Raw genomic sequence first — 72,089 nt, forward strand, 5'->3', positions numbered from 1 at the left:
TTTCTTTGTCTCCTCATTTTGGTTGCCTATTTGGGTTTGTGACTATGTATTAGATAGATCCTCTACACCTCTCAATCTCTATTTCAGGACAGTGTCAAGTGCTGTTTCTAACTAATTAAATCAAGCTAAGGCTCAAAACCTCCAGAGACTGCCTCTGCCTACAGACTGATAGTAATCTGACTTGAATGGTCCCAGGCAATTGTCCCTAGCGGTGGCCAGAGTTTTTTCAACAGGGTGGGGCAGTTGCTTCTGCCTGGAGGCTAATTTTATTCTAGTCTCTTAAGTGGTCTCTGGGTAAGGTGTTTTCCAATATGGAGGGTCAACTGTCTTCCCCCCAGGCAAGGCAAATGTCTGTGGGAAAGATGTCTTCCGCTGCCTGATGGAATGACTCAGGACAGGAAACTGGGGGTGTTTGTCTTCTGTCCTCTAACCCCAGAGTCCCCAATCCTAGCTTCTGCTCATATGGCTCCAGTCAACTCTTCCCTCCCTCTGCTGGGTCACAAGATGGGTGGCTCCACAGCAAATTTTGTGTGTTAGCCCTTTAAGAGGGTTTCTGAATTTTCAGCCATTATTCCCTGGCATACAACAACCCTGTTGCTTTTCATAGCCAGATGTTATGTGGGTACCCTTCTCAGTGTGGTGATCTCTGCTGAGGGGCCCAGCTTGGGTATTAGATCCAATAGTTCTCAGTGGCAATCCCCCACAGCTGAGATATCTTTCCGGAACTTCTTTTGCTCTCTGTGGGCTCCCCACCAGCCCTTTCATGCCTCTGCCTTGAGAGTCTTCCATTGATTATTCAGGAAGTTTTTTTTTCTGTATTTTAGTTGTAATTCCAGTTTATTCCTCATAGCATATCCCTGCAGCATCCACATACGCTGTCACCATTTTTAATCCTAACTTTAGAATTCTTTAATGTGATTTCTACTATGAGGTATGTCCTTAATATAATATTTAGCCTTTGTATTGAAGCAAAATCAAAACAGTGTTTTACCAGCTTTTATTCCATGATAAAAAAGGGGAGAAAGGTAGGATGATTGTTTATTTACTTTAAAAACATTCATTATTTATTTATATACCAAATTTCGGAGATGGAAAGCAGTTTGTCAATGGAGCTAAGGCATTCACTTTTGGTTGGGGAGATTATATGAACTCACAGGAAAAAAAATAGCAAAAAATTCCGGTGAATTAGAAGTGTCAAATGTGTGCTGTGGTATTATTAAATACTTAATCCTGGCAAAAGCTAGGAAGATTTTAGATAGAAAGAATAAATTTGTGGTGTCAGAGGGAAACGCACCTCCAAAGATATAGTCATGGGAAGCCAACTGAGATATCAGGAATGTGGGGAAACATTTTTTAAATGGATTTTTTAGAGACTAAGAAGACAGAGAAGTAACATTGATTTGTTGTTCCACTTATTTATGCATTTATTGTTTGATTCTTTTTTTAATTCTCACCTGAGGATGTTTTATTATTATTATTAATTTTAGAGAAAAAGGAAGGGAGAGAGAGAGAGAGAGAGAGAGAGAGAGAGAGAGAGAGAGAGAGAGAGAGAACATTGATCATTGCTTCACATCCCCACCCTGAGAGGGGATCAAACTTGAAACCTGGCCCTGTGCCCTGAACTGGGGATTGGACAACAATATTTTTTGTGTCTGGATGACACTCTAACCAACTGATATACCAGGCCAAGGCTAAAAATGTTTCTTTATACAGAGTGTCCTTAACCACTAAGGGTAGTGTGCACAAAAAGCAAACATGTTTTTTATCTCCTTGTACCTGGAACATTTCAAACATTATTTTATTTGAAATATATTTCTAATTAAGTATTAAGATCATCCTCATTTTATTGATTCAGGAAATTGAGTGAGGTTCCAAGAAGGTGAAAAGATTTGTCTTGGGATTTTTGAGTCCTAGGATAGTATTCTATGCATAGAAATGCACCTGTCTTTCTTTGTGGGACTTTGTGCTAAGAAATGTAGAACTCTGTTTTGATTACTTCTTGTTCCCCCTTTTGGTTAAGATAATTCCCACCCCAGCATAATGGGATGACTGAACACACTGCATTCAACCCCAGACAGATGAAATTGACAGTAGTTTATTACTCACATAACTCCCATCCTGGGGGAGGAGGACATCATACACCATGCATGGCTACACAGGGGTTGCACTCAGGGGAAAAGAGTGAGCAAGCAGGGCTGTGAGAGGCAGACTTTGTAGTATTAAGTGATCAATTGTGCCCTGGTTCCTGTAGCAAGCTATGATTGGCTACTTTGAATAATTTGGATGGCTGGCAGGACCTGAAACCTGCTCTTCAGGAATAGCAGTTGCATTTAGTCCATTTGAGAAGGAAGGTTGTTCAGCTAGGTGCATGACATACAGGAGCAGAGAAGGAAGAAGAACTTGAGGCTAGGCCATTCCAGACTCTCCTGGTTTCAAATGTCAAGGCGGCACATGGGATCAACTTTAGGTCTTTCACCATACCCTTATGAGACTGCAGGCTAGTATTATCTTTCTAACTTTTCATGGTCCTCAAAAGTTTTGTTTTGTTTGTTTGTTTTTATTTGTTTGGGAAGATATTTGCTCCTGGCTATTCCTATGTATGTTAGCCTCATTTTATATTTCTGGTACTTATCATTCTCTTGTTTATTTTCAGATGCTTTATTTTGGTAATTGGCTGCCCCTAAAGAAGTAAGTTTCATAAAAGTAAGGGACCTTAATTATTTTATTTATTGCTGTATTCCCAGTGTCTATGACAGTCCCTGGCACATAATAGTTGCTCAGTAAATTTTTGTCAAATAGAACAAATGAGCACAGATAAAAATACGGAATTGAAAGTATTTTATTTGGAGTTAAGACTTTACCTAATCAGTTTACTATACCAAATATTTATCAAAGACATTTCCTGTACTAACTTCTGGTCTTAGAATACAGTCTCTACCATTAAATAACTTATAGTCTTGAGAAAGAGGAAAATTAGTAAAAATGTAATTGCAATACTTGATGACAGTAGCTATGAGAAAAAAGAGCACAGGATTTGGAGACCTTAATTTGAGGTTGTACTTGAATAATCAGAAGAAAGCCATTATCTTTTTTAACCTAAATAAAAAAACCCACAATTTTTTTTAGTTACGACTCCTGTTTTCTATACTTCTTTAAAACAGGAAATGATAGCCCAGTCAGTGTGGCTTAGTTGGTTGAGCATCGTCCCATGCATCAAAGTTCCTTGGTTCAATTCCCATTCCCGTTCAGGGAACATGCCTGGGTTTCGGGCTTGATTCCCATTTGGGGACATACAGAAGACAGCTGATTGATGCTTCTCTCTCATCGAAGTTTCTATATCTCTCTCCCTCTCTCTTCCTCTCTCTCTATAAAAAAAATAATAAAAACATTTTTAAAAGGATGAAGGATAAATTGTGGTATTTAGTACTTTTTAGCCTTTGTATAAGTTTTGTCCGCATATTAAATGAAATAGGAAGTGAAAATGAAACAATTAAAGTTAGTAATGACATGTGTTTCTGTATAAGTAGATAATGTATTTGCTACCTATTTCATTTATGTCTGTGGAAATTAGATGTATGGGTCCTATGGGGTAAATGTCTTTCTAACTGCCTCCCTCCCAACCCACATTGCTGAAAAAATTTCCCCATTTGTCTCTGTGCACTTTACATAAGTCTGTGTTTATAAATATGATGTGGAGTCTAAGATCCTGTTCAGTATAATTCTACTTCCTTATGGCCCTTTTTAGTACCCTTTAGCAACACAGACTGGTACCGAACCATCTCCAAAAGGTGGGTTTATGTTCTCCTATGTACTTCTGGTTTCCCCTGTTTGAAAATTTAAGTAGGAAATTTATAGGATTTATGTCAAAGTGCCCCATAGGAGTCTTAACAGTCTTCATAGTGTGATAGAAACATATTGAGGCTGTGTTCCTTCTGTTTGAGGGCAATCTTGGGATTTTCCTCTTTTGTAAATTAAAGAAAGGGATTGATATTGTAAATTTATTTTGGGATTCAGTAAAGAAAAGAGTGATTGCTACAAAGGAGACATCCAATATAAAAGAGGTTTTTATGTTGTTTTCAATTATAAGCTGTAAAATTTCCCCCCTGAGTTAAAGATACATTGCTGGATTGGTACCAGCTTAATTAACATTTATTTGGGTGGGGGGAAGTTATGTTTCTAAATGGGTATGGATTTATTTACCTTATAATTTTTAAGCATGGCATTTATAAATGGAATATACATTTTAAATCCTTTAAAACAAGTGGTATAAATAATAGAAAAAGTTGGTGTATTTTCCTGTGTCTGAGATCCACTTTCTGTTGACCAAGCTTTTATTGTCATTGCCCTTAAATAAGAAACACGTTGTGTACATAAACCAAAAATAAGCCTGTCGGGCCCATGGGTAGATTTTTATGCCATGAAATTGATCCTATGCTTTTCAAAGAGCAATATATTTCTGATTCTTTTCTTCATATTTTTCCAAGTCATGAGTCAAAATTTGAAATCTTGTTTTACCTCTTTCATCTTGCTTCTGTCTCCCTTCCTGACTACCCATCCCTCTTTCTTTTCTTATTTTTTTACATGCTCCCATAACTAATAGATAAAATCTAATTTTGAGATTATCAAGCTAAACTTTTTAAAACTTTAGTTATTTGCTTCGGTCTTTTAGATGTACAATATTCTACTAGCACTTTAATTTCCTGATGGCTGGCTATTTTCATCAAAGCTTTCTTCTCACATATAAATTATTTCTATTGTTCATGTTTTATAAATTCTTCTTTTCAAACATAGTGGTAGCTATTTTGCTCAGGGTTAATTTGGGGATCTGTAGGATTTTTATCTCCACAGTTATTCCTTTATGCCCTCTAATCGCAGCTTAAAGAAGCTCCTATTTGGACACAATTTTAAGAATATAAACTTAGAAAAACAAGTGGTGACTTAAAGATTTTAATATTAATAACTTTCACACACCAACTATTTTTGCTGTGGAAAAAGATCATACGTTCATTTACTAAACTTTGGAAAGCAGATCTTCTAGTCGGTTTGCCATAGTTTTGGTGGAATATTTTTATTTGGATGATTATGTATAAAACTTGATTCCTGGGTGTTAAAATTCTTTTGTAAATCTATTAGCATGATAAATATGTTTCCAAAGGTCCCCCCCCCCTTGTGGAATTAGTAAATATACAGAAATGCTCCTTCATATGAAGATAGATAGATGCACCATCTTTACAGCTTGGCTTCATTATTTTTTATTAGGTATGAATAACAATGAGGAAATGGAAACTCAAACTTGTTTCCTTGGAGTCTAGTGACATCTCTTACAATAGTGTTATAGAATAAATATGGACTATTGTGCTAAAATGCCATAACATTTTGTTGTTTTAGCCCTGTGTGCTTACAGAACAGCTAGTGAAGGTAGCCTGGGTTTCAGATTTCTTGGGCCCTCACAGGAGATTCACTTTCCAGTTTTAAAAATATTTATTATGGAAAGTATTACATTTGATCCTCTTTTCCCCAATTAACCTCTAATAGCCTGCTCCCAACACCCCCTTACCCCCAAAGGCCCTGACCTCTCCATTGTCTGTGTACATGGGTTATGCATATATGCATACAAGTTCATTGGTTGATCTCTTCCTACCCACTGCCTTGCCTTTCCTCTGAGGTTCAACAATGTGTTCATGTTTCTATGTCTCTGGATCTATTTTTATTCATCAGTTTATTTGGTTCATTAGATTCCACATATCAGTGAGATCTTATTATAATTATCTTTCTCTGACTGGCTTATTTCACTTAGCATAATACTATCCAGGACCATCTATGCTGGAGCAAATGGTAAGAGTTATCTATAATAATAAAAGCATAATATGCTAATTAGACTGCACAGCCAAACAACCTTCTGAAGGTCATTCTGGATGTCCTTCCAGACGAAGCTGCAGCTGGGCAGAGGCAGAGGTGGTTAGGGGCGATCAGGCAGGCAGGCGAGCAGTTAAGGGTGATCAGGCAGGCAGGCAAGTGGTTAGGAGTGATCAGGCAGGCAGGCAAGCAGTTAGAGGTGATCAGGCAAGCAGAGTGGTTAGGAGCGATCAGCCAGGCAAGCAGGCCTGCGGTTAGGAACCAGCAGTCCTGGATTGCGAGAGGGATGTCTGACTGCCGGTTTAGGCTCTAAACTGGCAGTCAGATATCCCCTGAGGGGTCCTGGATTGTGAGAGGGTACAGGCTAGGCTGAGGGACCCATCCCCTCTGTGCACTAATTTCATGCACCAGGCCTCTGGTTTCTTTATAATTGTCACATAGTATTCCATTATGTAAACGTACCACAACATTTTTATCCACTTATCTGTTGATGGGCACTTAGGCTGTTTCCATATCTTAGCTATTGTAAATTGCACTGCTATGAACATAGGGGTGCATATATTCTTCCTGATGAGTGTTTCAGGTTTCTTAGGATATATTCATAGAAGTGGGATGACGGGGTCAAATGGGAGTTCCATTTTTAATTTTTTGAGGAAACTCCATACTGTTTTCCACAGTTGCTGCATCAGTCTGCATTCCCACCAGCAGTGTATGAGGGTTCCCTTTTCTCTAAAACCTTGCTAACACTTGTCATTTGTTGATTTGTTGATGATAGCTATTCTGACAAGTGTAAGGCGATATATGATTGTCACTTTGATTTGCATCTCTCAGGTGATTAGTGACTTTGAGCATTTGTTCGTATGTCTCTTGGCCTTCTGTATGTCCTCTTTGGAGAAGTATCTAATTAGGTCCTTTGTCCATGTTTTATTTGAATTGTTTGTCTTCCTTTTGTTAAGTTGTATGAGTTCCCTATATATTTTTTAGATTAACCCCTTATCAGATGTATCATTGGCAAATATGTTGTCCCATGAAGAGGGTTCTCTTGTTATTTTGTTGGTGATTTCTTTGGCAGTGAAGAAACTATTTGTGTTAATCTAGTCCCACTTTTAAAAGTTTCTCCTTAGTTTCCATTGACCTAGGAGATATATTGGTAAACGTATTGCTATGGAGATGTCTGAGATTATGGTATCTATGGTTTCTTCTAGGACTTTTATGGTTACACATCTTACATTTAAGTTTTTTATCCATTTTGAGTTTATTTTTGTGTATGGTGTAAGTGGTGGTTTAGTTTCATTTTTTTGCATGTTTTTGTCCAATTTTCCCAACACCATTTATCAAAGAGACTATCTCTGCTCCAATGTATGCTCTTGCCTCCTTTGTCAAACATTAATTGAGCATAGTGGCATGGGTTATTTCTGGGATCTTTGTTCTATTCCATTGATCTATATGCCTTTTCTTGTGCCAGTATCCAGCTCTTTTGAGTCCAGTAGCTTTTGTAATATAACTTGATATCTGGTATTGTGATTCCTCCAACTTTGTTTGGCTCTCTTAAGAATGCTGAGGATATTTGGGATTCTTTTTATTTCATATAAAGTTTTGGAGTGTTTGTTCTAGGTCTGTGAAATATGACCTTAGTATTTTAATAGGGATTGCTTTGAATCTATAGATTGCTTTGGTTAGTATGGACATTTTAATGATGTTGATTTTATGAATCAATGAATATGGTATATTCATCCACTTGTTTATATCTCCCTCTATCTCTTTTATCATTGTCCTGTAGCTTTTGGAGTACAGTTCCTTTACTTCCTTGGTTAAGTTTATTCCTAAGTATCTTAATTTTTTTGCTATAATAGTAAATGGGGTTTTCTTTAATTTCTCTTTCTGTGAGTTCATTATTGGTGTATAAAAATACTATGGACTTTTGGTGGTTAATTTTGTATCTTGCTATATTTCTGAATTCATTTATTAAATATAGTAGTTTTTCTTGGTGAAGTATTTAGGGTTATCTATGAACAATATCATGTCTTCTGTGAATAATGAGAATATTACTTCTTAATTTCCAGTTCAGATGCCTTTTATTTCTTCTTCTTGTCTGATCGCTATTACTAAGACTTCCAGTACTATGTTAAATAAGAGTGGTGAAAGTGGGTACCCCTGTTTTATCCTTTCTTAGGGGAAATGGTTTTAGTTTTTACCCATTGAGTATGATGGCAGTAGGTTTGCATATATGGCTTTTCCTATGTTATTATGTCTCTATTCCTACCTTGCTGAGAGTGTTTATTTAAAAAGTGTGTTGAATTTTATTTAATACTTTTTTTTACATCAATTGATATGATCCTGTGATTTTTGTCTTGCAATCTGCTAATGTGCTGATTTACATTTACTGATTTTCAAAATTGTACCAACCTTGCATCCCCAAAATAAATCCTATTTAGTCATGGTGTATGATCCTTTTAATGCATTGATGGATCTGATTTGCTAAAATTTTGTTCAGGATTTTAGCATCTATGTTCATCAGGGATATTGGCCTATAGTTCTCTTCCTTTGTCATGTCTTTACCTGGTTTTGGAATTAAGGTAATGGTGGCCATTAGAAAATCTTGGAAGTGTTCCTTCCTCTTGAATTTTTTGGAACAGTTTGAGGAGGATATGTGTTAGTTCTTCATTGAATATTTAGTAAAATCCCTGTGAAACCGTCCATACCAGGACTTTTGTCTGCTGGGAGTTTTCCATTACTGCTTCATTTTCATTAGTAGTTATTGGCCTACTCGGTTTTCTGACCCTTCATGATTGCATTTTGAAAAGTTGTATTTTTCTAGGAATATGTCCATTTTGTACAGGTTGTTGTGTTTGTTGGAATAAAGTCATTCATAGCTTGTTTGTTTGTTTGTTTTACAACCCTTGTATTTCTATGGGATCAGATGTTACTTCACCTCTTTTGTTTCTGATTTTGTTTATTTGAGTCCTCTTTCTTTGTTTCTTGCTGAGCCTGGCTGGAGGTTCATCAATCTTGTTTATCTTTACAAAGTACCAGCTATTGGTTCTATTGATCTTTGTATTGTTATTTTGGTCTCTATGTCATTTATTTTACTCTAATATTTATTATTTACTCCTACTTATTATTGGATTTTCTTTTTGTTCTCTCTCTAATTCTACAAGTTGTAGTGTTAGATACCTTATTGCCAGTTTCTCTTGTTTTTTGAGGTAGGCCTTTAGTGCTATGAATTTCGATATCAGGACTAATTTCACTATGTCCCTTAGATTTTTGTTATTGTGTGTTCATTTTCATTTGTTTCCAGGATGTTTTTTTTATTTCTTCTTTGATCTTTTTGGTAACCCATTCATTGTTTAATAGCATGATATTTAGCCTCCATGTGTTTGATTGTTTTTTATTGTAGTTGATTTCTACTTTTATGCCGTGTGATCAGAGAAGATGCTTGATATGATTTCAATCTTCTTCAATTTGTAGAGACTTAACCTGTGTCCTAATATGTAGTCAATCTTTGAAAATGTCCCATGTGCACTTGAGACAAATATATATTCTATAGCTTTGGGCTGAAATGTTTTGAAGATGTTAGTTAGTTCCATCTGATCTGGAAAGTCATTTAGGATTGCTGTTTCCTTGTTTTTTGTCTATAAGGTTTATCCAGTGATATTGGGGGGACATAAAAGTCCCCTGCTATGAAGGTATTTCTGTCAGTCTCTCCCTTGATATCCTCCAGAAGTATTTTTTAGATATTTGGATGCTCCTGTATTGGGCACATATATGTTTACTGGATGTATAGCCTGTTGTTTCCTGGTTCCCTTCAGTATTATGAAGTGGCCTTCCTTATTTCTTCTTATGTCCTTCACTTTAAGGTCTATTTTGTCAGATATAAGTATCATTACCCCAGTTTTTTGTTTCATTTATTTGTCTGAAAAAAATTTTCTCCATCCCTTCACTTTCAGGCCTTTGTTCTGAGGTGGGTCTCTTATAGGCAGCATATATATGTGTCTTGTTTTCTTATCCATTCATCTACCCTAAATCTTTTGAATGGAGCATTTAATCCATTTACATTTAAGGTTATTATTGATAGGTACTTATTTGTTTTAATTTTTATTCTTTAAGCCTGTGTTCCTTCTTCCCTTTGTATTTCTTCTTTTTACAACAGTACCTTTACCATTTCTTGCATTGCTGGTATGGTAGTAAAAAACTCCACTAGCCTTTTCTATTCTGAGAAGCTCCTGATTTCAACTTTAATTTTTGAATGATATCCTTGCTAGATAGAGTATTCTTGGATTCAGTCTCTTGTTTTGCATCACTTTGTATACTTCATGCCATTTCCTTTTAGCCTTATGTGTTTCTCTTGAGAAATCAGTTGATAGTCTAATTAATGGGTAACTTTCTGTCTCTCTCTTAAAGCCTTTAGGATTCTTTCTTTGTTTTTTACATTTGTCAATTTAATTATGATGTGTCTTGGTGTGGGTCTTTTTGGGTTCATCTTTATTGGGACTCTCTATGCTTCCTTGACTTATGTGACTTTTTTCTTTATTATTTCTGAAATCACCCCAGGGATAATTTCTTTCATTATTTCTTCAAACAGGTTTTCTATTCCTTGCTTAGCTTCTTTTCCTTCTGGCATCCCTATGATGCAGATGTTGCATCATTTCACGGTGTCCCAAAGGTCTCTTAAACTCTTCTCCTGCTTTGTAATTTTTTTCCCAATTGCTGTTCTGGTTAGTTGTTTTTCTACTCTGTCTTTTAACTCACTGATTTGGTCTTCAGCTTCTTCTAGTCTACTGTTGAAACCTTCCGTTCTGTTCTTTATTGCCACTATGTCATTCTTCATTTCCTCTTGATTCTTATCCATATTGGTGCATTTCTGATTCAATTCCTTATAATTCTCATTGAGTTGCATGTAATTCTCATTCAGATGTTTGAGCATCCTTATAACCATTAATCTGATTTTTTTCCCTTTGACAAATTACTTGCCTCCATTTTATTTAATTTCTTTTTGAGTTATTCCTCCTTTTCTTTCATTTTGGGATTTTTTTTGTCTCCCCATTTTTGCTGTTCCTTTTAATTTGTTTCTATGTATTATATCAAACTGCTGTGACCCCCAGATATTGGGGGTTGGTCTTATGTATTAGATGTTTTGTGGGACCCAGTGGTACAGTCTCTCAGGTATCCTGGACTGGGTGTTCTAGGGAGGACCCCTACTTGAAATATTTGGGTTCTCCTGATATATTTGGGTGAATGGTATTGTCCCATTCATGGATGGATTCACCCCTAAGAGTGTGTGATTATGTGACTCACTCCCTACTACATTGTGGTAGTCATTGTGGAGGTGCTGACCAAACAGCACAAAATATAGCAAGATAAGACACAATGCAAAAGGAAGAGATCATGAATGTACACAAGACCTCTATAGCCCCAACAAAAGAGACCATCAGAGAAAAGAGAATCAGGAAAGAGAAAAGTGTGCAAAAAATAATAGAAAAAAAAAGAAAGAAAGAAACATGGTGAGAAAACACAATGAAACAAATTAACAAAAAAAAATTCAAAAAAGAGGGGGGCAGAATCTGTAGTTGCAGAGCTTAAATAAAGAAAATAACATTAAAATTTAGAGGAATAGGGGAAGGATACTGGTTTAGAATAAAGGATAGAAAAAAGAAATGAGAAGACAAGAAAGAAGAAAAAAATTATAAAAGAGAATAGAGGAGAAAGCAGACAGTCCTAAATTTAGGAAACAAAATAATTTAAGAAATTAGGAGAAGAATAAAAGAGAAAAAGAAGGAAAAAAATTAAAAAATTTGAATAGTGAAAAAAAGAAAAGAGAAAGGGAAATTGAGTAGGACCAGTGAAGAGGAAATTAGATATATGAACAAAACAACAGCGACTGGAATAATAACAAATCAATAATGCAGATAGATAAGGAAGAATAATTTTAAAAGTGGGAAAAAGAAATGAAAGAGAAAAACTAAAAAGGAGAAAGGATATGAAAAACAGGAGGAAAAACAGAAGAGAGGAAGAAAAAGGTGCCACAAAAAAAAGAAATAAGTGAAGTGTCATTTGCTTCAGCCAAGTTTTAATGCCTTGTGGGATCTAGCTTAGGGCCCCACTTTTCTATTCTGTCTGACAATTCTGGGCTTCCTTTTAGATACTTATGTACTAATAACTGTCAGGCACTGTTTTTTGGCTTTCATCAACCTGCTTGAAGCTCCAAGAAATCCACTGGTTCACTTCTCTTGTCTGTCTCCACAGGCCTTGCCTTCAAGCAGGATGGGCCAACCTGTCCTCTTTGCCTGTCCACCAGCTGTCAATCTTAATCACTCAAGAGTCTGTTTCTGATAGGGGTTTAGGTGGGTTTGGGGCTAAGTTTTTTGTTTTGTTTGTTGTGTGTGTTTTCAGGGAATATGATGGTGTTTTTTCCTGCCCCAGAGCTCTCTGCCCTTGGCTGGACAGAGGTCTTTGTATGGAGACCAATGGGGTTAGCTGAGATCCTGAAGTTTTTATCAGTCTGGTTCCTAGAATAGTGGGGCATATGGCCCCTACTCTATTCTTGTCATTGAGGGCTCCTTGAGACTGTTCAGACCTGTAAGCTTGGCCTCTGCCTTTGTTTCTTCTGTAAAGCTCAAAATGCATGATGTGACAGGCTGAATCCACTAATGTGGGGTCCCCCCTGCCCCACGAAGCTCCTCCCAGGGAAAATGGCCATTTGTGTTTGAAAGCATACAAAGGACTGTTAGAAACAGCTGGAGCTCAGCTGCTCTGAGTCCATATATTCTTCTGAATCCTACTAACTACTATGCCAACTCTGGGGGAAGTTTCCTTCTCAAACCCTGCCTATTTCACTAACGGTTGGGTCTGAGCCCCTCTGCCAAGGACTGGTCCTTTTTGGAAGCCAGGTGGTAGATGGAGAAGTCATGAGAAGTTGTGGGTGTATAAGAATGATTCTTTATTGTAGAAGCCAGTGGCCATATAGCCATCAGACGAAACTACAGTGGGGCCTTGACTTATGAGTTTAATTCATTCAGTGACGGAGCTCGTAACTCAAATTACTCATATGTCAAATCTTAAAGTGAACGAGTGAGACACGTGATGCTGGGCTGATGTTGTGGCATTCACTGTGACGTTAGCTGCGCCAACTAGCGGTGGGATATCTGAAGCTGGCTCATAACCCGAATTTTAGCTCGCAACTCAAAGCAAAAATCGGCTGAGAGACTGCTCGTATCTCGAAAAACTTGTTAGTCGGGACACTCGTAAGTCAAGGCCCCATTATATCCTTCACAGCAGTTTCATTCAGGCAGCCACACACTTGCTGGTTAACAAATACATCTTTATCACAAAGCAGTATCTGTCTCTGTACCCATAGTTACTATCTGAGCAGACACATGCTGCCCCTGGACTCACTGCCTCACATAGTACTGGCACCTAGCTCTCCACTCTTGCCTCTCTGACCTCTCCTCTCTCTCCAGCCTTTTCCTGCACTCTTCTCCCAGCAGCAACTACATTCTCTGAGCCTTCCTTTTCTCCCCAGCTTCTCCAGCACACTCTAGCTGGCCAGTACCATGTATTATACCACTTAGACAACAGAGGCCTCTAGCCAATAATGACATCAATCATTTGGGTTATAAAAGGGCAAATGTGCGCAGTATACTGAGAGGTTGCTGTGGCCTTGCACCTGCTTATAGTATCCAAACTTTGAACATTCTGATTAAGATCACCATGTTCAGAGTGCCTTGGCCACTCAAGTGTACTAACAACAAGGCCTTGACTATCTGGGGTTTCTGGCATGGTTCCCACAATGATTCAATGAAAGACTTCTGGCTACTGCTTTTCCAAGTCTCCCTGCCTTGCTTCTCAGCCTTGCCTGTCCTCAGGCACCTCAAGTTCGCACCTCCCTCCTTGTGCCAATGCCTTGGGTGTATGGTTGCAAATGAAAACTCTGGTGTTTTGGGTTTAGAGATCAAACAAACAAAAAAATAAACAATTGAAACTGTGGTTCTCTCCTCCACTGGCTGTGGTCTGCTAGGTCTAGCTAGACTCTGCTGCAGCCAGTAGTCTTGCTACCTTTTGTAGCTGCTTTGATGATACTGGTGCTGTGGGTTGTGCCATGGAAGATCACACCGCTGAAGGTCTGAAGGCGCTCCTGCCACTGCCATGGCAGGTGGGTGTGTGTGCTCCCAGAACAGTTCTCCCCATAGCTCAGCACCCTCTTCTCCAGGCAACCCCCCTGTCAGGATCTCACCCTTCCTACCAGTCTCTAGGTGCCTTCTGATCTTCCTTGTTATAAGCCATCTCCTCAGCTGGACCTCAGTTGCAAATTCCAGGTGTATTTCCATCCTGGCCCTGGGACGAGGTGCCCAACAAGTCTGCCTATTCAGCTGCCATTTTCTTCTCCTTCAAGGTTGCATAGGTTTTATGGTGTGTTTTCCCTCCCTGCCCCCAGGAGAGGGGGTATTCACTTTCAATGTTAAAACCTTGAGGAAAAAGTTTACCACATCTTAAAAAATGTGCTTATGTCAGCTGGGTCAAGCTATGTATTATAAGCAGGTTTTTTTTTTAATTGACTTTTCTTTTTGCTCCTCATTTTTGCTGTTCTTTTTATCATTTCTTCACAGCTCAAGAATGTCACCTTGTATCCAGTTGTTCCGCTTCAATACTATTCTAAAAATGTAGCTTTTGTTCTTGATGTTGGCAGCAAACAGAATGGAGACATCTGCCAACTGGCTGGAAAGTAATTTCACCCCCTTTCTGTCTTGCTTTATGAGCTTTGTCAATTGCCCCAAATGAATTATACTGTTTCATCAAAATGCTGTTAGAATTTTTTTTGCTTATAGTGTAATCTTGGATTAAGACTTATAAGCATTAGAATGACTAGATGTCATTAGATAAATATAAAAGTAACCTTGAGAAAATATATTTATAAAATTTTTATCTCTTTATAAAAATTAAAAGGTTTGTGATACTATACCAAACCAAATATTGAAGTATTCTTTAGAATTATGTATAGATATAGAATAAGCTAAACACACAAAAGCTCTTCCAGGAGAGATTGTAATACTAATTATAACAGCTTTTGTTTATTAAACATCTACAATGTGCCAGGTCCTACACAGCTCATCTATAGTCTTCACCTCAATTCTACAAAAAGAATTAATTCTTCTCATTTAACTCACAAAAAAAACTGGGGCTCAAAGAGGTCGATCTTCTTTTTCCAGTCATCCATTGAAGGACACTGGTTGTTTCTGTGATTTAGCCACCATGAATAATTCTGCAATAAATATTGAGATACATATATTTTTACAAATAAATGTTTTGAAATTTTTGGCAAGATACCCAGAAGAGTGGTTGCTGGATTATATGGTAACTGTATTCTTAAAATTTGAGGAAACTAAAAGCTATTTTTCACAGTGACTGTACTGGTTTACATTCCCACCAGCAGTGAATGAGGGTTCCCTTTCTCCACAACCTCTCCAAGACTTGTTATTTCTTATCTGGTTGATAATAGCCATTCTAAGAGGTGTGAGGTGGTATCTCATTGTAGTTTTGATTTGCACCTCCCACACCCCTTCCTCCCGCGCGAAGAGTAGTCAGTCCACTCCCTTTCTATGCCCCTGATTCTATTATATTCACCAGTTTATTCTGTTCATCAGATTATTTATTCACTTGATTTTTAGATTCACTTGTTGATAGATGTGTATTTGTTGTTCATAATTTGTATCTTTACCTTTTTCTTCTTCTTCCTCTTCTTAAAGGATACCTTTCAGCATTTCATATAATACTGGTTTGGTGGTGATGAACTCCTTTAGCTTTTTCTTATCTGTGAAGCTCTTTCTCTGACCTTCAATTCTGAATGATAGCTTTGCTGGGTAAAGTAATCTTGGTTGTAGGTTCTTGCTATTCATCACTTTGAATATTTCTTGCCACTCCCTTCTGGTCTGCATAGTTCCTGTTGAGAAATCAGCTGACAGTCATATGGGTGCTCCCTTGTAGATAACTGACTTTTTTTCTCTTGCTGCTTTTAAGATTCTCTCTTTGTCTTTTGCTCTTGGCATTTTAATTATGATGTGTCTTGGTGTGGTCCTCTTTGGATTCCTTTTGTTTGGGGTTCTCTGCGCTTCCTGGACTTGTAAGTCTATTTCTTTCAGCAGGTAGGGGAAGTTTTCTGTCATTATTTCTTCAAATAGGTTTTCAATATCTTGCTCTTTATCTTCTTCTGGCATCCCATAATTCTGATGCTGGTACACTTAAAGTTGTCCTAGAGGCTCCTTACAGTATCTTCATATTTTTGGATTCTTTTTTCTTTTTGTTTTTCCAGTTGGGTGTTTTTTGCTTCTTCGTATTTCAAATCTTTGACTTGATTCTTGAGATCCTCTAGTCTGCGTTGAAACTTAGTATAATATTCTTTATTTCAGTCAGTGTATGCTTAATTTCTACTTGGTCCTTTTTCATAACCTCGAGGGTCTCACTAGATTTCTTGAGGGTCTTACTAAATTTATCAGTGGTTTCACTAGACTTATTGAGGGTCTTACTAAATTTATCAGCGGTTTCTAGAAAATTCTTGAAAAACCTTATAAGCGTGGTTTTGAACTCTATATCCAGTAGTTTGCTTTCCTCCATTTCTATCATTTGTGACTTGTTTCTTTGTTTCTGCATTTTTTTATGCTTCCCTGTGTTGATAGAGTGGCTTTCTGTGCTAGGTGTCCTATAGGGCCCAGTGGCTCAGCCTCCCCAATTACCTGAGATGGACACTCTTGGTGTACCCCTTTGTGGGCTGTGTGCACAGTCTTGTTGTAGTTAAGCCTTGATTGTTGTAGGTATCACTGGGAGGAATTGACCTTCAGGCCAATTGGCTCTGAGAATCAGCTGTGTCTGCAGTGGGAGAACTTCTGTGCTGGAGACACCTTTCTGGGGCAAGATTGCTTCAGTGGGGCTTTGGTGCTCACTGAGTCTGTCCCATTAGTGTGTCCCTTATGGATCTGAGGAGTTATAATCTGCATCGTCCCACTCTGACCACTGGGTACACTGGCTCTTGGATCTCTATGGAGGTGCTAATTTAGCCTCTGCCTGAGGCTACCCAGCAGGAGCTATGGAGAGATTCCTCTTCTTTGTTTGGGGTTTGGAGATGCCTAGATGAGGCCCAGCTGTGAAGCACTGCAAGCTGCTGTGGAGCCTTGGGCCTTCTTTTGGAAGTTCTGGGTCCCTCTGACCCAGCTTCAGTTTGTTGGGTAATTTTCAGATTGCAAAGGGCGAGCCCTTTCATATGAAAAAGCCTCTGCCCACAACTTGGGTGGGGCGGGGTCTCAGGGGATCAATAGGGTGGAGCAAGCAGCTATGGCTGCTCCTCAGTCTTACCCTAACGGGCCCCTTGTCTCAGTGTCCTGGTAATCACTGCAAGCACCTCTGAGAGAAAGCCGCCCTCGAGTTCCACCTGCTGCCAGACAGTCCAGTTTCTCCCCGTATGAGTCTGGGTCCCCAGGGACTCGCCCTGAACTGGAGTTCAGAGATGTTGGGAGCTTGTGTCTCCCTCCCGATTGAAAAAGACAGTTGCATCCTCAGTTGCCAGCCCTTTCCATGTGTGCCTCCTTACTGTACCTCTGCACTTTACTTCCTCACCTCCTCTGTGTCTCAGTGTGCTTTTCTCTTTCCTTCTAGTTATAGAATTTCCACATCGGCCAGCCTTCCTGTGGTTCAGGATGATGTCCGTTTTACTTTTAGTTGTATTTTTGAAGTTGTGGTCCAAGGCAGCAATTTCCGGTTTTTACCTATGCTGCCATCTTGGTTTTTCAGGACTGATTTTTTTAAAATCACACATTCTATAGATGAGAATCTGAGATTTAGGAGTAGTTAAGTAACAAATAAGAGATACAGCTAGATTTTAAACTCCAAAATCTATTGTAATTGGTATCCCCGTGTCATCCTTATTTGCTTATCAATCCATTTGCATTTTAAAAGTAACCACTCAGAAAAACTAGCATAATATAGAGAGGATACAGAAAACTGCTTCATCCAAGGCTTGTTTGAATGAACAAAGGAAGAACACCAAAACTTAACCTTTCTATTGTTTGAAACACAACTAACCTCCTTCCCACACATATGCTTCCTGAAAAAATAATTTCTTTAAAGCAATTGTTTTATTAAATTAATAATTATTAGGTGACGGAGAATTAACAAACTTCATAGTGAACTATTTTCATCTTTTGCTAGATCCTGGGAACACCCAGAATAATGACAGTATTATTTTGGAGAGGCCTGCATGCAGCTTATGGAAGGTACCATATTATCACCCTTCTAATTTGAATAAATTAAATTATTTTTCATTTTATGGCGGAATAGGGGAATAATAGATAGTATACTGACATTCATTCTAAGTATGCAACTGCTATATTGATACTTCCTGAAGGAAGTCACTGACTTCAATAGGTGATATAAAAGTAAAATAATTTAGCTGTCCATATTTCTCAAGGGCAGCGATATATGTCTTATTTTTCCTCCAGCCAGGCAGACCCCTAAGCAATTTTCATAATGCATTTGGTTTCACTATTTGACCCATTCTCTTATCTTCAAATACCTTGTAGCACTTCCCCATTGGGCTGCCATTTGCTACCTCAGCAGTTAACTGTAAAACTTAAAAACTTTTATGTTTATTTTATTTTTCAAATTGTTTTATTGCTTAAAGTATTACAAAGAGTATTACATATGTCTCCTTTTTTCCCCCACCCTTGACAATCCCCTGGCCTCCCCTACCCCCGAGTGTCTTATGTCCATTGGTTATGCTTATAGTCCTTTGGTTGATCTCTAACCTCCCCCCACACTCCTGCCCCCAAACCCTCCGAGGCCTTCCCGATGCAGTTTGATAGTCTGTTCGAGGCTGCTCTGCTTCTGTATCTATTTTTGTTCATAAGTTTATAATGGTCTTTATTATCCATGAATGAGTGAGATCATGTGGTATTTTTCCTTCATTGACTGCCTTATTTCACTCAGCATAATGCTCTCCAGTTCCATCCATGCTGTTGCAAATGGTAAGAATTCCTTCTTTTTTACAGCAGCATAGTATTCCATTGTGTAGATGTACCACAGTTTTCTAATCCATTCATCTGCTGATGGGCACTTAGGCTGTTTCCAGATCTTAGCTATGGTAAATTGTGATGCTATGAACATAGGGGTGCATATATCCTTTCTGATTGGTGTTTCTGTTTTCTTATATCTTATTGATATATTCCTAGAAGTGTGATCACGGGGTCAAATTGGAGTTCAATTTTTAGTTTTTTGAGGAAACTCCATACTGTCTTCCATAGTGGTTGCACCAGTCTACATTCCCACCAGCAGTGCACGAGTGTTCCTTTTTCTTCACATCCTCTCCAGCACTTGTCGTTTGTTGATCTGTTGATGATAGTCATTCTGACAGGTGTGAGATGATACCTCATTGTTGTTTTGATTTGCATTTCTCAGATGGTTAGTAACTTTGAGCATGTTTTCATATGTCTCTTTGCTTTCTTAATGTCATCTTTTGAAAAGAGTCTATTTAGGTCCTTTGCCCATTTTTTGATTGGATTGTTTATCTTCCTTTTCTTAAGTTGTATGAATTGTCTATAAATGTTGGAGATTAATCCTTTATCTGTGATAACATTGACAAATATTTTTTCCCATGCAGTGGGCTTTCTTGTTGTTTTTTTGATGGTTTCTTTTGCTGTGCAGAAGCTTTTTATTTTGATGTAATCCCAATTGTTCATTTTCTCTTTAATTTCGAGTGCCCTAGGAGCTGTATCAGGGAATAAATTGCTTTGGCATGTCTGAGATTTTGTTGCCTTTGGATTCTTCTAGTATTTTTATAGTTTCCCGTCGTACATTTAAGTCCTTTCTCCATTTTGAGTTAATTTTTGTGTATGGTGTAAGTTGGTGGTCTAGTTTCATTTTTTTGCATGTATCTGTCCAATTTTCCCAGGACCATTTATTGAAGAGACTATCTTGACTCCATTGTATGTTATTGCCCCCTTTGTCAAATATTAATTGAGCATATTGGTTCGGGTCCATTTCTGGGCTCTCTATTGTATTCCATTGATCTATATGTCTGTTCTTGTGCCAGTACCAGTCAGTTTTGAGAACAGTGGTGTGTAATACAGCTTGAGATCTGGTATTGAGATCCCACCTACTTTGTTATTTCTCAGGATCGCTCCAGCTATTCAGGGTCTTTTTTTATTCCAGATAAATTTTTGGAGAGTTCGTTCTAAGTCTGTGAAATATGCCATCGGTATTTTAATGGGAAGTGCGTGGAATTTATAGATTGCTTTGGGTAGTATAGACATTTTATTGATGTTGATTCTACCAATCCAAGAACATGGTATGTTCTTCCATCTGTTTATGTCTTCCTCTATCTCTTTTTTCAACGCCCTGTAGTTTTCTGAGTAGAGGTCTTTTACCTCTTTAGTTAAGTTTATTCCTAGGTATCCTAATTTTTTTTGCTGCGATGGTGAATGGGATTGTTTTTTTAGTCTCTCTTTCTGTAAGTTCACTATTGGTGTATAGAAATGCCATAGATTTCTTGGCATTAATTTTGTATCCTGCTACATTGACAAATTCATTTATTAAGTCTAATAGTTTTTTTATGAAATCTTTAGGGTTTTTTATGTATAATATCATGTCATCTACAAATAAGGACAATTTTACTTCTTCTTTTCCAATTTGGATGCCTATTATTTCTTCTTCTTGTCTAATTTCAATGGCTAATACTTCCAGGACTATGTTGAACAGGAGTGGTGAGAGTGGGCATTACTGTCTTGTTTCTGTTCTTAGGGAAAATGGTGTTAGTTTTGTCCATTGAGTATGATGTTGGCTGTGGGCTTGTCATATATGGCTTTTATTATGTTGATGTATGATCCTTCTATTCCCACCTTGCTGAGATTATTTATCAAAATGGGGTGTTGGATTTTGTCAAATGCTTTTTCTGCATCAATTGATATGACTATGTGGTATTTTTCTTTCAATTTGTTTATGTGATGAATCACGTTTATTGATTTGCAGATATTGTACCATCCTTGCATCCCTGGGATAAATCCTACTTGGTCATGGTGTATGATATTTCTGATGTACTGATGGATCCAATTTGCTAAGATTTTGTTGAGGAATATGGCACCTATGTCCATGAGGGATATTGGCCTGTAATTCTCTTTCATTGTATTGTCTTTACCTGGTTTTGTTATTAGGGCAATGTTGGCTTCATAGAATGAGCTTGGAAGTGTTCCTTCCTCTTGAATTTTCTGTAGTAGTCTGAGGAGGATAGGTTTTATTTCTTCCTTGAATGTTTGGTAAAACTCCCCCGTAAAGCCGTCTGGTCCTGGTTTTTGTTTGCTGGAAACTTTTTGATGACTGCTTCAATTTCTTCCATAGTTATTGGCCTATTGAGATTTTTAGATTCTTCCTGATTGAGTTTTGGAATGTTGTATTTTTCTAGGAATATGTCCATTTCCTCCAGGTTATCTAGTTTGTTGGAGTAGAGTTGTCAATAATATTTGTTAACAATCATTTGTATTTCTGTGAGGTCTGTTGTTATTTTGCCTCTATAATTTATGATTTTGTTTATTTTGGTTCTCTTTCTTTGCTTCTTGGTGAGCCTAGCTAGAGGTTCATCAATCTGGTTTATCCTTTCAAAGATCCAGCTCTTGGTTTCATTGATTTTATGTATTTTTTTTTGGTCTCTATGTCATTTATTTCTGCTCTGATCTTTATTATCTTCTTCCTTGTGCTCACTCTGGGCTTTTCTTGTTGCTCTCTTTCTAATTATTTGATATGTAGTGTTAGATGACTTACTGACATTTTTTCTTGTTTTTTGTTTTTTTGTTGTTTTTTTTTCTGAGATAGGCCTGTAGAGCTATAAACTTCCCTCTCAGGACTGCTTTCATTGTGTCCCATAGGTTTTGGATTGTTGGGTTTTCATTGTGATTAGTTTCCAGGGTGTTTTCAATTTCGTCTTTGATCTCATTGGTAACCCAATCAATGTTTAATAACATGCTATTCAGCTTCCAAGTGTTTGAGTATTTTGGGTTGTTTTTGTTGTAGTTTATTTCTAATATTATGCCATTGTGGTCTGAGAAGATACGTGATATGATTTCAATCTTCTTGAATTTGGGGAGACTTTGTTTGTGACCCAATATGTGGTCTATTTTTGAAATGTCCCATGTGCACTTGAGAAGAACGTATATTCCGTAACTTTGGGCTGAAATGTTCTGAAGATATCAATTAAGTCCATCTGATCTAGTGAGTCATTTAGGATTGCTGTTTCTTTGCTGATTATTTGTCTAGAGCAGCCGTGGGCAAACTACGGCCCGTTTGAAATGAATAAAACTAAAAAAAAAAAAAGACCGTACCCTTTTATGTTATGATGTTTACTTTGAATTTATATTAGTTCACACAAACACTCCATCCATGCTTTTGTTCCGGCCCTCCGGTCCAGTTTAAGAACCCATTGTGGCCCTTGACTCAAAAAGTTTGCCCACCCCTGGTTTAGAGGATTTATCCAGTGATGTCAGTGGTGTATTTAAGTCCCCCACTATGATTGTATTATTGTTGATCTCTTCCTTGATATCTTCCAAGAATTTTTTATGTATTTGGGTGCTCCTGCATTGGGTGCATACATGTTTATTAGGGTTATATCCTCTTGTTGTATTGGTCCATTTAGTATTATGAAGTGGCCTTCCTTATCTCTTGTTATGGCCTTCACTTTGAGGTCTGTTTTGTCAGATATAAGTACTGCTACCCCAGCTTTTTTTTCATTACCATTTGCTTGAAAGATATATTTTTTCTATCCCTTCACTTTAAGTCTCTGTGAGTCCCTTATTCTGAGGTGGGTCTCTTGTAGACAGCAAATATATGGGTCATGTTTTTTTATCCATTCAGCCACTCCATGTCTTTTGATTGGAGCATTTAATACATTTACGTTTATTTTTATTATTGAAAGGTACTTTTTTGTTGCCATTTCTATTTTTTGTGCCTGTTTTCTTTCTGAGCTTTTTATTTCTTCTTTTTACACTGGTCCCTTTAGCATTTCTTGCATTGCTGGCTTGGTGGTGATAAACTCCCTTAGCCTTTTTTTGTCTGTGAAGCTTCTTATTTCCCTTAAAATTTTGAATGATATCCTTGCTGGATAGAGTATTCTTGGATTCAGTCCTTTGCTTTGCATCACTTTGTAAATTTCCATCCATTCTTTTCTGGCCTGATGTGTTTCTGTTGAGAAATCATCCGATAATCTAATGGGAGAGCCCTTATATGTAATTTGCTATCTCTCTCTTGCAGCCTTTAAGATTCTCTCTTTGTGCTGAACATTTGCCATGGTAATTATGATGTGTCTTGGTGAGGGTCTTTTCGGGTTCATCTTGTTGGGACTCTCTTTACTTGTGTGTCTTTTTCTTCCCCACCTCAGGGAAGTTTTCTGATATTATTTCTTCGAATAGGTTTTCTAATCCTTGTTCCTCTTTCTGTTGTTCTGGCACCCTTATTATTCGTATGTTGTTTCATTTCACGTTGTCCCATAGCTCCCTTAGGCTCTCCTCCTGTCTTTTAATTTTTTTGCCAATTGCAGTTCAGTTTGTGTGTGTTTTGCTTCCCTGTGTTCTTATTCGTTAATTCGGTACTCTGCTTCTCCTAGTCTACTGTTGAAACTTTCAATGGTGTTTTTTATTGCAGCAATATCACTCTTCATTTCTTCTTGGTTCTTACATATGTTATTGATTTTTTAATCCATTTCTTTTTTTATTCTTACGTAAGTTGTTGATTTTTTCATCTGTTTCTTCTTGATTCTTGCATAAGTTGTTGATTTTTTCCACCATCTGGTTTATGCACTCTAGGACTCTTAATCTAAATTATTTTTCTGACATGTAGCATGCCTCTGTTTCACTAAGCTGCTTGTCTGGCGAGTCCTCCTCTTCTTTCTTTTGGGTTTTTCTTTATCTACCCATGTTTGATCTCACTAACATATCTAGATGTTGAGTCGTTCAGGGGCTGCTCCTTGGGTGGCCGTGGCTCCTCAGGCTGTGGTTGCTCCTCGGGAGGTTGTGGTAGCAACTGTTCCTCATCTGACAGCATCTCTGGATAGTGCTGTTCACAGCTGTGGTGGCTCCTCTGGCTGGTGGAGGGTGGCTTCACACACAGCTGCTGTTCCTCAGACAGAGGGTATGCTGATCATGAGGCTGCCATTCCTTGAATGGGGGCGGGCTACACATTTCTGTTGTTCCTCTGATGTGGTGGGCTGCTTGTGGGGCTACTGCTCCTAGGATCGGCTGCTGCTCATCGTACAGGTGCAGGCTGTTGTGGCTCTGCTCCTTGGACCAGTGCATGCTGCGTAGGGCTGCCGCTCCTCGGATGTGGGTGGTCTGCTCGTGTGGCTGCTCCTCAGACCAGGGTGGGCTGCTTCTGCTCCTCTAATGGGTCCGGGCCGTTCGCAGAACTGCTGCTCGTCGGATGGTGGCGGGCTGCTTACACAGCTGCTGTTCTTCAGATTGGGCAGGCTGCTCATGTGGCTGCTGCTTCTTTGGCGAGGGCAAGATGCTTGTGCAGCTGCTGCTCCTTGGACTAGTGCAGGGTGCAGGCTGTGCGCAGCTGCTGCTCCTTGGATGGGGGCGGGCTGCACAGGGCTGCCACTCCTCAGATGTAGGAAGACTGCTCGTGCGGCTTCTGCTTCTCAGACAGGTCGGACTGCTTGCATGGTTGCTGCTCTTCGGACAGGGAAGTGGGCCACTCACACAGCTGTTGCTCCTTGGACAGAGGCAGGCCACATGAGGTTGCCTCTCTGAGGCTTGAGGCAGGCTGCTCATGGGGCTGATGCTCCCTGGACAAGAGCACGCCACTCATGTGTATGCTGTTCATGTGGTTGAAAAAGTAATGTGAAAAGAAGTAGGAAATAAAGGAACAAAAAAAAAAGGAGAACAAAGAAAGAAGCAAAAAAAATCAACAAACAAAAAAAGGGAAAACAAAGAAAGAAGCAAAAAAAAAGCTAACAAAATAATAATAAAAATAAAAATGAAAAATTGAAATGTCATTCCTTTGGGTGGCTTAAGATCCCAGTTTTCTGGAATGTCTTTGATTGTTGTTGTTGTTGTTGTTGTTGTTGTTGCTGGGACTGAAAACCTCTCTATAGGCCAGACCCTGTTAACTCCCAGGGACTAATCAGATTATTTTAATCCTTCATCTCATTCAGGGTGGAATCTGGGTGCTGTATTCTTTGCCTGGGGGCTGGAGGGAGGAGTTAGGAGTTATGTCCTCAGGGGAAAATAGCTGCCCAAGTCCTGGGCTCAAGGGTGACTCAGCACTCAATTTGCTGCCACCTCTCCTGGCCCCCCTTCTCTCCCCAGCCTCTCCCCAGATTCCACTCATCTGCACCTTCTCCCACTCCTCAGCATGGGTGAGTGTCTGTATCCGAAATGTCCTATGAACCGGGTTCAGTGAAAACAAACACACAAACGCCGGCTGCAGAAACGGGGAAGGCTGAGTCTTTGTAAGCTCCTCTCTTACCGGCACTGCATGGTCTTGTCAGCACTTCAGGTTGCCCCTTTTAGGCTCAGTCCTCCGTAATTACGGAACCCAGATCTCCAATCCCCCAGCACCAACAGTCCCACAGATCTCCGTTCCCCAGTCAGGGGCTGTGCCTGTCCCAAGAGACACAGCGCGGTCTCCCTCTGACCCTCTGGGCTCAGAGGTCTGGCAAACTTTCCTTCCCAGATCCCTGGTTTTTACCTTTCCAGGGGAACTCTGCACTTCCCCGCTTCAAACTATCTCACCCGCTGAGTATACTTCACCAATTCGGAGTGGGTGTTATTAGTTTCCAAAAACTTTTATGTTTAATAGTGCAAATACATGAGGGTCTTTCACCTAAGTGAGTATTATGGTCCTAGTTGGTTTGGCTCAGTGGACAGAGCATCAGACTTCTGACTGAAGTGTCCCAGGTTTGATTTCCTGTCAGGACACATACCTGGGTTGTGGGCTCAGTCCCAAGTAGGGGGCATGCAGGAGGAAGCCAATCAATGATTCTCTCTCATCACTGATGTTTCCATCTCTCTCTCTCCCTCTGCCTTCCTCTCTGAAACAATAAAAATATATTAAAATCCCTCTTCAAAATAAAAACCATGGTATTATGTTAATTTTTATACTATTTAATGTGTTTTTATTTGAAATGAAAATAAAACACCCAGATCTTAGAATATAAAATTCTGAGCTTATATTTAAAACTTAAAGAAATGAGTTTGCTTCTATTTTTATCTGGGTTTTAGAAACATCACTATAAGATTTGGGGACATTGATTAATCATGGTGGGAAGGACAATGAACTAGAAATGCTAGGCTTTGTCTGGCTCTGACATTTGATAACTTTGGGAAATAATTTGCTCCTCTAAATCTGAGCTTATTCATTTATACAATAGCAGCAATAATGCCTATTTATCTCACAGGCTTCTTGTGATGGTCATGAAGTTATGTGTAAAAGTAGTTTATGATTTACAGTCCTAAAAAGCATAAATTATTTCCTTTTTTGACAGTCATATATATCTTAATTTAGAAATTCCAGTACTTTTATTATTCCTGGTCAACAAGCAAAGTTTGCAAACATGACCTGAACTCCATTAAATCACAGGGGTTACTAAATACCTAGGAAAGTTTTTCAGCTTCCATGTTTTGAGTTAACTTCCAAGTTTTGACTGGACCCTCAGGCAGGTGCTGGGGTAGCCAGAACCCTGGCCAGGAACAACAACATACACTTACTTAAGTGTGCTCTGTGAATTCTATTATTTTCCATGCATGCTATGATGTGAGAAAATCGGGCGCCCTATCAGCATGATAAAAAACCCAAAGTATATATAACCCCTGTTCTTTTAGACATTTATAATATGGTACAGCAGCATAATGGATACTCCAGATGCCATGAAAACAATTACAAAGCACAGTATTGAGTTCAGAAAGCTCAAGTACTGTTTGAATATCACTGGAACATGAAAGATTCAAATTGGTGGAATAAGATGAACTTACCAATTCAGCTTTAAGCAGACCTTGGGCATGAATTGCGTAGAGATGGAGCTGCTTAATGGCCAGAATTGGGATTAGGTTAAAAAAGATGCGGAAGGCAAGAAGATGGCATTAAGGAGAAATTTCATTTACTTGACTTTCAAAGTTTTTAGATGCCACTTGCCCTCCTTGAGTCATGATCCCTTCTGTGCAATACCCTAACCTCAGCTTCTGTCACAACACTGCCTTCTTGCCGCAACCTGAGCAGTGGGTTCAGGAGAACCTGTAGGAGGACTGACAAACAATGAAGACACTACACAAGAAATAAGTTTCAAGCATGGGGGCCAGGTGGAACCTCTTTTGGAAAGAGGACCACGAGTCCTTGCCTTGCCTGTTTTTATTCAACTTATTTACACATTTGCCCTTAGCAAAGCACGTAGGCAGAGCACGTAGTAAGCAGATAGTATCAAGGGTCAGTAAACATCAGTAAAGCTCAGTAAACATTTACTCAAAGATTGTCAGGTCAGGAAATCACTTTGAAACACTGCAATCTCAGCAAGAGCAATCTATGCTGGCATCAGCCCTGCTTATGCCCAAGGTCCATGGCCTTCCAAGTTCCTTGTTGCACTTTCATGCCAATGCTGCTATGTGGTGGTTCCCACATCTCCCCCTTTTTGTTTTCTTAATAAATCTTGAAAAGTGTATGCCATCTGGAGGGCTTGAGTCTTTTTAACACTTTTCACTCTGCATCTGCAGACTAGAATTAAACACACAAGACCAAGAATGAGACAGACAATAGTGGTTAGGCTAAGAGGCAAATGTAGGGAGATCCAATGAAAATGATTGAATTCTTCCATGTCCTTTTTAAGGAACCAGTTTGTAAGTTTGCCTGGGATAATTGTTATCTGGGGCCAGAGTAGTTGATTGTGGCCACAGGTACAGGTTGAGGCTCCAGGTGTAAAGTCCTCATTAGTTTGGTCAGTTCCTCCTGTGGATCCATGTTGAAGTTTGATGTTCTTTGCAGGAATCCACACAGGCTTGGAGGAGTTTTCTGGAAATACACAAGCATATCCTCTACCAAATGTTAACAAAGGGTCGGGACCCTTCCATAAACCAGACTCAGGATCCTTCTATCTGACCAAGCCTTTTTCCTTTGCCGCATCATGACACCAGTGTAGCTCCATTGGGGTCTTACTATCAATGTTACAAGTGAAAAAATTTAAGGTAATTAAGTCTTAATGTAGTCTACCTAGAGGAGTTTTCTCTAGTATTCCTCCTTTTTTGTTTTTCAAGTTGGGATTTTAGCCACAGATGTTGGTGTTCTATAATTGCCTGTCCTTGGAAATTGTATGGTATTCCCATAATGTGTTGAATTTTCCATTTTGTACAAAATTGCTGGAAATGACAGCTTATGTATGCAGGTTCATTGTCAGTTTTAATAATTTTTGGAATTCCCATATGGCAAAACAGCTAGACAATGATTAATGACCTATTTCACTATTTCCCCTGTAGATGCAGGGGCCCAAAGGACCTTTTAAAAGGTATCTACAGAGATATGTAATGCCCCAAGATGTCCAAAGGGAGTATAATGTGTTATATCCATCTGCCAGATATGGTCCGTTTTCAATCCTTGAAGGTTAAATCCTGTATTAGGCCCTTGAGGCAGATGTAACATACAAGTGGGACATTCCTTGATAATCTGTTTAGCCTGCTATCAAGGGATCAAAAATTGTTTAGACAACATTTTGGCAGGCCGATGTAAAAGCTGATGAGATTCTGTGGCTTGCTGTAACAAAGTGACTAACTGATTGGCATATGTGTTTCCTGTTGTTAATGGACCAGGAAGGGTGGTATGAGCCATGATATGAGTAATATAAAAGGGATATTGTCTTTGCTGTACCTGTTTAAAAAGTATAAATAGACTTTGATCACTGAGCCATTTTAATCGAGCAGTCTCAATTCTGTTTACTAGGCCAGCAGAATAGGCAGAATCAGAAATACATTGAGAGGCTCCTGGAAATCCTGCAGTGCAGCCTTGATAGCTTCTAATTCAATCCTTTGTACAGAAGTGTGACTAGTCTGGATGACTCAGTCTGAATTTACTGTATGATAAGCAGCTTTGCCATTAGAGGAGCCATCAGTAAAAATCATTAATGCTCCAGGAATAGATTCCTGCTTAGATTTTTTTTTTTTTTTTGGTATAATAATAGGGGTATGAGTTCCCCTGAATATCTACTTATTCCAATTTGCCAATTCAAATCAGTCTGAAATAAAGTTTGTAACTGCTTCCTGGTGAGGGAAAGATAAATGCACTGTGGCTCTTCTCCTCTATCAGCTGCCTGCAGCGCTTTCTGAGTTGAGATATTAATTCAGCTATGAGTTCTATATACTGGTATGTAACCACAGTTTTAGAGGATTGATGCCTTAGGTGGACCCACTCAATAATGTCAGGAGAGTCCTTATTTTTTTAAGATGACCCCAGGGGGACTATTTGTAGTAGGATTAATCTGTCCTAATAAAGGCAACATCAGCTGTACCCGTGCTACTTAGGCTGAGGAGGTTGCCTGCTCAATTCTTAGTAACTCCTCCCTAGCTTCATCTGTCACTGTTTGGGGTGAGGAAAGATCAGAGTCACCCATAAGTATATTGAATAAATTTGTTATTTCTCTTGTAGAGTTTCTTAGATAAGGTCTTAACCATTTAATGTCCCCTAATAATTTCTGAAAGTCATTTAGGGGTTTAAGGCAATCCTTTCATATTTCTACTTTTTGAGGCCTAATACATTGGTTTTCAATTATGATTCCTCAGTATTTGCGTGGTTTTTTAAAAATATATTTTATTGATTTTAGAGAGGAAGGGAGAGGGAGAGAGAGACAGAAACATCAATGATGAGAGAGAATCATTGATTGGCTGCCTCCTGCACAAGCCTGCAACCCAGGTATGTGCCCTTGCTGGAATCAAACCTGGGACCCTGAAGTCCGCAGGCCGATACTCCATCCACTGAGCCAAACCAGCTAGGACAGTTCCTAAGTATTTGAAAGGCATTTCTCTTTGTACCTTTTCCAGAGCAATTTTTAAGCCCCATTTAGGGAGTTCCTTCTCTAATTGGGTAAACTTTGCTAAAGTCTGCTTTTCCTGTGGGCTTGCTAAGAGCAAGTCATCCATGTAATGGATAATGTAATGCTGAGGATATTTATCTCTTAATGGTGGGATAACTTGAGCAACATATTTCTGACACAAGTTGGGGCTATTGGCCATTCCTTGAGGTAAAACTTTCTATTGATATCTTTTCATAGGTTTTACATTGTTAATGGATGGCACTGAAAAGGCAAATCTTTGTTTATCTTGAGGTGCCAAGAAAATGGTGAAAAAAACAATCCTTGAGATCTACTACTATAAAAGACCAATTTAGATGTATTTGAGATGGCATGGGAAGTCCAGGCTGCAAAGCTCCCATGTCATGCATAGTAGCATTAACTGCTCTAAGATCATGTCACAACCGCCATTTTCCCGTTGCCTTCTTAGGTATTGTAAATATAGGAATATTCCAAGTACTATTGGTAGGTTCTATATGGCCAGGTTCCAGTTGTTCCTGTATTAATTCATGAATATGACCTAATTTCTCCTTGGTTAATGGCCACTGATCCACCCATATATTCCTTCCATTGTATAGGATTCTTCCATTGTATAGGATCAGCATGGGGGTTAAGATACTGATCAGTGACAATTCCTTAAAAGGTTAATATCCTAATCCTTGTCTTCCTGGGTTCCCTTTAGCTTGAATGGGTTCTTTAATCCCCTAATTATTTTTTCCTAAACCTTGACCAGCTTGATATCCCATCTGGGTTATTAACTGTTGTCCTTTGCCAGTAATAATACGAGTTTGTAAACCCTCCAAAACATCCCGGCCCCATAAGTTGACTCCAATTCCAGAAACTATATAGGGCTGAAACCATTCTGTTTGTCCTTCCTCATCTTGCCACTTTAACACTGCAGCACTATGTTGAGTATTATCAGGAATTCCGACCCCCATAATAGACCCCATAGCTTCTACCATAGACAAATTTGGAGGCCAGAATTCTTTACTAAAAACACTGACATTAGCTCCAGTGTCTATTAAACCCTTAAACAGTTTTCGTTATATTCTTAAATTAATCATAGGGCGGGTTTTACTAATTTCATGTACCCAATAAATAACTGAGCTCCCAAATCATTATGTTCCTCTTTTTCTATTTATAACCTCACCCTGCTGAAATATAAGATAAGAGTAGGAGCTGAACAATTCTTTGTCCTGGGGTAACTTGTATAATGTGTTTGCATTCTAGTATTACCTGGATTTCTCCCTCATTATCTGAATCTATGACTCCAGGCAAAAGAGTTAATCCTTTCAAAGTGTTTCCACTTCTCCCTAAGATTAATCCTAACATTCCTGGTGGTACAGGCCCCCAAATTCCTATAGGAACAGCTTGCTGAGCCATGTCAGGGGTCAGAATGACTGCTACTATGCTAGTAAGATCAAGGTCTGCACTCCCTGGGGTGGCTCAGATGAGGAAATCCACTGTGGGCCTTGCAGGGCATAAACCCCCTGTTGTTGATGGGATTGGGCAAGGCCCTCTGGCTGTTTCCCTGTGGCTGGCCACTCCCTATGCCTTGATTTAAGGGCTGCCCAATTCTATGAAGTTTGGATATGCACTAATTAGCCCAGTGATTTCCTTTTTGGCATTTAGGACACAAGAAGGGTGCAGCTGCATTGTTCAAAAAGTGCCTGATCCTACATCCTGACATGCTCAAATCATTTCTGTAATAGTACCACTTTTTCTCAGAGGTGTTAGACATTTCTTACAATCATCATTGGCATTTTCATATTCTAATTATTGAATCATGATGTCTCCTGCTGTTTCATGCTGTATTTGTGTTCTCACTGTTTGAGTGAGGCGAGCCACAAAATCAGAAAATGATTCAGTAGGTGCCTGCATACACTTAATAAATACTCCATCAGGATCCCCTATAGCTGATAAAGCCCACCAGGCTCTTCTTCCACAAAGTCTAATCTGTTCACAATTTGGAGGCAAGTTTTTCCCCTGCTGATGAGTTCTCTTCAAGTTCTGTCCTACTCTTTCCCAACACTCTACATCTAACGTACCCTCATCAGGAAACCAGGGATTATGTTCTATGATAATATGCAAAAACTGTAAGAGAGTACCCTCTGACACCTTAATTCCTTTATCCTTGAGTATGAAAGCCAAAGTCTACAATAATGTTTTTCCCATTTACTCTAATTCTGCCCCATGATGGCATGGCTAAATTCAGGAAAGTCTCCATCCACTTATGGTCGTGACTCCGCAGGTGGCCTGGGCTTGTGAGTTCAGCGAACTTCCACTTTCATTTTGCTCCTCTCAGACGAACCTTCTCCTTAAGTCGCTGTTTGGACACCACTTGCCAGTACCTGCATAGCGGGTTCAGGAGGACCTGGAGAAGGGCTGATGCACAATGAAGACACTACACAAAAAATAATTTTTAAGCATGGGGGCTAGGTGGAACCTCTTTTGGGAAGAAGGACCACGAGTCTTTGCCTTGCATGTTTTTATTCAACTTGGTTACACATTTGCCCTTAGCGAAACACATAGGCAGAGCATGTAATAAGCAGATAGTATCAACGGTCAGTAAATGTCAGTAAAGCTCAGTAAACATTTTTTTTTTCTTTATTGATTAAGATATTAAACATGTGTCCTTATCCTAAACATTTACTTAAAGATTATGAGGTCAGGAAATTGCTGTGAGACACCACAATCTCAGCAAGAGCAATCTGTGCTGGCGTCAACCCTGCTAATGCCCAAGGTCCATGGCCTTCCAAGTTCATTGTTTCACTTTCTTGCCAATGCTGCTATGAGGTGGTCTCTGGCTAGGACTCTCCTGTGAGATTACAATAGGTACACAAAGATAATCCATGGCAATCTCCAAATTTAACCACATCACAAGTCCCTTTTGCCATTTAAAGTAAAATAAAGGTTGTCCCAAAATTCATGCAAGAAGTAATTTTGATAGAAAATACAGGTTTATAATTAAAAATTGTAAATTTTTTATTGATTCACAAAGTATATAGTATAGGGTTATGTGTGGAATAGCATATTGGGTAAATTTCCTTCGTGACTTTGCTGGCACATACGCACTCTTTTGTTGAAATTTTCCATGACCGTTTTGCATAAATGTGGCTGAATTTCGATGAGGCTCATTTTCATCTTGATGGCTTGGTTAATCAACAAAATTGTGGCATTTGGGGTTCAGAAAATCCACAAGTGATTGTTGCAAAACAAATGCATCCACAGCGTGTCACTGTTTGGTGCGGATTTTGGGCTGGAGGTATCATCGGACCATTCATTCTTCTTCGAAAATGCGGCTGCTCAGGCAATAACAAAAGAGTGTGTATGTGCCAGCAAGTCTGTGGAGACCATTTACCTGATATGCTATTCCATACATAACCCTATACTGTATATTTTAAGAATTATAAAAAATTTATAATTTTTAATTATAAACCTGTATTTTCTATCAAAATTACTTCTTGCGTGAATTTTGGGACAACCTTTATTTATAGGTTCTGGGAAATAGCATGTGAACATCTTTGAGAGATGGAACTATTCAGCCTATCGTACCAGCATAGTTAATTTGTAGTTATAGATTTCCAAAAGGAAGTTGAGATGATTTTGTTTCTCATATATATTGGGCTTCTTTATAGTAGTATGTGTGTGCAGGTACTTCTTTATAATATTACCAGAGGCCCGGTGTGCAAAAATTTGTGCACTCGAGGCGGGAGGGGGGTCCCTCAGCCCGGCCTGTGCCCTCTTACAGTCTGGGACCCCTCAGGAGATAATGACCTGCTGGCTTAGGCCTGCTCCCAGGTGGCAGAGGGCAGACCCAATCCCTAGGTGCAGCCCCTGGTTAGGCTCAGAGCAGGGCCGATTGAGGAGTTGGGGCGCTGCCCCCTGTCATGCACAGAGCAGGGCAGATTGGGAGGTTGTGATGCCACCCTCAGTCACGCTCAGGGTAGGGCCGATTGGGGGGTTGGGGCACCACCCACTGTCACACTCAAGGCAGGGTCGATGGGCAGGTTGCGGCGCCACACCCTGTCATGCACAGAGCAGGGCCAATCAGGGGATTGGGGCTCCGTACCCTGTCATGCACAGAGCAGGGCCCATCAGGGGGTTGGGGAGCTCCCCTCTGTCACTCACAGAGTAGGGCCGATAGAGGAGTTGGGGCACCACCCCCTGTCACACACAGAGCAGGGCGGATCAAGGGGTTGGGGCGCTGCCACTGTCACACTCAGGGCAGGGCCGATGGGGAGGTTATGGCTCTACCCTGTCACACACAGAACAGGGCCGAACAGGGGGTTGAGGAGCTGCACCCAGTCACACACAGAGCCGCAGGCTGATCAGGGGGTTTGGGCGTTGCCCTGTCACGCTGATCCCGGTGCCGGGAGGCATATTACCCTTTTACTATATAGGATAGACGCCTGGTGCATGGGTGGGGCCGGCTGGTTTGCCCTGAAGGGTGTCCTGGATCAGGTTGGGGGTCCCCACTGGGGTGTCTGGCCAGCCTGAATGAGGGGATGATGGCTGTTTGCAGCTGGTCACACACCCTTCAGGTTGGGGGTCCCCACTGGGGTGCCTGGCCACTCTGGGTGAGAGGCTGAGGGCTGTTTTCAGGCTCGTGGGTGACTGAAGCTCCCAACCGCTCCTTTTTTGTTTTTTGTTTTTTTTATTCTGGGCCAGCTTTAGCTTTGAGGCTTGGCTCCAGCTCTTAGGCCTCCGGTGCTGAAAGCAGGTTTCTGGTCTTTGTTTACCTTCTGTATTTGAAACAACGTTGCGATCCTGCTGGCTGAAGCCCGGTGGACTAAAACAGGTTTCTGGGGCTTTGTTTAGCTTCTATATTTGTAACATAGTTGCTTAGAGTTGCAGCTCAGAGGCCTGCAGCAGCAGGTGGGGAACGTTGGAGTCCTCCGTCACTGAAGCAAGCAAGCCTCATGTTCGCTCTAAGCTGCCTGGCTGCCGGCTGCCATCTTGGCTGGCAGTTAATTTGCATATTGCCCTGATTAGCCAATGGGAAGGGTAGAGGTCATACACTAATTACCATGTTTCTCTTTTATTAGATAGGATGTGTCTGCATGTGTTTCTTTATAGTAGTACATGTGTGCATGTGTGCAGTACTACTCATGCGCATGAGTAGAGGCTCAGAAAATGTCTTCAAAAAAAGTATTTTACATCCAACAAGATATACTATAAAGTTGTTGAACCTGGATTGTATGGATGGATTGTGTCTGTTTTAGTCATCACTGTTTCCCTGTTGCCTGCTGAAATGTCAGGCACATAGTAGATTGACAGTAATTCAATAAAGTAATGTCAAGCAAGTAATTAGCTTCTCTATGAAAAGAAAAATTGACTTATGTACCAGCTAGAATAACTCCATTATATTATTGAGATGGATTATTTCAGGTACTAAAAACCTGTGTAGACATCAAAGATAATGAAGAGATGGCCATGACAGATAGAGCTATCACTAAACCTAACCTAATCAATTTTATCATTAATTAACTCCACAGCCTCACCTATCTAAACTTCAAGTGACTGGATTCCCTTGCCCTTCTTTCCCCCACACAGGCTCCTATCTCCTAAATTCCAAGGAACCTCAGGATACTTTGAACCAGGGAAGCAATTGGCAGTGGCAGCTCTTCCCAAGCTAATCTGAACCTGTTTCCAAGGCTCTTTTTTCTCTGACTTCCCTGTAAGCCAAAGAAACCCAGCCTAGGCTCTCCTGTTGCTTCTTCTATGCCCTTCCTTATTTCACTGTTCTAAGTGTGTTTTGCTGAAAACAATAAAGTCTTGCTTGCTTTTCTACACTTTGACTCATGATTGAAATCTTTCCTTCAAGAAAATAAGAACCCAGATCTTGTCAATTCCCCGTTAAGAGAAGAAAGTCAGAGGCTGGCTTTGGTTGCCAAAGGAGAAAAGCGAAAGGAGAAGAGAAGAAAGAAAAAGGAAGAACAAAGAAGAAAACTAGAAGAAATTGAAGCAAAAAATAAAGAGAACTTAGAACTCCAAGCTGCTCAAGAAAAAGAAAAGCATAAAGTTTAAGATGAGCCTGAAGTCTTGACAGAGCCCCCAAGTGCCACAACCACTACTACTATAGGTATATCTGCAACCTGGACAACTTTGGCAGGTTCCCATGGTAAAAGAAATAATACCATAACTACAACCAGTTCAAAGAGGAAAAACAGGAAAAAAAAATGACTCCAGAAAAAGTTCAAATTATATTTGTTGACCCATTACCAATCTCATACAGTCATCCAGAGAAGGTGAACAGAGGAGAGTCAAAAAGTAGCAGTACCAGCAACAGTGGGGACAATGGTAACATGAGGATTTCCAGCTGCAGTGATGAAAGTAGTAACAGCAATAGCAGCTGAAAGAGTGACAATCATTCACCTGCTGTGGTTACTACCACTGTGCCCAACAAGAAACAGCCATCAGTTCTGGTTACATTTCCAAAGGAGGAGAGAAAATCTGTTTCTGGCAAGGCTTTAATAAAATTGTCAGAGACTGTCATTAAAGTGACCAGTAATTCTCTATCCACTTGCACAAAATTGGGTCCATCTCTCCTTTCTTCTCCAAATGGGAAGTTAACTGTAGCAAGTTCTAAGTGAGGACAAAAGAGGGAAGAAGGATGGAAAGAAGTTGTAAAAAGGTCGAAGAAAGTATCTGTTTCATCAACTGTCATATCCAGAGTGATTGGAAGAGGAGGCTATAATATTAATGCTATTCGGGAGTTCACGGGTGCACACATAGACACTGATAAGCAGAAAGACAAGACAGGAGACCAGATAATAACTATAAGGGGTGGCACTGAAACAACAAGACAAGAAACTCAGTTGATCAATGCTCTGATCAAGGATCCAGATAAAGAAATTGATTAACTTATTCCAAAGAATCATTTGAAAAGCTCAGTAAATTCCAAAATAGGGTCCTCAGCACCTACCACCACTGCTGCTATAAGTTCCTTAATGGGAATTAAAATGACGACTGTAGCTCTGTCATCAACATCTCAAACTGCCACAGCACTCACTGTGCCTGGAATTTCTTCTGCATCTACTCACAAAACCAATAAGAACCCAGTGAATAATGTGAAGCCTGGTTTTCCACAGTTTCTCTTCCATTAGCATATCCTCCTCTACAGTTTGCACATGCTTTGCTTGCTGCTTAGACTTTCCAGCAGATCCGTCCAGCAAGGTTGCTCATGACCCGCTTTGGAGGTACTTTTCCACCAGCTCAATCCTCTTGGGGTCCTTTTCCTGTCAGGCCTTTGAGCCCTGCCAGAGCTACTAACTCACCTAAGCCTCACATGGTGTCTTGCCATAGCAATCAGGATAGCAGTGGTTCTCAGGTGAATTCAGCAGGTTCTTTAACTTCAAGTCCAACAACTACAACCAGTTCATCAGCTTCAACGGTGCTTGGTACACTTACAAATGGCAGTCCAAGTTCACCTTCTGTCAGAAGGCAGCTTTTTGTCACAGTTGTGAAGACATCCAATGCCACCACCACAATGATAACAACCACAGCAAGCAACAACAGCACTGCACCCACAAATTCCACATATCCCATGCCGACTGCCAAAGAACACTACCCAGTATCATCCCCAACTTCCCCATCACCACCATCTCAGCCAGTAGGGGTTTCTAGAAATATCCCTTTGGATTGTGGAACAGCATCTCCAAATAAAGGGGCATCTTCCTCGGAACAGGAAGCAGGTAGTCCTCCAGTAGCAGGAACAGTAAATAGTTGACCTTCAAACAGCAGCAGTTCTGGGAGTTCATTGCCGGGAGCCGGTCCATCCTTGCTGTTTCAAGGGACCTGGCATATATGGCATACTGTTCTTAATATGTTTGCTCCCCTTAGCGCTATGTTTTAACCAAGGTCACCTCTCTGAGAAAGGTTGTTTCCCCAGGTAGGGATTTTCCCCTGAAGTTAGGGAGGGAATAAAACCCCTTAACTAAGTGCCAGGTGGGTAATTAATCACTTTAACTATGAACAATCATGCTTAAGCCACATAATCTTTACTCCCTGGAATGGAGATAAGAAACGCCCTAACCTTTGTAATAGAGATTGATAGGATTGAATCAACTGGTATAAATACAGATGTAATAAGACAGCAAGAGACAGAACTTAGAGACAGAACTAAGAAGACAGAACCAGGAGGCACAGAACCTACACAGAACGTTCTCTAGAGACAGAAGAACTTCGCTGGAGAAAACATGGCAAAAGATCCTGGAGAGAAACTGGCCTCAGAACCTAGAGACAGAACCTAGCGAGAGAACATGGCAAAAGATCCTGGACTGAACCTGACTACAGAAATTGGCAAGAGAACCTGACTAGAACCTGGTGACTGAACCTGGCTGGAGAACCTGGACAGAACCTGGCTGGAGAACCTAGCGAGGGAACATGGCTACAGAACCTGGCTGGAGAATCTGGAGAACCTAGCAAGAGAACATGGACACAGAACCTGGCTGGAGATCCTAAGCAGAACCTCTCTGGAGATCGAGACCAGAACTTGGCTAGAGATCCTGGCTAGGCTGCTGATCAACTGAACGCTGCCTCCGTGTCATTCCTTCTTCGCCGACTCCGTCCACACCTTTGGGGACCCCTGGACCTGCTGGGGTTGGACCCCGGCAGTTCATCAGTTCATTCTGTTCAGCAACAAACTCCAGCATCTGTTTCTCAGGAGCCAAGACCACCTCTTCAGCAGTCTCAGGTTCCTCCTTTGGAGGAATTAGAATGACTGTTCCTCCTTTAGCAACAAGTTCTGTTCCGGTGGCAGTGCCTTCTACTGCCCCAGTGACTTACCCATGCCTCAGGACGCAAATGGGATGCTCCCAGCCTGCTCCTAAAATGGAAACCCCTGCTATTAGACCACCCTCTCATGGTACAACTGCCCCTCATAAGAATCTAGCTCCAGTTCAGAATTCATCTGTTGCAGTCCTCAGTGTCAATCACATTAAAAGACCTCACAGTGTTCCCTCTTCTCTTCAGCTATCTTTGACCTTAAGTACACAAAGTGCTTGTCAAAATTCAGTACATCCAGCAAATAAGCTGATTGCTCCCAATTTCAGTGCACCCTTACCATTTGGGCCCTTTAGCACATTGTTTGAAAACAGTCCTACTTCTCATGCCTCCTGGGGAGGATCAGTTGTTTCATCTCAGTCAACACCAGAGTCTATGCTATTAGGAAACTCCTCATATTTGCCAAATTCAGATCCTTTACATCAATCTGATACTTCCAAAGCTCCAGGTTTTAGACCACCATTACAGAGACCTGCTCCAAGTCCCTCAGGTATTGTCAATATGGACTCGCCATATGGTTCTGTAACATCTTCTACACATTTGGGAAACTTTGCCTCAAACCTTTCAGGAGGTCAGATGTATGGGCCTGGGGCACCCCTTCGAAGAGCACCCGCAGCTGCTAACTTTAATAGACAACATTTTTCTCCACTTAGTTTGTTGACCCCAGGTTCATCAGCATTAAATGATTCCTCTGCACAGTCAGTATCCTCTGGAGTTTGTGTACCTTCGTCTGCCCCATCATCAGTACAATTAGGGTCAGAAAAGCCCAGCAACATCTCTGAGGACGGAAAAGTTCCAGTTCCTATTGGGACTGAATGTTCTGCACATATCAGGCAAACTGGAACTTGAGCTCCATCTGTTATTGGGAGTAATTTGTCCACATCAGTAGGGCACAGTGGCATCTGGTCTTTTGAAGGGATTGGTGGCAATCAACACAAAGTTGACTGGTGTAACCCTGGGATGGAAAATTCTATGATTCATAGACCAATGTCTGATCCAGGAGTGTTTTCACAGCATCAAGCAATGGAGCGAGAGAGTATAGGAATTGTAACTCCTTCTGGTACATTCCATTAGCATGTTCATGCAGGATACATGTACTTTCCTAAAGTTGGGGGTATGCCTTTTTCTTTGTATGCAATGATTCCTTCAGTAGAACCTATTCCTGATGGTGCTGCAGGACCCATATTTAATGGCCCTCTTGCAGCAGACCCCTCTTGGGACTCCCTAATAAAGATGGTTTCAAGCTCCCCAGAAAATAATGGCCCTCAAATGGTATGGACTGGACCCTGGGCACCTCAAATGAACAATGTGCATATGAACCAGCTTGGCTGATGAAGATCAGCTTGTTAGACTGCAGATTTCTTTTCATACAGAGGAAATCACAAGTGGCCGGAAAACTTTTTATGCTCCCAAATCATTCTACTGATGTGCTTGACTGAAGTGTGTAGGCTTTTTGCAGAAGAACTTACTAACTGACCTATTTTCTGTGAACATTTGTGACTTCCCATTCCCCATCATCATCTGTTTTACCTTAGTTAGCATTTTTCTTACCATTTTTCTTTTTTGCTCTCTCTCTTCCCCTTTGGACATAACTTTCTTGTTGAAGCTGTTCTTTGACTGGTTGATATTAGTACTGTAAACTGCTTCTGAGCAAACACGGAAATTTAGCAAAATTATGTGAACTTGATCCTGAAGTTTTAGAATGGCAAATAAATGTACAATTGTTTACATAACAGAAAAGGCTAAGCAGAAAGTAAATTTCAATATGTCAGTATAAAGGCTCTACTTTATGTAGACTTAAATTAATGTGAGATATGTACCTTCATATTCATAAATCTGGATGTTTCCTGTATACATTAAACTATTAATAAACATAATTTTCTGCTGTGTAATTTAAGTATAAAGTAAAACAACAGGCATTATCAGTGGATGTTTCCAACATTGGCTTTTTAAAATATATTTTTTATTGATTTTTTACAGAGAGGAAGGGAGAGGGATAGAGAGCCAGAAACATCGATGAGAGAGAAACATCGATCAGCTGCCTCCTGCACACTTCCCACTGGGGATGCGCCCGCAACCAAGGTACATGCCCTTGACCGGAATCGAACCCGGGACCCTTGTGTCCGCAGGCCAATGCTCTATCCACTGATAGAGTGGCAACATTGGCTTTTTTGTATCACTGATAATACACAAGTGTAGAGAACAAGAAACCTTTAAAATTGGGGGGAAAATACTTTCCCCTATATTACTGTTGACTCTGGATGACCAGGAAAGCCAGTGTTAAGAATCAATATTCTCCAATATAAAATAGTACACTGAATTGTTTAATAATAAACAGTACATTAAGAGCTTGTATATACTGACTGGGACAACAGTTAGGGCAACATTGGCTTTTTAAATATCTATATTGCTGTTTTGAATTTGTTTGCAGCAAAGCACCTATAGAAGAAATTTATCACTTTTCTCTGTCTTTTTATTGCCTTGCCACACTTAACTAATGCATACTTCACTCTTTCTTCTCTCTTCACCTTTATGACTAATACCAGTAAAATTCTGTTACTGCTAGTGACATAATTTGTAAACATTTTTAATGTAATGACTGCTACAGAGACATGGAGCACCTTCATCATTACCTGTGGTTTCTGCTAACCATAAAATGTTTAGCCTTTCTGAGAATTTAAAAGCCACCACTGGTTCCCAGTCAGTATATACAAGCTCTTAATGTACTGTTTATTATTAAACAATTCAGTGTACTATTTTATATTGGAGAATATTGATTCTTAACACTGGCTTTCCTGGTCATCCAGAGTCAACAGTAATATAGGGGAAAGTATTTTCCGCCCAATTTTAAAGGTTTCTTGTTCTCTACACTTGTGTATTATCAGTGAAAAGGATCAACAGCTAACTTGGGGGGCAAGTAATTAAAGAAGTTCTGCACTTGTCATGAAGACAATTTATGGTAGATGTGAATACACAGATTATAAAATAAAGTTTTCTTTTAACCTATTTATATGGGATACAGGGCCACACTAAACTATTCAGTGGAATTTATTCCATTCACTTGAAACAATAAACAGTAACGTATACAAGAAGAATGTGTCCTACCCTGTCTCATATGGAAAAATAAATTTTTATGGTTGAAATGTAAAAGAAGGTAATCATAAAAGTAAAGTAATGTATGTATCAATCTGCTTTTTTTTTTAATTAGGCAAATTCCACAGTGGTGAAACAAACAAATTAAAATTCAGATAAATCACCAGCATTGACAATATTAATAATGGTTCCTTGGCTCTTCAATTAAATGAAAAAGATTTTTGTTTTAACCTCTGGCATGAATAAAAAATAAAAAGGAGATTTCTCAAAAAAATAAAAATAAACTGCAAGTGACTGGAATTAGCACTTCCTCCTCCTTATGTCTAACTCCCCCCTCTATCTCCTTCATCTTCCATCTCCAGTGCCTAAAAAAAAATTCCTAGTTCACAGAAGACTCTTTACTAGCTTTTAAATATATTTTTATTGATTTTTTAAGAGAGAGTGGAAGGAAGAGAGATTGAAACACCAATGAGAGAGGAAGTCATCTATTGGCTGCCTCCTGCATGGTCCCCACTGGGGATCGAGCCCTGTCCGGGAATCAAACCAGTGACCTCTTGGTTCCTAGTTTGATGCTAAACTGCTGAGCCACACCAGCTGGGCATGGAATATTCTTTAGATAGCTTTCCTATAGATCAACAACATCCAATTATAAAATATAATAATAAATATCCCATTAATATTAGCAAAACATCTAGAAATAAACTTAACAGAATAAGAACCTTTTATGGGCCATAAAAGATTAAGAAGTTCCTACTTGAGAAGTTTCAAATTAATTATTATCCTAGTCCTAAATTAATACAAATTTAAGACATTTCCAAGCAAAACTTTAATGGGATCATTTTTGTTAATTGATAAATTTATTGAAAGTTTATATGAAAGAATAAATATATTAGAAGAACCAATTCTTATGAAAATATAAACATATAGTTATATTACCCTATATCAATAAGAAATATTAAAACACTCTATTTTGCATGCTTTCTCTCACACAGCTCTTGATATTCATTTCAAACACTTTTTGTTTAGATGCAAATATCATGATAGCATGGAATAACTTGCTTATATGCCCACACTTTTGGAGATAGTCCTATAGGTAAATTCTTATTAAGTAGAGAAAACACAGATGGAGCAATATAAGTTCTAGAGGGCTTACTAAACTAGTGAGCTCACTAGAGTGTGTTTTTTCTTTTAGAACTATGTGAACATGATATACTAAATGAAACCCAAAGACTAAAGTCTCATCTCAATGGAATCTGTGGTTTTGGACTCATGAAACATATTTAGGTGAAACTTACTTTCCCACAGCCATGCCTTAATCTTCCCATGGCAAGAATGTTTACATTACTGCAAACAGCTTAGTAAACACATCTGCTTAATTTATTGCTATGGTCAGTTCTGTCAGCAGAGCAAAAATTAAGATAAACCTGTTAGATTATAGTTATGTGATAATAAATCAAAACAGTAATTCTAAGGGCTGAGTTTTAAAACATATAGTAGATGGAATATAAATACGTGCGATAATGGTAATGTTAGTGAATATTTAGAGGGAGGAATACAGAAGAAATACATTTTTTTTACAAACTAATTACTCAATAATAGCCATTACTGGAAAATTAGAAATATCATCCTATCATGTCTCTTGTCTAAAGAAAAATTTTACAAAATGCCTGCCTATAGAGAAAGATGATATGTACATTATAGTTAAATAATTAAATAGAATTGGAGCAAACCAGTGGATTTAAGAATTCATAGTACTATTTTTAATATAGCATTAGAGATTTGTTTTAGTCAATAATACCTAATGTAAACTATCATTTTTATCTGGGTTATTTCAATTGCTGGAGTTAATGATTAATTATTTTTTAAAAGTTTTAGTCTTCTTGGAAATTTTATGTTTGGATCTTCGAACAAGTCACCTCACCTCCGTGAGCCTTCGTTTTCACTTTTGTTGAATAAAGGTGTGGGCTAGTTTATCTCTAACTTTATTCTCACCTCTAAACTTGACTAATACCAATGGTCTTTGAGAATGTAGAGCACATTGTATATCTAGCTTTGCTATTACCAGCCAACCAACAAAACAAAACAAAACGAACAATACAGAAGTCTAGAATTCCTCTATGAACATTTAAGGTGGGTGATTCATGCAACACATATTTCTGGGATTCCTATCAACACAATTCAATTCTGAGGGACACCTTTTTCCTACATTTTAACATTATGAAATTGGGATTAGTTTTATTTTATTATTTATTTCTTTTTTTCCAAGAAGACAGGTTTTAATTTGCTTAAATATCCTACTAGATTATTTTTATCTTACTTTCTCAGGTTTAGCTATTATACTGCAGAGCTACAGTAATTACAACAGCATGGTATTGGCAGAAAATCAGACGTGAAGGGTGGGCGAAAAGAGAACAATCAATGGACTTGTATATATATATATATATATATATATATATATATATATATATATATATTCCATAGACGCAGAGAATGGGTTGGTGAGGGCCTGGGGGGTGAAGGGAAGGTGGGAGCAGGTTGGAAGGAGTTAATGGGAGAAAAAGGAGGACCAATGTAATACTTTCAACAATAAATATTTTATTTAAAAAAATAAAAGAAAAAGAAACCATACAGGGGTATAAAAAAAGAAGAAAAAAGAAAGAAAGAGGAAGGAAGGAAGGAAGGAAGGAAGGAAGGAAGGAAGGAAGGAAGACACACAGACCAATGGAACAGAATTGAGAGTACAGAAATAAAACCACATGTATATGGGCAGATGATTTTTGGCAAAGGAGCCAAAAACATGCAATGGAGCAAAGAAAGCCTCTTCAAGAAATAATGTTTAGAAAATTGGAAAACCACAGGCAAAAAAAAAAAAAATGAAACTAGACTACAATTTGTCCCGGGAGAAACTAAGATGGTGGCATAGATAAACACCGGGAAATTGCTGCTTCCCACAACAATCAATAAATGTATCAAAAACACAAGGTGGACACCATCCAGAACTACAGGAGGGCTGGTTGAGTGTAAAATCTACAACTAGAAGGAAAGAAAAGCACACCGAGGGCCAGAGGAGCTGCAGAGGTGGAGTGCAGAGGTACGGGGGCTCACGCACGCGGAAATGGTCTGGCACCTGAGGACGCGGCTGTCTTTTTGAATCCGGAGGGAGACACAAGCTCCCAACGGCTCTGAAATCCGGTTCCGGGAAGTCTCTGGGGACCCAGGTCTCATACGGGGAGAAACGGTACTGTCTGGCAGGGGGCGAGCTTGAGAGCCGCTTTCCCTCAGAGGTGCTTGCAGCCATTGCGGGGACACTGGGACTGGAGACTCCTTAGAGCGGGGCTGAGGCTCCCACATAGCTGCTTTCTCTGCCCTTTGATTCCTTGAGACCCCGCCCCGCCCAGGCTGCCGCAGAGGCTTTTGCATATGAATGCCCCGGCCCTTTGCAACCTGTAATTACCTAACTGCAGCCAGGCCAGACAGACCCAGAACTTCCAAGAGAAGGCCCAAGGCCCCACAGCGGCTTGCATTGCTACACAGCTGAGCAGCATCAGGCACCTCCAAACTCCAAAAAAAAAGGAAGGGGAATCTGCAGTTCTCTTTGTAGTTCCTGCTGTGTAACCTCAGGCAGAGGCTAAATTAGCACCTCCTTAGATCCAAGAGCCACTGTACCCAGTGGTCAGAGGGGGACCATCCAGATCACAACTCCTCAGATCCATAAGGGACACACTCAGGGTGCAGTCTCAGTGAGCACCAAATCCCCACTGAAGCAAGTCTTGCCCCAGAAGGGTGTCTCCAGCACAGAAGTTCTCCCACTGCAGACACAGCTGATTCTCACTGCCAATTGCCCTGGAGGACAATTCCTCCCAGTGATCCTACAACAACCAAGGCATAGCTACAACAAGACTGTGCACAAAGCCCACGAGGGGGTGCACCAAGAGTGTCCACCCAAGGTAACTGGGGAGGCTGAGCCACTGGGCCCTACAGGACACCTAGCACACAAAGCCACTCTATCAACACAGGGAAGCAGCCAAAATGCGGAGACAAAGAAACAGGTCACAAATGGCAGAAATGGAGGAAAGCAAATGACTGGATATAGAGTTCAAGGCCACGTTTATAAGGTTTTTCAAGAATTTTATGGAAACCGCCGATAAATTTAATGAGTCCCTCAATAAGTATAGTGAGACCATGGAGGACATGAAAAAGGACCAACTAGAAATTAAGCATACACTGACTGAAATAAAGAATAATCTACGGAGATCCAACAGCAGACAAGAGGATCCCAAGAATCAAATCAAAGATTTGAAATACAAAGAAACAAAAAATACCCAACCGAAAAAGAAAAAAGAAAAGAGATTCCAAAAATATGAAGATAGTGTAAGGAGCCTCTGGGACAACTTCAAGCATACCAACATCAGAATTATAGGGGTACCAGAAGAAGAGAGAGGGCAAGATATTGAAAACCTATTTGAAGAAATAATGACAGAAAACTTCCCCTACCTGGTGAAAGAAATGGACTTCCAAGTCCAGGAAGCACAGAGAACCCCAAACAAAAGGAATCCAAAGAGGACCACACCAAGACACATCATAATTAAAATGCCAAGAGCCAAAGACAAAGAGAGAATCTTAAAAGCAGCAAGAGAAAGACAGTCAGTTACCTACAAGGGAGTACCCATACGACTGTCAGCTGATTCCTCAACAGAAACCATGCAGGCCAGAAGGGAGTGGCAAGAAATATTCAAAGTGATGAATAGCATGAACCTGCAACCAAGAGTACTTTATCCAGCAAAGCTATCCTTCAGAATAGAAGGTCAGAGAAAGAGCTTCACAGATAAGAAAAAGCTAAAGGAGTTCATCACCACCAAACCAGCATTATATGAAATGCTGAAAGGTATTCTTTAAAAGAGGAAGAAGAAAAAGGAACTCTTACCATTTGCCACAGCATGGATGGAATGGGAGAGCGGATAAATACCACAGGATCTCACTCATTTGTGGAATATAATGAACAACATAAACTGATGAACAAGGACTGATCCAGAGACGGAGAGGCATTGATTGGACTGTCGGGCTTTGGAGGGAGGGTAGGGGAGGGTGGGGGTAAGGGGGAAAGATCAACCAAAGGACTTACATGCAGGCACATAGGCCTAACCAATGGACACGGACAACGGGGGGGGGGGGGGGTGAGGGCATGAGCGGGGGGCGGAGTAGAGGGTAACGTGGGGACAAGGACACATATGTAATATCTTAATCAATAAAAATATATTAAAAAAAAAGATGTACATCACAGCAAAAAAAAAAAAGACTACAATTTGTCCCACGTACAAAAGTAATTCAAAATGGATCAAATATCTAAGATATAAGATATGAAACAATAAATTACATAAAAGAAAACATAGGTACCAAACTTATGGACCTTGGTCATAGAGGACATTTTATGAACTTGACCCCAAAGGCAAGGGAAGTAAAGGCAAAAATAAATGAATGAGACTGCATCAAAATACAAAACTTATGCACAGCAAAAGAAACTGCCAACAAAACAAAAAGGCAGCCAACTGAATTGAATATATTTGCAAACAACAGCTCCAAAAAGGGGTCAATATCCAAAATATATTAAAAACTCATACAATTCAACACCAAACAATCAAATTAAAAATGGGCAGATGAACCTGAACAGACACTTATCCCAAGATATACAAATGGGATTAGTTTTAGATGTGATCATATGCCATAATTCAATCTTTGACCTTTTTTCTTACAATACATAAAATAAGGACTCAACATATTCTCTGTAGAACCTGAGGATTAATGAAATTTAGAATATGTCAGGCAACATGCTGTGTGTTGAGGATACTGGTCACTGCTCTGATAAAGCACTTATTCTCAACAAATAACCATATAAGAAGTGTTACAACTGCAAGAGTGTTATATATGCCATGAGACCACATCAACACAACATGTCCTCATTTAGCACCAGCCTTACTTCCACCAACAGTCCTTTCCACTTCTACATGAAGACTGTTCCCTCATATGTTAAATAATCTCTTTGCTAAATTGCATGTGCTTCCAGACAATAGAATAATTTTCATATATTATTTCTGGAATAATATTATATGCCATTGAGTTACTCATGTGGCCTGAATGAGGGGAAAATCATCAGTGCTTTCTTTATAAGAATATAGCAGCACAATTCACCATAGCTAAGATCTGGAAACAGCCTAAGTGCCCATCTGTAGATGAATGGATTAGAAAACTGTGGTACATCTACACGATGGAATACTATGCTGCTGTAAAAAAGAAGGAGCTCTTACCTTTTGCAACGGCATGGATGGAACTGGAGAGCATTATGCTAAGTGAAATAAGCCAGTCAATGAAGGAAAAATACCACATGATCTCACTCATTTATGGATAATAAAGACCATTATAAACTTATGAACAAAAATAGATACAGAGGCAGAGCTGCCTCAACAGACTGTCAAACTACAGCAGGAAGGCCGGGGAGGGTGGGAGGGCAGGAGGGGCGTGGGTAAGAGATCAACTGAAGGACTTGTATGCATGCATATAAGCATAACCAATGGACATAAGACACTGGGGGGTAGGGGAGGCCAGGGTAAAGAAACAAAAAGGAGACATATGTAATACTCTTTGTAATACTTTAAGCAATAATAATAAAAAAAGAATATTTGCGAGTAATTGAAAACTTGCTTTCCTGCTTTAGCCCAAATTTAGTGTTGTCAGGGACAGTAAGAACTCTGCTGCTCTGAGTTGCTCTGAGTCCATATATTCTTCTAAATTCTTCCTGACTACACCAGAGTAGGCTCTTTCTTGAACCCTACTCACTACACTAACTATTGGGACTTAATCCAAGTACTTCATTTATCCTCTGCTCACTGGTTACAGGTGTTGGGTCGGAGTCCCTCTGCCAGGGGCTGGACCTCTTAGGATGCAAGGTCTTAGACAGAGAAGCCATGATAAGTTGTGGGTGTTTAACCGCAGTTCTCAACCTGTGGGTCGCGACCGTCGGAAAACACATATAGCATATCAGATATTTACATTACGATTCATAACAGTAGCAAAATTACAGTTATGAAGTAGAAACTAAAATAATTTTATGGTTGGGGGTCACCTCAACATGAGGAACTGTATTAAAGGGTCACAGCATTAAGAAGGTTGAGAACCACTGGTGTATAAGAATGAGTCTTTATTGTAGGAGCCATTAGACAAAGCAGTTCTTCATAGTAAGTCTTGTACAGATAGTCACACACTGGTGATAAATACAGCTTTCCCACAAAGCAGTAGCACTTCTAATAGCCTCTGTACCTACAGCTAATATCTGAGCAGCGACACTCTGTCTCTAGACTCACTGCCTTACCTCATAGTGGTATCTGAGCTCTCTGCCTCAGCAGCTTCTCCTGTCTCTCTGGCTTCTCTCTGGTAGCTACATCCTCTGTGCTCACTGCCCCTCTATCACACTCCTTTGCCCAGCACACTGGCTGGTCTCTGTAACCTCACATAGTAACTACCTCTGAGCTACTCTCAGCATACTGGCTGGTTATATGCATGTGTTATTCTACTTAGACAAAGGAGGATAGTTGCCAACAATGACATCAATCATTTTGGCTATGCAAGGGCACAGTGACTGTGAGATCACTGTGCACCTGCACATATTCCTTGGACCTGTGTATGGTATCTTAGCTTTGAAGTTTCTGATTACAAGTCCCAGGCTTAGAGTGGCCTTGGGTCTAAACAGGTCCCCACAAGTGTCCATTTATGGACCAATTTAATCCACATCTAATTAAAAATGTTTATAATTTATTCTATTCATTGTCGCAATCTATAAATAGTTATCACTCTATAACAGTTTTATAATTTTTTAACATCATGAATTTGGAATCAGGGTTTTTCACTGTGAACTTGTATTCAGAAATGGGATGTGCAACATCATGAGGTTAAAGGTAAATATGTAGTTTTCCTTGGAATGACAATCATACCATGAGTTCTATGCTAGTTATAGGTAGAAGTCCTCTGCCTGGCTTAATTTAGATTATTTTCTCTTGTTATTGAAAATGTTGGGAGAGGTATAATAGATGGACATGAGGGAGGGAAAAAGGGGACAGAAACAGTATAGATAAAGTTGTACATGAGTGAAACAGTAGGCAATCAAAACTTAGCACTGGAGTGGAGAAGGAAAAGATAGTGTAGGATTGTTTTCAGTCTGAGATATCACCCTTGCACACATCTGTTTTTGGTCCATTTTTTAGAAAAAAAAAAAACATGACAAAATTTGCAAACAAAATAATCTTGATGATTATGTTTGTATTCATTATTTTCCATCTGCCAACTATTTTTATAGTAGTCAAATTAGAGATATATATTTACTTTTTGGGAAAACTTTGCACTCTGCATCAGAAGCATTTTGCTATTTAATGATATAGTGTTTCAAATTATAATGCTATTGACTGCATTTTTTCATTAATTCAGCAGATATATTTTGAGTGTCTACTCTACACCAGTGTTTGAAATTGGTACTGAGTAAAACACACAGACTTGCATAAGGTTTTATTAAGTGGAAAACTGGCTTAACTAACTATTCCTACATTGTTAAGTATTTAAGATGTTTCCAATAAATCCTTAAGTGATGTGTTATTTTAATTTATAATTAAAATGATCATTTTGATGTCAAAACACTAAAAGAATGATAAAAGCTATGTATTGTTTGGCTAGTGAGATTTAAAATGAAGATTCAGTCTTAACCAGTTTGGCTCAGTGGATAGAGCATCAGCCTGCGGACTGAAGGGTCCCAGGTTTGATTCTGGTCAAGGGCATGTGCCTTGGTTGCAGGTGCATCCCCAGTGGGGGGCATTCAGGAGGCACCTGATCAATCTTTCTCTCTCATCAATGTTTCTAACTCTCTATCCTTCTCTCTTCTTCTCTGTAAAAAAATCAATAAAATATATTTTAAAAATAAATAAAATGAAGAGTCAGATATTTTATAGCTATGTATGAGTTTTTTGTAACTAATGTGTTTGAATTATTTATATTATAGTAAATATTAATTGTTTAATAAATAAATAAATTAAATATATGGGTTTCACTTGTGAATACCTTGAACTATTAAGATGAAAATAATCAAATAAACATGTCACATAAATTTAGAAATGCTACTTAACCAAAGACAGTGACATTATAAAAAACAAAGAAATGTTCACTGCCAAAGAAACCTAAACTTTGAACAAGCTCTGGAAGAAATTCTCTTGGATCTAATCCTAATTTTGCTAAGGGATGTAACAGATGATCTAATAATTCTTTTCTTTACTGAGACCCTATGATGAAAAGGTAATTCCTGTTTTCATTGTGGTACATAGGGATTTAGAGACATTACTCACTCCCATCACCTGCTCATTGGTGAAAGATTAAAATCCTTATAAACATGAACATGTTTGTGAGCATCACACATTTCTTATAAGTGCTTCTGATATGAGTATCCCTCTCTCATATAACCATCTCCAAAGGTTTTTGGACATTTTTTCCAACCATTCCTATGAGGCCTGGGCATGAACATATTAGTTACCTCTTTTGACAGACAACTAAAAATAAGTAAAATAGCAATTAATGAAGCAGCTTTAATCCTATCTAATAATAGACAAACATGGTAACTGACAGTACCTTCGCTATGCCTCCCATTGGCTAATCAATGTGATATGCAAATTAACCGCCAATAAAGATGGTGGCTAATTTGCATACTGCAGGCAGGGCGGGGCTGCGCAAGCGGCCAGTGAGCCGCCATCCAGGGCAGGCCCGCCCCCGCCTTGCCCCAGAAGCCCCAGAAGCCACCTGATATGGTAGTAACTCTATCAGTAACACTCTGAAAGTAAGTGGCATAAATGCACCAATTAAAAGACAGATTATGAGGGTGAATCAAAAACAAAACACATATAGATTAAAAGTAAATGAATTAAGCTGCAGCCTGTTTTGCTCAGTGGATAGAGCATTAGCCCGTGGACTGAAGGATCCCAGGTTCGATTCCAGTCAAGGGCATGTACCTCAGTTGCTGGCTTGATCCCCAGTCCCTATCAAAGCATGTGTAGGAGGCAACCAATCATTGTGTCTCTCCCTTTCCCTTCACTCTCTCTAAAACTCAATGGAAAAATATCCTTGAGAGAAGATTAACAAAAACAAAGTAAATGGATTAAGTAACATTAAAGAGATTATAAGAAAAATATATTCCAAATTTTGTTAGTTGTATAATGGTTATGTTTAAATTATTAACACCTAAGAAATTGGGTGAAGGGTACATATAATATGCTGTAGTATTTTATAGTTTTTTTACATGTATGAGATTATTTCAAATTGAAATATTAAAAAATTAAAAATTAATAAAATATTAATTGAAATGTATCTGCATTACATGAAAAATCTCCTAATTGCTTCTAGTATAATTTATTAAATCATGCTAAAATTTACAAAGGTTCAATTAAAAAAATCTTAATTCTAAATTATATAATAGGAAATATATAATAGTGCAGTTATAAGCACTTATCTGAAAATAAAAATTTAAAGAAGTAAATTTAAAGAAGGGATTAGCCAAAGAAAATATACGCATAACCCATGAACACAGACAACAGTATGGTGATGGTCAGAGAGAAGTGGGGGGCAAGAGCTGGGTAGAGGGGGCACAAGGGGGGAAATAGGGACATCCTATATAATAATAATAAAAGGCTAATATGCACATTGACTGAACGGCAGAATGACTGGTTGCTATGATGCACACGGGCCACCAGGGGACAGACACTCAATGCAGAAGCTGCCCCCTGGTGGTCAGTGCACTTCCATATGGGGAGTGCCACTCAGCCAGAAGCTGGCTCATGGCTGGCCAGCACAGTGGTGGTGGCAGGAGCCTCTCCCACCTCCGTGGCAGCACTAAGAATGTCCAACTAATGGTTTAGACCAGATCCATTGGGGGCCTAAGCCTTTAGTCGAATATCCCCCGAGGGCTCCCTGGCTGCCAGAAGGATGTCTGACTGTAAGCTTAGGCCTGATCCCCCAGGGAGTAGGCCTAAGTTGACAGGTGGACATCCCCCAAGGGGTCCTGGACTGTGAATGGGCACAGGCCAGTCTGAGGGACCCCCCCCCCCAGTGCACAAATTTTGTGCACCAGGCCTCTAGTTTTTAAATAATAGAAAAATCAATTTCACAAGTCAGTTAAGCCATTAGAAAAGGGCTGCAACCATAGATACAGTTTTGAAAACAAAAACTAATAAAAAAAACCTACTTAAATATCAGAGATGTTGATAATAGGTTATTCCTCTTTAATATGATAAGTTGGTCTGTTTTGTTCTTATTAAAGAGAAGAAAAAGGTTACAATTTCAACATTTCCAAATAGATTTTTTTTTTTTTTTACTACATTGATATTGGTTCCAAAACCACTAACTTTTTTTTAGTAGAATTTCAATATTATCAGTGTTATGAGAGGGAGAAACTTAGATAGCAAACTTCATCAAGAGAAAGTACTGAACAACTATGCCATGTAAATCAGTTTTAGTGGTAGTCTAAACAATAAAGAGAATGACAAAGCAGTATATTTCATGGTCTAATCTTGTAGGGTTGATTGTAACTTTAGTACTTCACTATCAAGCACTGCATAACCAAAATTTAAACTAGAAACTTCCATGTAATTCTAATTTAACTTTATTTATATTTGTGAAAGATTTTTTATTTTTTTAGAGAAAGGAAGAAAGAGGGAGAGAGAGAGAGAGAGAGAGAGAGAGAAACATCTATGTGAGAGTGAGACATCAATCAGTTGTTTCCTGCACACCTCCTACCGGGAATAGAGACCACAACCCTGGTCTCTGACCTGGAACGCAGTCAGCAACCTCTTGATGCACACGATAACGCCCAACTAACTAAACCACATGGTATGGCCTAATTTAATTTTATTAAAAGTTGTTCAGTTCTGGACCATTTAGAAATGTTGCATGCAACTCCATAACTAATTGGGGAATGGACTGTAGAAATATCCCATCTAAGTAGTAGATAGACCTCAGTAAGCTCAAGCATCTGAAACCAAACCTAGTGTTTGTACCATGTGCTTTTTCTCAGAGCTCATTCACTACATTCAGCTTCTATGCATGAACAGTCCATACATGTATTACTCTAGCTTTGTGAAAGTCTTGAGAATATCTTCATTGTGTAATTAAGAGACTATTGTATTGATAGAATTGTAAGGATCTAAGTTAAATTTCTGTATGTCAAATTACTTGAAAGTATAAATTAGACATGCTTTTGATGGTTATGTTTATCACCAGAGTTGTATTAGGTAACTGTGGATGAGAAATGCCCCTTATGTGAGAAGTCAGACATTATAAGGAGGATCGCACAATGGTTAGAAAGTGGACACTTGGTCTTTTGCTTTGAATGCTGCAAAGACAAACTAATGAGCAAACTACTTTGGGGAAAGTACAGGTGAAGATACCACCATCCATTCTTGTCTGTGCTACTGCAACTTCCACTGCACTGGGAGCTTTGTCTTCCATCTTGCTCTCCTCATCTATCTCCAACCTGCATTCAAACATCCAATTCTGACTCTACTTAAGCCTTCAGCATCTCCCAATCACTACTTATCACTGAACACAGCATTGTCATCTCTAATCACTATCAGATGCTTCATCTTTTTTATTTGGCCTCTTTAATTTTTGTATTTCAGCCATACTTGGGTACGTCTGCCCCTAGATGCATCCTGCTCAGGATGGTGCATATGCTGCTTCCTCTTGATATCAGTTAAACATGTCTGGGCTGCAATTTGTAGAAACCTCAGTACAAACTGTCTTAGACAATACATATATTATTTCAGATATCAGAATATTTGGGACAACTCCCCACAACAAAAAAATTCATCTGATAATGTCATCAAGAACTCGGGTTCTTTCTATCTTCTCTCCATCATCTTTGGTCATTAATTTGTTTTTTCCAGGCTGAAAGCAAAATGACTGTAGCTGTTTCTAGAATAAACTTCCAGCCCAAAAGTGTGAATAACAGAAGAGAGTCAGAATTTGAAAACATGCCCATTTCAGAAACATTGAAATTATCCCTGAATCTGTGGTTCAGGGTTGATTTTGTACCTCCCAGCAGACATTAAGCAATATCTGGAGATAATTTGTACTGGTATAAGAGAGGGGAGAGTATACTGCTCTCAGCTAGTGAGTGGAGCCAAGGATGCTTCTAAATACTTTACAATGTACAGAATAGCCTTACTTATTCTCCCTCAAAACTAAAATCAAAGAATTGACTAGTACCAAATTTTAATAGTGCTATTATTGTGAAACTATACTTTGGAATTATCAGAACGCCTCATAGATATGTGTAGAGGGCTTGCATCTTCTGAAGCATCTGGTTGTGTATGGGATGGGTGGATGGCTCAGAAAAAAAAACAAAAACACTCAAGTTCTGTTAGGAAGGAATAATAAGAATAGGGAAGAATATTGGATTTGTAACCAACATAACCAACAGTGTCCACTATATCCACCTGAGTTTCTCTCTTTTTGTTCCTCATCAGTTGTCCAAGTCATATGTATTCTGTAGACAGTACTATTTTTAAGGACATCTTCTCTTCAAAATTACTTTCTTCTGGATAAATTGCATGCTTTTTATGGGCCCCTAAAACATGTAATGCTTATATTACTGCACACATACCTTGGAATTTTTATTGTTTTTTACTTTCCCAAATCTTTCACTAATGTGTAATTTATTTAAATGATAAAGAGTATATTCTTTTTGTATAAGAAACTCCATCAAGAAGCAGAGGGCATACCAAATAGTATGAGAACAGTAAATTGTTCAATGAACAAAGTGACTCACATCCTTAAATTTATCTTCTTGTGACCCAAACCTCTGGGAAATTCCTGAAGTTCCAGAAGTCAACCCTGACTTTGGGACCAAGAACCTGATGAAAAAATGCAAAAGTGTATCTAATTCTACACCTGCTCTGTACTTAAACTGCTACTCCCAAATGGCTTCTAATCATGTTGACCCTTCTTTGTTTAGCATATGAGTCTTTACAGTCACTACCATCATAAAAATATCCAGAGATGGCAGTCTTTTCTCTATGGAGGAAATGTGTCCTTTGCAGTATATTCTTATTAAAGAAGGGCAAAACAAAAGAAATGTTATTGAGACTCAATACTAAAAATTTAACCTATAAGACTTTTCTAAGGAAATAGTAATTCTGCAAACTTTCTTTTTATTTTATTTTCACCAATTGGTAGGAGAAACAAAATTTTGACACGCATCGGGTACATGCTCAGAGAATCAATTGCTATTCTTTGTTGAAGTAATAAAAACAGCATTTAAATTTGAAACTCATCTGATAAGAATATAAATAGCTTTGTTTCGTGTTCCTTCACAGGAACTTTATTTTTTAAAACAATTAATAATATAAAAGTGTATCTTTCCTTTCAAAACCAGAAGGTTTATAATGGATTTGTATTCATATAATTTGTATTGTATATCCTAAAGCAGATTATATTCTCATTAAAACAGCAGGGGAAAATAAAGAAATCTCAATTTAACCAAAATGATGTTAAAGTTGATGTCCTTAGAAAAGCATATGAGTTCAATGTGAACTGCATTTAGGGGTCTATAAGATAAAGGTAAAGTCTTTTTAGGCAGAAAGTTTTAATAAAGACACATGACAATTTAATAAAGTTTTAATGAAGACACACACCTGAGAGAAAATCAATTGAAGAGAATGGGAGTATTTATAAGATTTATTTTTAGTGCACTATTTAAAATTACTTTTTGTATGTGTGATACACTGAACATAAGGCTCTTTTAAATAATGCATTTAAGAATCTTTAGGTCAAACACCACTGGCTTTTGTAAGCACTATGGGGACTTTGTATTGTTTACTTTGCCATCTCCACCACTGTAATTTAGCTTTCAGCACATCTCTTCCTCTAGAGCTTCTGAAATGACCCTCTGATTGCTCACCCTCCTCCCATTATTGTTCCCCATACAAGCCCTTCACATTAACTTGACTATGTCACTAATTTGTGTCAAGTTTAATTTCTTCTCATTTATATTTCACTTGTAAATATATACAGGGTGGTTTTTTTTATTTCCTTTTCTATTTTAATTTTTTGTATATTTTTTTCTTTTGTTGATTAAGGTATTACAAACATGTCCTTATGCTCCCATTGTCCCCCCATCCTCCCACTCATTCCCTCACCCTCTGGTGTCTGTATCCATTGGTTATGCTTATATACATGCATACAAGTCCTTTGGTTAATCTTTCCCCCTTAATCCTACTCTCCTCTGCCTTCCCTCTGAGGTTTGAGCATGCATCTCTGACTTTAGATCTATTTTTGTTCATTGGTTTATGTTGATCATTATAATCCACAAAGGAGTGAGGTCATGTGATATTTATCTTTCTCTGACTGACTTATTTACTTAGTATAATGCTCTCCAGCTCCATCCATGCTGCTGCAAATGGTAGGAGTTCCTTCCCTTTTACGGCAGCATAGTATTCCATTGGGTAGATGTACCAAGGTTTTTTAATCCACTCATCTGCTGATGGGCACTTAGCTAATGTAAATTGTGCTGCTATGAACATAAGGGTGCATATATCCTTTCTGATTGGTGTTTCTAGTTTCTTGGGATATATTCCTAGAAGTGGGATCTCGGGGTCAAATGGGACTTCCATTTTTAGTTTTTTGAGGAAACTCTATAATGTTCTCTACAGTGGCTGCATCAGTTTGCATTCCCACCAGAAATGCACGAGCTTTCCTTTTTCTCTACATCCATGCCAGCACTTGTTATTTGTTGATTTGTTGATGATAGCCATTCTGACAGGTGTAAGATGGTACCTGATTGTCATTTTGATTTGCATCTCTCAGATGATTAGTGACTTTGAGCAAGTCTATTGGCCTTCCTTATGTCCTCTTTCAAAAAGTATCTATTTAGGTCCATTGCCCTTTTTTTTTTATTGGGTTGTTTATCTTTCTTTTAAGTTGTATGAGTTCCCTGTAAATGTTGGAGATTAAACCTTAATCAGAGATAACATTGGCAAATATGTTCACTCATGCAGTGGCCTTTCTTGTTGTTTTGTTGATGGTTTCTATGGGAGTACAGAAGCTTTTTCTTTTGATGTAGTCACATTTGTTTATTTTCTCTTTAATTTCCATTTCCCTAGGAGTTGTATGAGTGAAGATATTCTTTTGGCATATGTCTGAGATTTTGCTGCCTGTGGATTCCTCTAATATTTTTATGGTTTCCAGACTTATGTTTAAGTTCTTTGCCCATTTTGAGTTTAGTTTTGTGTATGGTGCAAGTTGGTGGTCTAGTTTCATTTATTTGCATGTGTCTGACCAAAATTCCCAGCACCATTTATTGAAGAGACTTTCTTGACTCCATTGTATGCTCTTGCCTCCTTTGTCATATATTAATTGAGCATAGTGGTTTAGGTCCATTTCTGGCTTCTCTATTTTATTCTATTGGTCTACATGTTTGTTCTTGTGACAGTACCAGGCAGTTTTGAGAACAGTGGCTTTGTAATACAGCTCAATATTTGGTACTGAGATCCCTCTTACTTTGTTCTTCTTTCTCAGGATTGCTGCAGCTATTCGTTGTCATTTTTTATTCCAGTTGAATTTTTGGAGAGTTTGTTCTAGGTCCTTGAAATATGCCATTGGTATTTTAATGGGGAGTGCATTGAATCTATAGGTTGCTTTGGGTAATATGGACATTTTGATGATGTTCATTCTACCAATTCATGAACACGGTATGTTATTCCACCTGATTATGTCTTCCTCTATCTCTTTTTTCAGTGTACTATAGTTTTCTGAGTACAGATCTTTTACCTTCTTACTTAATTTATTCCTAGGTATCTTTATTTTTTTTTTTTTTGGTGCATGGTAAATGGGATTGTTTTTTTAAATCTGTCTTTCTGTAAGTTTACTACTGGTGTATACAAATGCTATAGGTTTCTTCACATTACTTTTGTATTCTGCTACATGGCCCAATTCATTTATTAAGTCTAATAATTTTTTGATGGAGTTTTTAGGATTTTCTATTTGTAGTATCATGTCATCTATGAATAATGACAATTTTGCTTCTTATTTTCCAATTTGGATGCCTTTTACATCTTCTTCTTGGCTGATTGCTGTGGCTAGCACTTTCATTACTATGTCGAACAGGAGTGGTGAAAATGATCATTCCTGTCTCTTTCCTGTTCTTAGAGGAAATAGTTTTAGCTTTTGCCCATTGAGTATGATGTTCACTGTAGGTTTGTCATATAAGGCTTTTATTATGTTGAGGTATGATCCCTCTATTACCACTTTGCTGAGCGTTTTTATCAGAAAAGGGTGCTGGACTTTGTCAAATGCCTTTTATGCATCAATAATATGATTATGTCATTTTTGTCTCTTAATTTGTTTATATGATGTATCACACTTATTGATTAGTGTATATTGTACCAGGCTTGCATCCTTGGAATAAATCCCACTTGGTCATGGTGTATGATCTTTCTAATGCAATGCTGGATCCAGTTTGCTAGAATTTTATTGAGGATTTTAGCATCTACGTTCATCAGGGATATTGGCCTGTAATTCTCTTTCTTTGTGGTATCTTTATCTGGTTTTGGGCTTAGGGTAATGCTGGCTTTATAGAAAGAGCTTGGAACTGTGCCTTTCTGTTGAATTTTTTAGAATAGTCTGAGAAGGATTGGTTTTAGTTCTTCTTTGAATGTTTGATAAAACTCCCCTGTGAAGCCATCTGATCCAGGGCTTTTGTTTGCTGGAAGATTTTTGATTACTGTTTCATTTTATCAGTTGTTATTGGCCTATTCAGGTTTTTTGATTCTTCCTGATTGAGTTTTGAAAGTTTGTATTTTTCTAGGAATATGTCCATTTCATAGAGGTTGTCTAGTTTGTTGGAGTAGAGTTATTGATAGTATATTTTTTTACAATCCTTTGTATATCTGTGGGGTCTGTTGTTACTTCACATCTTTCATTTCTGATTTTGTTTATTTGGGATCTATCTCTTTGTTTCTTGGTGAGCCTGGCTAGAGTTTCATCAATCTTGTTTGCCTTTTCAAAAGAACCAGTTCTTGGTTTCATTGATCTTTTGTATTTTTTTTTTGTCCCTATGTCGTTTATTTCTCCTCTAATCATTGTTATTTCCTTCCTTCTGGTTACTGTGGGCTTTTCTTGTTGCTCTCTTTCTAATTCTTTAAGTTGCAAGGTTAGATAATTTATTACCATATTTTTCTTGATTTTTGAGGTAGGCATGTAGTGCTATGAACTTCCCTCTTAGGACTGCTTTCATTGTGTCCCATAGATTTTGGATTGTTGTGTATTCAATGCCATTTGTTTCCAGGATGTTTTTTATTTCTTCTTTGATCTCTTTGGTAACCCAATCATTGTTTAATAACATGTTTTTTAGCCTCTGAGTGTTTGCTTTTTTTCATTGTTGTTATTGTAGTTGATTTCTAATTTTATGCCATTGTGATCTGAGAAGATGCTTGTTATGATTTCTATCTTTTTGAATTTGACATTTCCTGTGTTCTAATATGTGGTCTATCTTCAACAATATCCCGTGTGCACTTGAGAAGAATGTATATTCTGTAGCTTTGGGGTAAACTAGTCTGAAGATGGCAATTAAGTCCATCTGATCTAGTGAGTTTATTAGGATTGATGTTTCTTTGCTGATATTTTGTTTAGAGGACTGATCCAGTGGTGTCAGTGGGGTATTAAATTCCCCTATTATGACCATATTTCTGTCTATCTCTCCCTTGATATGTTCCAGAAGTTGTTTTATGTATTTGGGTTTCTCCTGTATTGGGTTCATATATATTTTCCAGAGTTATATCCTCTTGTTGAATTCCTTCCTTTTTGTACTATGAAGTGTCCCTCCTTATCTTTCGTTATGGCCTTTACTTTGAGGTTTATTTTCTCAGATATATGTATTGCAACACCAACTTTTTTCTCATTTCCATTTGCCTGAAAAAAATTTTTCTATCCCTTCACTATCAGTCTGTGAGAATTGTTTGTTCTGAGGTGGTTCTCTTGCAGACAACAAATATATGGGTCATATTTTCTTATCCATTCAGCTACCCTATGTCTTATGGTTGGAGCATTTAATCCATTTTCAGTTAATGGTATTATAGATAAGTACTTGTTTGTTGCCATTATTATTCTTTATGTTTTTGTTCTTTCATGCCTTTCTGTTTTTGTTTTTTTATTATTTTTACAGCAGTCCCTACATGGGACTAAAGCATTTCTTGCATTGCTGGTTTGGTGATAATTTGGTGATAATAAATTCTCTTAGCAATTTTTTGTGTGTGAAGCTCCAGATTACACCTTCAATTTTGAATGATAGCCTTGCTGGGTATAATATTCTTGGATTCAGTCCCTTACTTTGCAGCACTTTGTATATTTCATTCCATTCCCTTCTGGCCTGGTGTGTTTGTGTTGAGAAATCAGTTGATATTTTAATTGGGGATCTCTTGTAGGTAACCTTCTGTCTCTATCTGGCAGCCTTTAATATTCTTACATTGTCGTTGATGTTTTCCAATTTAATTATGGGTCTTGGTGTTGGTCTTTTTGGGTTCATCTTGTTTGGGACTCTTGTGCTTGCTGAACTTGTGTGAGCTTTCTTCCTTATATCAGGGAAGTTTTCTACCATTATTTCTTCAAAGAGGTTTTCTATTCCTTGCTCCGCTTCCTCTCCTTCTGGTATCTCTATTATTCGGATGTTGTTTTGTCCTAAAACTCCATTAGACTCTCCTCCTGATCTTTAAGTTTTCTTTCCAGTTCCCTTTGTGTTTGTGTGTTTTTTCCTACCTTGTCTTCTAATTCACTGATGCAGTCCTCATCCTCTTCTAGTCTTTTGTTTAAGCCTTCCATCGTGTTCTTTATTGAAGCTATGTTGTTCATTTCCTCTTGGTTCCTTTTCATGTTGGTGACATTCTCATTCAGCTCCTTGTAATTCTCATTGAGTTGTGTGTTTTTGTCATCCAGTCATTTGAGCATCCTTATAACCATTACTTTGAATTCTTTCTATGACATGGTACTTGCCTCCATTTCATTTGACTCCCTTTCTGGTGATTTCTCTTTTTCTTTCCTTTGGGGATTGCTTTTTGTCTCCCCATTTTTTGCTGTAAAGTTTTAATTGATTTTTGTCTTAGATCCAACTGTTTTGCTACCCAGCTTCTTTTTGGGTTGGTGCCACTGGTGCAATCTTTCAGTTCTCCTGGGGTTGGTGTTCTAGCCAAGCACCCTACTGGAGCTATTTGGGTTCTCTTGATGTAGTTGGATTTTTAATGTTAGTTTCTTATTCATGGATGAAATCTCATCATGGGTTAGCAATGTAGCTCATCCTTTGCTTCATTGTGCAAGCTGTTTTAGGTGTGATTGTGGTTCTGGCTCTTGTGGAAAACGTTGTCTGAGTTCTCACTGGTAGTTTCCAGAGTCCAAGGCCTGGGAGGAATGTGTCTCAGGCCTGAGGCTCAGTACTGTGGCTTTGGCCATGGTGTGTGACTCTTGCTGGAATAGCATCACTCTGAAACTCACTATGAGATCCTGGAGCCTGTGACAGTGGCGGGGGCGGTGTCTCATAGTTTGTGGTTGAGGCAGTGGGACTCGGGCCAAAGTGATTTCCCTCTCTGAATCACGAGGGGGTTCAGGATTCAGCAGATGGGGATGTGGGAATCTTGAATACTGTGGCTGAAACATTGTGACCTTGTCCAGGGAGGCAAGTCCTCAGTAACTCACTAAGCTGTCCAGAGGTAGGTATCCAGGAGAGGGATGCTATGTATCCTGCTGAGGGAGCTGCTCATCCTTGGTTGGAGAGATACACACCCAGTGGCAGCTCACAGAAGGGCCCAAGGAGCCGTCTGAAAGGGGTGTGCACTCATGGGGACCACATGCTGGATCAGAGCAATTGTGGTGTGCTTCTGGCCCTGTGGAGGGAGAAGTCCCTGTTTCTGCTTTGGGAAATGTCCACCCTTGGTTGGATATGCATGCCCAGATGATGCTTATAGAGGTGCCCAGGAGCTGTCTGCTGGTGTAGTAGAATCAGCGGACCCATGTGCTGGAGCGGTGCTATGGTGGGGACTGGATGCTAGCACCCAGGGGCCACTTGCTGGCACAGCAGGCTCAGGGGCCTTGTACCCTGAATTGATGTGACTGCAGGGACTGGAGGTCGGCAGCCAAGGAGGGAGTTTCTGCTGCTGGAACCTTGCAACCTTGGTTGAATACAAGTGCACCTAGTGGCACCTCACAGAGGCACCCAGAAGTCACCTGCTGGAGTGGCAGCCTCAGGGACCTGTGTGCTGAAACCACATGACCGTGGTGTCTGTGGGTTGGCAGCTGGGAAGGTGGAAGTCTGAATTTCTACTGCGGGGGCTGTGAGCTCTTTTTTGGATATGAGTGCACCCAGCAGGAGCTCAAGGAGGCACCCAGGAACCGCTTATAGGGGCAGAGGGCCTGTGTGTTGGAAAGGCATGACTGTGGTGTTCAGAGGTTGGCAACTGTGGAGTAGGAAGACTCAGTTTTTGCTGCCAGGGCCTTGCATCCTTGGTTGGATTCACGCGTGCCCAGCTGTAGCTCACAGAGGCACCTGGGGGCCGTTTTCCAGGGTGGTGCACTCAGAGGGGCCCTTGCACTGAAGTCACATGACCGTGATGTCTGTGAGCAGACAGCCAAAAGCAGGGGGAAGTCAGAATTTCTACTGCCAGGGCTCTGTTCCTTGTTTGGATATGAGTGCACCCAGCGGGAGCTCACAGAGGCACCCAAGAGCTACCTTTAGGGTGGGGGGCTCAGGAGGCTTGCATGCTGGAAAGGCTGACTGTGGTGTCCAGAGGTCAGCAACTGTGGATGGGAAGACTCAGTTTTTGCTGCCTGGGCCTCGCATCCTTGGATTTGTGTGAACCCACTGGCGGCTCACAGAGGCACCTGGGGGCTGCTTGCCAGGGTTGTGCACTCAGAAGGACCCTTGTGCTGAAGCCACATGGCTGCGGTGTCTGGGCAGGCAGTCGGGAGTGGGGGGGATGTCTGAATTTCTACTGCCGGGACTATGTGTCTTTGGTTGGATTAGCGCATGCCCATTTACAGCTCACAGAGGCACCCTTTGCCAGGGTGGCGTTCTCACACATTGAGGGGGGCCCTAGCACTGAAGCGGCGTGACTGAGGTGTCTGTGGGAAGCCAGCTGGGAAGGAGGAATTCTGAATTTCTACTGCAGGGGCCATGTGCCCAGAGGGGGCTCACAGTGGCACCCGAGAGTGGCCTGTGGGACAGTGGACTCAGGCCTGCATGCTGGAAAGACTCAGGTTAGGTTTCCGGAGGTCAGCTGCTGGGGAGGGGGAAGTCACATCTACTGCTGCAGGAGCCATACACCCTTGGAGGTGGAAGTCCTAGGGTCTGCAGGTCTGCAGACAGAACAGCAGGATTTTGACTGGAGTGGCTGCAGGGTCACGGGCAATGTCCAAGGGCAGTTTAGGTGATGGTGCTGATGAATTCCTAGAAGAGGCTGCTCTCCCCTTCAAGATGGCATGGGCTCTGTGCCTGAGCCCAGCAGCCCGGGGAGTGCCCACAGCGGTGGTAGGTGCTCCCTGTCCAGGAGAGTCTTGTCTGCCAGCCCCTGCTACTCCTCCTGGATTTAACTGTACCTCACTTACACACACACCACACACATCCCCACACTCTCCTTTCACCCCCTCACTCACTCACACACTCTCCCTCACCTCTGTCCTGCTAGCGGCCATCTTCCCTCATCATCACTAATTTTATTGAAACCTATCACTGATTTATCATGGTACAAACTAATATTCAAAATATTTAACCAATTTACAATGACCCTCATGATTTATCCACCTCTACAGAGTCTCTCACTTGTACTTAAGAGTGTCCTTGAACTCCACGCTATGGCCATAAGTCTCACCTTCTTAAGCTTTTCCCACGCTGGTCTTCTCTCAACTCAATATGTGTCAGCCATACTGGCTTTTGATTATTTGTTGCCTAAATAAACCAAGCTCATTTTTAATTTAGGGCCCTTAAATTTCTCTTTCCTCTCCCCAGAATCTTCTTCCCTTAGATATTTACGTAGCTGGCCCATTCTGGTTCGTCAAAACAGTTAATATAACAACTCCTTAAAGAAGCCAGAAAATCTAAAATGAAACTTCTCCTAACCCTAGTTACTCTAGTATAGTTTCTTAAAAATAAATTATATCATTTCTTGCCCCTATTCTAAAATTTCAATCTTCCTCTCCTCCCCTTCTCACAGCTCCTTTTTTTTATTTTTATTATTTCCCCTACTGAATGTAAGTTTCATAAGAACCCCCCACTGCCTTTTTTTGTTAGTACCTAGAATGAAGCTTGGCATATAATAGACACTTCATTATCATTTTTGTATTTTGAATAAATAAAGCTCCTTTTACAATAGGAGTTCATACAAATCAATACTGATTCTTTTTATATACTTTCATTTTAATTTAATTGCAGTTGAAAGTCAATATTATTTTACATTATATTCAGGTATATATCCTTTTGGCTAACATTTCTATAATTTACAAAATGATCCCCCAATAAGTCTAGTACTTACCTAGCACTGTATATAGTTATTATAATATACTTGACTATATTCCCTATGCTGTTTTACATCCCCGTGACTAAATCATAACTGCCAATTTATACTTCTTAATCCCTTCACCCTTTTCACCCAATATCCAATCCCTTTAGCAACTATCAGTCTCTTTTCTGAATCTATATCTGTTACTATTTTGTTTGGTCATTTATTTTGTTCTTTAGGTTCCACATATAAGTGAAATTATGTGGCATCTGTCTTTTTATGACTGGACTATTATACTTGACATGATACACTCTAGGTCTACTCATGCTGTCCCAAATGGTAAAATTTCATTTGTTTTAATGGTTAACTAAATATTCCATTGCAAATACGTACCACAGTTTGTTTGTTTTCATCCCACCTGTCTATTGATGACCACTTGGGTTGCCTCAATAATTTGGCTATTGTAAATAACACCACAACGAACACAGGGGTGCATATATTACATTGAATTAGTATTTCAAAATTCTGTGGATATAAAACCGGAAGTGATATTGCTGGGTTATAAGGCAGTTCCATTTGTAATTTTTTGAGGACCCTCCATACTGTTTTACACACAGTGGCTGCACAGTCTGCATTCCTACCAACAGTGCACCAGGGTCCCTTTTCTCCACATTTTACCAACACTTGTTTTTTGTCAATTTATTGGTGATAGCCATTCTGACATGTGTGAGGTGATATATCATTTTGGTTTACCATTTACATCTCTCTGATGATTAGTAACCTTGAACATTTTTTCATATGTCTTTTTTTAACTTTTTTCCTTTATTGATTAAAGTATTACATATCTGTCCTTATCCTCACATTACCTCCCATCCACCCCCACTCATGCCCTAAGCTCCCTGGTGTCTGTGTCCATTGATTAGGCTTATATGCATGCATACAAGTCCTTTGGTTGATCTCTCCCCATTACCCCCACTCTCCCCTACCTTACCTCTGAGATTTGATGGTGTTGTCGATGTTTATCTGTCTCTAGATCTGCTTTTGTCATCAGTTTATGTTGTTCATTATATATCACAAATTAATGAGAACATGTGATATTTATCTTTTTCTTACTGCCTTTTCTCACTGAGCATAATCCTCTCTAGTTCCATCCATTCTGTTGCAAATGGTAAGAATTCCTTCTTTTTTACCGCAGTGTAGTATTCCATTGTGTAGATGTACCACAGTTTTTTAATCCACTGATCTGCTGATGGGCACTTAGGCTGTTTCCAAGTCTTAGCTATTGTTAATTGTGCTGCTATGAGCATAGAGGTGCATATATCCTTTCTAATTGATGTTTCTCATTTCTTGGGATATATTTCTAGAAGTGGGATCACTGGGTCAAATGGGAGTTCCATTTTTAGTTTTTTGAGGAAACTCCATACTGTTTTCCACAGTGGCTGCACCAGTCTGCATTCCCATCAACAGTGCACGAGGGTTCCTTTTTGTCTGAATCCTTGTCAGCACTTGCCATTTGTTGATGATAGCCATTCTGACATGTGTGAAATGTTACCACATTGTCGTTTTGATTGGCATCTCTCGGATGATTAGTGACTTTGAGCATCTTGGCCTTCCTTATGTCCTCATTCAAAAAGAATTCAGTGGTTCTCTACCTTCCTAATGCCATGACCGTTTAATACAGTTCCTCATGTTGTGGTGACCTTCAACCATAAAATTATTTTCATTGCTACTTCATAACTGTAATTTTTCTACTGTTATGAATTGTAATGTAAATATCTGATATGCTATATGCTTTTTCTGATGGTCACGACCCACAGGTTGAGAACCCCTGAATAGACCATTTTTTAAATTTGGTTGTTTATATTCCATTTGTTAAGTGGTATGAGTTCCCTGTAAATGTTGGAGATTAAACCTTTATCAGAGATATGATTGGCAAATATGTTCTCCCATGCAGTGGGTTTTCTTATTGTTTTGTTGATGGTTTCTTTTTCTGTGCAGAAGCTTTTTATTTTGATATAGTCCAATTTGTTTATTTTCCCTTTAGTTTCTATTGCCCTAGGAGCTGTGTCAGTGAAGAAATTCCTTTGGCATATGTCTGAGATTTTGCTACCTGTGGATTCCTCTAATAGTTTTATGGTTTCCCATCTTACATTTAAGTTCTTTATCCATTTTGAGTTTATTTTTGTGTATGGTGTAAGTTGGTGGTTTAGTTTCATTTATTTGCATGTGTCTGACCAAATTTCCCAGCACCATTTATTGAAGATACTGTCTTGACTCCATTGTATGGTCTTGCCTCCTTTGTCAAATATTAATTGAGCATAGTGGTTTGGTTCTATTTCTAGTTTCTCTGTTCTGTTTCATTGGTCTATATGTTTGTTCTTGTGAGAGTACCAGACACTTTTGAGAACAGTGGCTTTGTAAACTGCTTGATATCTGGTATTGAGATCCCTCCTACTTTGTTCTTCTTTCTCAGGATAGCAGCAGCTATTCGGTTTTTTATTTTTTTTATTCCAGATGAATTTTTGGAGAGTTCTTTCTAGATCTTTGAAATATGCTGTTGGTATTTTAATGGAAAGTGCATTGAATTTATAGATTTCTTTGGGTAGTATGGACATTATGATGATGTTGATTCTACCAATCCATGAACACGGTATGTTCTTCCATCTGTTTATGTCTTCCTCTCTCTCTTTTTTCAATGTCCTTTAGTTTTCTGGGTAGAGGTCTTTTACCTTCTTGGTGAAGTTTATTCCTAGGTATCTTAATTTTTTTGGTGCAATGGTAAATGGGATTGTTTTTTAAATTTCTCTTTCTGTAAGTTCACTATTGGCATATAAAAATGTAATAGATTCCTTGGTGTTAATTTTGTATCCTGCTACATTGCCAAATTTATTTATTAGGTCTAATAATTTTTTATGGAGTCTTTAGGGTTTTCTAAGTACAGTATCATGTCATCTGTGTATAATGACAATTTAATTCTTCTTTTCCAATTTGGATACCTTTTATTTCTTCTTGTTGTCTGATTGCTTTGCCTAGCACTTCCAGTACTATGTCAAACAGAAGTGGTGAAAGTGGGCATCCCTGTCTTGCTCCTGTTCTTAGGGGGAATGGTTTTTGCCCATTGAGTATGATGTTGACTGTAGGTTTGTCATAAAAGGCTTTTATTATGTTGAGGTATGATCCCTCTATTACCACTTTGCTGAGCGTTTTTATCAGAAAAGGGTGCTGGACTTTGTCAAATGCCTTTTATGCATCAATGATATGATTATGTCATTTTTGTCTCTCAATTTGTTTATATGATGTATCACATTTATTGATTAGTGTATATTGTACCAGGCTTGCATCCTTGGAATAAATCACCCTTGGCCATGGTGTGTAATCTTTCTAATGTAATGCTGGATCCGGTTTGCTAGAATCTTGTTGAGGATTTTAGCATCTATGTTCATCAGGGATATTGGCCTGTAATTCTCTTTCTTTGTGGTATCTTTATCTGGTTTTGGGCTTAGAGTAATGCTGGCTTTATAGAAAGAGCTTGGAACTGTGCCTTTCTGTTGAATTTTTTAGAATAGTCTGAGAAGGATTGGTTTTAGTTCTTCTTTGAATGTTTGATAAAACTCCCCTGTGAAGCCATCTGATCCAGGGTTTTTGCTTGCTGGACGCTTTTTGATTACCGTTTCAATTTCATCAGTAGGTATTGGCCTATTCAGGATTTTTGATTCCTCTTGATAGAGTTTTGGAAGCTTGTATTTTTCTAGGAATGTGTCCATTTCGTCGAGGTTGTCCAGTTTGTTGGAGTAGAGTTGTTCGTAGTATTTTTTTTACATCCTTTGTAGGGTAAGTTGTTACTTCACCTCTTTCATTTCTGATTTTTTTATTTGGGTCCTCTCTCTTTGTTTCTTGGTGAGCCTGGTGAGAGGTTCATTAATCTTGTTAATCCTTTAAAAGAACCAGCTCTTGGTTTCATTGATCTTTTATATATATATATTTTTTTTTTGGTATCTATGTCGTTTAATTCTGCTCTAATCTTTATTATTTCCTTCCTTCTGGATACTGTGAGCTTTTCTTGTTACTCTCCTTTTTAACTCTTTGAGTAGAAGGGTTAGTTCATTTATTACCACTTATTCTTGTTTTTTGAGTTAAGCCTGTTCTTCTCTCTCAGGACTGCTTTCATTGTGTCCCATAGATTTTGGATTGTTGTGTTTTCATTGTCATTTGTTTCCAGGATGCTTTTTATTTCTTTTTTGCTCTCTCTGGTAACCCAGTCATTGTTAATAGCATGCTATTTAGCCTCAAAGTGTTTGATTTTTTTTCAATGTTTTTATTGTGGTTGATTTCTAGTTTTATGCCATTGTGATCTGAGAAGATGCTTGTTATGATTTCTATTCTTTTGAACAGGGGTCCTCAAACTTTTTAAACAGGGGGCCAGTTCACTGTCCCTCAGACCGTTGGAGGGCCGGACTATCGTTTAAAAAAAAAAAAACTAGTCGGCTGCTAAGCAACAGGAAGCAATGGCAAAAACACCCGGCGGGCTGGATATATGTTTTCGGTCTGCCGCATGTGGCCCACGGGCTGTAGTTTGAGGATCCCTGCTTTTGACTTTGAAGAGACTTTGCCTGTGTCCTAATATATGGTCTATCTTTGAAAATGTCCCATGTGCACTGGAGAAGAATGTATATACTGTAGCTTTGGGGTGAAATATTGTGAAGATGTCAATTAAGTCCATCTGATCTAGTGAGTCATTTAAGATTGCTGTTTCTTTGCTGATTTTTTTGTTTAGAGGATTTATCCAGTGGTGTCAGTGGGGTATTAAAGTCCCCTACTATGACTGTATTGCTATCTATCTCTCCCTTGATATATTCCAGAAGTTTTTTTATGTATTTGGTTGCTCCTGTATAGGGTGCATATATGTTTACCAGAGTTATATCTTCTTATTGAGTTGCTCCCTTTAGTATTATGTAGTGGCCTTCCTTATCTCTTGTTATGGACTTTACTCTGAGGTCTATTTTGTCAGATATAAGTATCACAACCCCAGTTTTTTTCTTATTTCCATTTGCCTGAACAATTTTTTTTCCATCCCTTCACTCTCAGTCTGTGTGAATCCCTTGTTCTGAGGTGGGTCTCTTTCAGACAACAAATATATGGGTCATGTTTTCTTATCCATTCAGCTACCCTGTGTCTTTTGATTGGAGCATTTAATCCATTTACATTTAATGTTATTATTGAAAAGTACTTGTTTGTGGTCATTTTTATTCTTTTTTTTTTTAATGGAAAAATATCCTTGTGTGAGGATTAACCAAAATAAGTAAATGAATAAAGAATTTTAAAAAAAAAAAACACCGAAAAGGAAATATATAGCTATACCAATATTTGTACATGAGTGTTTTTTATTTAATTTTTTATTTATTTTTTTATTTTTTAATTAAATCTTTATTGTTCAGATTATTACATTTTTTCCTTCCCCCCCCCCCAATAACTCCCCTACTCCCAGTTATTGCCCCACCCTCCGCCCTCACTCCCCACCCACTGTCCTCATCCATAGGTGTATGATTTTTGTCCAGATTCTTCCCGCATCTCCCACACCCCTTTCTCCCCCAAGAATAGTCAATCCAGTACCTTTCTATGTCCCTGATTCTATTATGATCACCAGATTATTTGTTCACTTGATTCTTAGATTCACTTGTTGATAGATGCATGTTTGTTGTTCATAATTTATATCTTTGCCTTTTTCTTCTTCTTCCTCTTCTTAAAGGATACCTTTCAGCATTTCAAATAATATTGGTTTGGTGGTGATGAACTCCTTTAGCTTTTCCTTATCTGTGAAGCTCTTTATCTGACCTTCAGTTTTGAATGATAGCTTTGCTGGATAAAGTAATCTTGGTTGTAAGGTTCTTGTTATTCATCACTTTGAATATTTCTTGCCATTCCCTTCTGGACTTCCAAGTTTCTGTTGAGAAATCAGCTGACAGTCGTATATGTATTCCCTTGTAGGTAACTGAGTTTCTTTCTCTTGCTGCTTTTAAGATTCTCTCTTTGTCTTTTGCTCTTGGCATTTTAATTATGATGTGTCTTGGTGTGGTCCTCTTTGGATTCCTTTTTTTTGGTGTTCTCTGCGCTTCCTGGACCTGTAAGTCTATTTCTTTCACCAGGTGGGGGAAGTTTTCTGTCATTATTTCTTCAAATAGGTTTTTAATATCTTGCTCTCTCTCATCTTCTGGCACCCCTATAATTCTGATGTTGGTATGCTTGAAGCTGTCCCAGAGGCTCCTTACACTATTTTAGTATTTTCGGATTCTTTTTTCATTTTGCTTTTCTGGTTGGGTGTTTTTTGCTTCTTCGCAGTTCGAATCTTTGACTTGATTCTTGTGCTCCTCTGGTCTGCTGTTGGGAGTCTGTATAATATTCTTTATTTCAGTCAGTGTATGCTTAATTTCTAGTTGGTTCTTTATCACAACATCGAGGGTCTCATTAGATTTCTTGAGGATCTCACTACATTTATCGGCAGTTTCTAGAAAATTATTGAAAGACCTTAAAATTGCAGTTTTTAGCTCTATATCCTCCATTTCTGTCATGTTTCTTTGTCTCCGCATTTTTTATGCTTTCTTGGTGCACCCCCTTGTGGTCTTTGTGTGCAGTCTTGTTGTAGTTAAGCCTTGATTGTTGTCGGCGATACTGGGGGTGATTTGACCTCCAGGCCAACTGGCTATGAGAGTCAGCTGTGTCTGCAGTGGGAGAGCTTCTGT

At 39.2% G+C, this 72,089-nt stretch overlaps 1 pseudogene across 1 annotated transcript; it reads left to right on the plus strand.

Moving 5' to 3' along the window:
- The first annotated feature begins 13,951 nt into the window (after positions 1-13,951).
- LOC308515448 (ankyrin repeat domain-containing protein 17-like) lies at positions 13,952-40,039 on the plus strand (annotated as a pseudogene). The gene is made up of 5 exons: positions 13,952-14,005; positions 14,460-14,575; positions 30,351-30,385; positions 35,748-37,681; positions 38,540-40,039. The product of its transcript is annotated as an ankyrin repeat domain-containing protein 17-like (transcript).
- Positions 40,040-72,089: the final 32,050 nt, after the last annotated feature.

Source organism: Myotis nattereri (assembly GCF_964212035.1).
Source record: "Myotis nattereri genome assembly, chromosome: 3".
NCBI classification, from domain to species: Eukaryota; Metazoa; Chordata; class Mammalia; order Chiroptera; family Vespertilionidae; genus Myotis; species Myotis nattereri.